The sequence below is a fragment of the Anopheles coluzzii genome, chromosome 2, assembly GCF_943734685.1.
Source record: "Anopheles coluzzii chromosome 2, AcolN3, whole genome shotgun sequence".
Classification (NCBI taxonomy): Eukaryota; Metazoa; Arthropoda; class Insecta; order Diptera; family Culicidae; genus Anopheles; species Anopheles coluzzii.
Window position 1 is genome coordinate 58596535 of NC_064670.1, and position 72089 is coordinate 58668623.

The following is a 72089-nucleotide window of genomic DNA, read 5'->3' on the forward strand; positions in this document are numbered from 1 at the left end:
GTTTGGAGCGATGTGTCTTTTTTCTTTTTGCTCAATTAATTTCTTTCGCGCTACTTCGTTTGATTTCTGTAGTTTGTACTTTAATTCATTGTAGTAAAGTTCGTGATTATACACAGGTTCTATTTTGCCTGTCACCATGTCTTGTGGGAGATTTGCTTTTCTCCCAAATAATAGTTCAAATGGCGTATAGCCAGTATCTGTATGTGCTGTGGTGTTGTAAGTAAACTCATAGAATTTGACCCAGTTATCCCAATCATCGCCATGCTCGTTGGTAAATGCTCTCAAATATTCGTTTAAAGTTCTATGGTTCCGTTCTAAAGCGCCTATTGTTTGTGGGTGATAAGCAGTCGCAAACGTCTGTTTGATCCCCAGTGCTTCTGCTACTTTTTTCAACACTTCGTTGTTGTATTCTAGACCTTGATCCGACCGCATTTCTGCAAATTTACCGTATGTTAAAATGACATTCTCTATGAGAGCTCTTGCTATTGTGTTGGCCTCTTTATTTCCTGTTGGTATCAAGATTACATATTTTGTGAGGTCACATTGTACAGTAACAGCGTACCTGTTGTGCTTGGCTGTTTTTGGAAGAGGGCCCACTGTATCTATTGAAATTATTTCGAACGGCCTTAAGGGTGTCGTTGTTACTACTGGCTTCTCTATTGTGTGTCGTGTTATTTTGTTTATCTTACACATTTCGCAATTTTTAACGAATCCTTTTATATCTTCTTTCATGTTTTTCCATTTATATTTGTCTCTTATTTTTAGATAGAGGCGATATTGCCCAACATGTCCTCCCGAAGGTAGCATGTGATAATTGTGTAGAATTTCTTCTATTTCTTTTCTTGCTGTTATCCACTTAGGTGGTACAAATCCAATAATCTCGCAACCGAAAATGGTTCTATCTACGATTTCCTTAATGGTTTGAGGCGAGTATTGAGTAAAAATTTCGTCTTCCATGGAGATAGCTAATTTGTCTCTATTAAGCTTTTTTGCATAAGTACATAATCTTAGAAGAGCAGCCTCGAATGCCTGACTTCCATTCTGGTTTAATCTGATTATTGTACTTTCTAGTTCCTTGTTGTAGTTGTTGTTAAAAAGTGTTATTTTAATTGAATCTTTATTTATTTTTGACTGAATTTTTAATAATTTATTAACCTCTGATGGGTTCTCTGTGTTCCAAAATGCTGGTTTGCCTATCTTCTCGTTTGTGTCGTTTTGTGTTACAGGATTTGTTTCCTCTCTATTAGCTCTAGTCATTGCCCTAGTCTTTACTACTAAAGCTTGATTGTTGTTGGCCTCATTAGTGCATTCTTGCAATGATTTCAGACGATCAGAGGTTGTTACTATTCTTGAGAGTGCGTCAGCCCCAACGTTAGTTTTACCGGCTACGAATTCTACTTCAAATTCAAACTCCTCAAGGTCCAATCTCATTCGTGTTAGTTTGGAGGTCGGATTTTTCATGTTGAACAGAAAAACTAGGGGTCTATGGTCGGTACGAATTTTAAATTTTCGACCATAGACATAAGGTTTGAAATAATTGATAGCCCAATGTATAGCTGTCAATTCCTTTTCTATGGTTGGCTTGTTTTTCTCACCCTTGGTAAAGCTTTTAGAAGCAAATGCCACAGGATGGTCATTTCCTTCGCATATTTGCGATAGTATGGCCCCACATGCCGTGTCCGACGCATCAGTAGTGATAATGAATTCTTTTGTAAAATCAGGATATTTGAGGACCATAGGTGATAGAAGGTTGTTGCGAAGGGTATCAAAAGCTTGTTGACATTCGGACGACCAATTGAATATTTTTCCCTTTTTTAACAATTCGTTTAAAGGTTTCGCGATTTCCGCAAAGTTACGAATGAATTTACGGTAGTAATTGCAAAAAGCAACAAATCTTCTAACTTCGTCTGAGTTAACTGGTTTGGGGTAATTTTTAATTGCTTCAAATTTGGATTCGTCAGGATATATTCCCTTGTCTGTAATTTTGTGCCCAAGGTAAGTAACTTCGGTTTGGAAGAATTTACATTTTTGAGGATTTAATTTAAGATTATAATGCCGTAGTCTATCAAAAACTTTCTTTAAATTATCAAGGTGGTGCTTAGTAGTGCAACCTGTTATGATTATATCATCGATGTAAACGAACGCGCTCTCAGGGGTTAACCCAGCCATTGCTATTGTAATCATGCGCTGAAAACTATTTGGGCTCACGTTTAGTCCAAAGGGTAACCTTTTGAATTGATAGTGGCCTGTAGCGGTGGAAAACGCAGTATACTTCCGCGATTCTTTATCCAAAGGTATTTGGTGGAAACCTGACATGAGATCTAGTGTTGTGAAATATTTTGCCCTACCGAGTTGATCTAATATTTCATCGATCCTGGGCAATGGAAATTTATCTGGCATTATTTTTTTATTTAATTGCCGGTAGTCTACGACAAGTCTCCATTTTTTCTCTGTCTCTGATTTTTTCGGAACTAACAATATTGGGGAATTATAGGATGATACTGAATGCTCGATAATATCATTTTTTAACATTTTATCGACTTGTTGTTTTATTTCATCTGATTGGGAATGAATTTGTTTATAATTCGGAACGAAACACGGTATGTTGTCTTTTAGCTGTATCGATTGTTTGTAAAAATTATTAATGGAAATTTTATCTTCATTTACGCAGAACAGGTCTGTATATTTTGCTAGGAGGTTCTTTAAGCCACTTTCTATGTATTGTGGGACATTTTTCATATTTATGCTATTTATTATACTATCAAATCTGGTTATTTCCTTGTTACCAGAGGGTTTTGTAACATTATAATTTTTCACTTGATCGACTTGGGGTCTGAAGGACTTATGGTTGATGAAAATGTTTTTCTCAGTTGTGTTTATAAATTTTACGTATTGGTTTTACTGCTTGTAATATAATCCTTGTTTCCGTGAGTTTGACCTTGTCAATAAGTGTTTCTATTCCTCGCTTGACTGCCATGTCGTTAGCCACTTGCTCCGGTATGTTTTGTTTGAGATACATCACTTTTAATTTTGTACATAGTATCTCCACTTCGTCACATAGGGTCTTCGTGTCTGTATGGCATATCGATTTTAATTCTGCTATAACCTTGTCGGGGTTTATTTTTTCTTGGCATCGTGATTTTACATCCTGTATAAGGGTTTCAAAATCAGTTATGTTTGGTGCTAACCCTAGTTGAGCTTTACCTGTTAATCGTGTTTTGAGGAACTCTACTAGTATCTGCTTCGTGTCTTTCGGAAAAAGCTTCCTTAATAAATTTGCTGAACCCAGAAAATTTTCTAAGCTGTCCGCATTTCCGTCATATAATTGTACTAATGTTGCTGCAGTTTTTATATCAAAATCCTCCATGGTTTTCCTTTTCCAACGGCGTAATGCAATGCTAATCTTAACAAGTGTTTTAAATTTAAATTGGACTTTATTTTGTAATTGAAACTTTATGTACGAATTAATGTTGTTGTAGCTGATATTTGCAAATTTAGTAATTGTTTCTAATTCTACTGGCGCCTCTGCTATCTTTAATTTGAATACTAAATTTTTTATTTTTTCGAACGTGTTGTTTGCAGTGACACCATAGTGTTCAATCAAACATCTGCGAAACTTTTTATCACCCGGCTTTAATTTTTCTTCAATATCTTGTAGTCTTTTTAAATATTGTTTGATCTTAGGTAACATTTAAACGAGCATGTCGACTATTTTAAGGCAACGAAGGTAAATAATCGTGAAGGGGTATATTGAATAGTGATTTTTTTTTTTTTATATATGTATGCATATATATTTAATTTTTTATATATATATTTTTTTTTAATTTTTTTTTTTTTTTTTTTTGCGCGAGAAAAAAAATTAATTGAGCAATTACAATTATAATTTAACCCTTAATCCTTAGCTCCTTAGTATAATTAAACCCAAAAATATTCTTTGTAACCCAATTCTATTTCACTACGCATATCCTACCTTAGAGGGGGGGGGAGGGGTCATTATCGTATTTCGCTGCTGCATTTGCCGTCCGATATTCTCGAACACTTCATACGCCGTCAACTGCTCTCGCCAAACGCCGTCCGCTGCTCTCGTTAATTCTCACCTTCCGCTGCCGTCGTCACAACACACTTCTCGTACCGCTCGCTGATAATGTGATGCACTTCTCTTACTGCTCGTTTCTCTCGTCGTACACTTCTCTTTCCGTTCACTGCTGTCGTCACACAGTATACTCCTGCCTTCAACCGCCGTCGTCGCACACTTCTCGTACTGTTCACTGCTGTCGTCACACAGTATACTCCTGCCGTCTACCGCCGTCGTCGCACACTTCTCGTACTGTTCACTGGCCTGGTGGTACACTTCTCATATTGTACACTGCACTCGCTGTACAGATCACTACTTTTGTCGCACACTTCTCGTACTGTTCACTGGCCTCGTGGTACACTGTACACTGCACTCGCCGTACAGATCACTACTTTCGTCGCACTCTTCTCATGCCTTCGACTGCTGATGATGATAGCAATCCACCACTCTCATTACGCCCGCTTTTACGCTATTAATTTTCTCACACCTCTGTTCTCTCCGACTATTACCGATCACTATTTGCCGTGGTGTGCTATTCCCGTACGGTTCTTATTTTTTTTCTCTCGCTCTTGACACGCATTCGATTTCACCTGACCGCTTGGGAATCTAGTCCTGATTCGACGTGATCCTCGGTCGTTGCTCCAAACGTCGGTCAATGTACTCTCAAGCACACTTGCTAGCTTCGGGTTTGCGTAGTCGAGGAATTACACACGTTACCGTTAGACTTATTTTTTTTTGTATACCGATGGATATTTTGTTGTTGGTATTCTGTGCACATCCGATTTGGTATTGCGTGGATTTATCACAGATTCGTGTCGTCGTTGGATTTCACGATCACGGTCGCCATGTGGTATATCACTTTTAGTGTACAATTGAAAAAGGGGTGTTTTGTTAAAACTGTAACTTTTATTTATACTCTCTATAATTTTCTCTATAATTGGACAGAGTTTCCCCTTATGAAGTCTAACTTTTATCTGCCTATCCTAAATCCTATCCCGCTATTTATACTAAAATTTCCCTATCTAATCCTAGCTTAATTCATTTACTTCCTATGTATCCTTAATTCCGTCTTATGCCTAATTTCCTATGCTACCTATTCTATCCTTATCTTTTCGTATTAGCTATCCTATTCTAACCTATACTAACACGCTTCTACCAATCACAACTATTCCTATAAAGATAGCTTACTATAATTTCTGCTATATAGCTTACTATAATTATATTCATTACGCCTATGTGTATGCGCCACAGCTGCTCGAACAAGGCCTTTAAGGCCGGGATACATTATCCATACTCGCTAATTTGTAATTTAACCCTGTCACTGGCAACCAAAAACACATCATAAAGAAAAAAGAATCTTGTCAACTTTGAAAAGCTATAACTAATTAAAAAAGATAGCGATTTGAATCAATCGATGCACAGTTTTAGAAATTGCATTAGTTTATTTAATTTTCATCAGAATATTGCATCAATATTGGATTACGCATTCAAAAGTTATAAGCTTCCAAAGACGCTGGCTACACCGGTAGCCCGGTTGCCTGGAATAGGGGTTGTTGCGAAGCATCCAATTCTTTCTACCCAAAGATCAATGAACGTATTTTAGCCGAAATTAGAAACGTGTATAATTTATTTCTAGTTCACAAAGTGGCGCTAAAAAATCACGTGCTTATACTTGGATGCGCGAAGGAATCTGCTCGTCATCCTGTTGCGCCGGTCATTCCCCCTAAGGGCTTCGGTTCGTGCCGTCGCTGGTCGATTTTCGATAAACCGATTGATTTCGAAGCGACCGGCAGCGCCCTCTATCGCGTGATCCGTGCAAGGAGGCTTTTGCACCCGAATTGACGGTTGACGGCGTCAACAGGGGTATTGGAAAATTTAATTCTTATAAACAGTTTAATTATACTCCAAAAAAATCTACGAAAAATTCCAGAGAACGATGGCTGTGGATTACACAAATATATAGAATTTCAAGTCAATCGGATTCCTAGAATCAGAGAAATGAGCAATCCAAATCGATTTGGCTACCCGGGTAGCCGGTTGCCTGGAATAGGGTTAAGGCGGTGGCAACGCTCATCGGATGCGATTTTATCGGACGCGATTTATATGGGATTTGACAGATAACGTCGAACGTGCGATTTCGTCGTCCGACGTTATCTGTCAAATCCCATATAAAAATTTGACAGGCCGTCCGATAAAATCGCATGCGAAAAAGCGTTGCCACCGCCCTTAAGCAAGTGTAAGCATCAATAACAGATAACTTTACAGGGTGTTCCAAGTCACTTTCGAATGTAAACATTGTTATTCACCACGTGTGTTGCGTTAGCAACGTCCGGTGATATTTTTTTTCCCGAAATGATTCACTCGCGACGTTAGTTAGGTTCTCTTAACTTCACTTTATTGAATTCTATTAACGCAGTACGTAACGGTGGTACTGTAAATTTACTTATAACAAAGTGGTTAAAAAAATTCCACTGCTTCTGGTTCCGCGGTGATGACGAGAAAAAGAGAAAGTGCTTTCCCAAATTTCCCTTTTATGGCTTTTCCACCATTGCAAATTCGCGGGCTTGCGATCCTCATCGTTAGTCGAGCAGTCCCACAGTCGAGCAGTAACGTGGGTCAAATGTCACTGCTTGACACTTGCGCTGACATTCGATGTTTTCCTGTGTTAAACAATAACATTCTCCCGCCCAGTCAATTGCCCGGAAGCTCTTGACTCTTCAGTTCGTTATTGTTGTTGTGTCGTGACCATGTGTTTTCGCTTACCATTTCGTGGGTTATTCTTAGAGCTGTTGACTGTTGGTCTCCGGCGGGTAAGTATTATTTTCCTGTTGTACATCCAACACGGCTATCTTCGTGGCCGGCCGTTCGTAGATTCCGGTGCTTGTAGCTACGGTTGCGCGCCGGACTTGCCCGTCCTTCGACTGGATGACCGCCACTACCCGTCCCTTGGGCCAAGTGTTTCGGGGAAGGTTTGGATCCACGATCACTACAATGTCGCCCTCCTTAATCGGACGAACCTGATGATGCCACTTAACTCTGCGCGTTAAGGTCGGTAAGTAGTATGCTACCCACTTCTTCCAGAAGAGATTGGCCATAACCTCTGATACCTTCCATGTGGTTTTTAGGGTAGCGATGTCGTCACTGAATACTGCTTTCGGTGCCTCTCCGTTAGCTGTCCCTAGCAGAAAGTGGTTCGGGGTTAAAGGAAGCTCGGATTCGCTGTCATGTGGTACCTGTGTAAGAGGGCGAGAATTAAGCATCGCTTCGATCTCCGTTAATGCCGTCGTTAACACTTCGTCGGTTGGTAGCCGAGACATCCGTATTTCGCTCATCGCCTTCTTGACGGATCGCACTAGTCGTTCCCAGCAGCCTCCAAAGTGTGGTCCACCAGGTGGGATAAATTTCCACGCGAGACGCGGTGTTGTAAACTCCTCCGCTAAACGCTGTTTGTCTATCGCTTCCCAGGCCTCAGCAAGCTCTCGCGATGCACCGACGAAGTTCGTACCGTTGTCGCTGATGAATTCCAAAGGTTGCCCACGCCTAGCGATGAAACGACGTATAGCTAAGATGCATGATGATGTGGTCAGGGAGTGCGCAGCCTCTAGATGGATGCCCCTGGTGGTGAGGCAGGTGAAGAGAACGCCCCAACGTTTTTCGACTCGTCGACCAACTGCTACGGTTACCGGGCCAAAATAGTCGACGCCCGTGAATGAGAACGGCTTCTGATAAGCAGCAAGACGCTCGGAGGGAAGGTTCCCCATCTCTGGAGGCTCTGGCTTGGCATCACGGTTTTTGCAGTGCTGACATGTCCTACGGATACGATTGAATTCGGCTTGCAGTCTCGGTATGTATAGCTTGCTTCGTATCGCATTTATTGCCGCGTGATGGTTTATATGCTGGAACCTACGATGAAAATCTGCTAAAATTAGTGCTGTCACCTGGTGTTGTCGTGGTAGGATCACGGGCCGCTTGGTAGATTCGCTAACCCAAGGACAATTGGTCAGGCGTCCGCGCATTCTCAGTACTCCGTTGTCATCGACCTCGGGGGACAGCTTTGCAAGTATGCTCGTCTTCGGCAACACGGATTTCCATGTGCAACGTTGTTCGCTTGCGTCACGTGCGTCGGTTAATCGTCGTATCTCCTGTGAAAAGGCATCCCTCTGTGCCAAGCGAAGAATGGCATATTCTGCCTTTTCAAGCTCGCCTTGTGTTAGCGGTCCTGTTGTTCTAGCCGTTCTCTTAGAAACGATAAAGGAGACAAATCGTAAGACGTACACTACTGACCTTAACAAGCGATTCCAGGATGAAAAACGCTCGAGCTGAATCCATGGCTTCGTGTTTGTGTTATGATGCATCATGTGTAGCCGTAACTCTTCCTTCGTGTCGGTGGGATATTGTTCGGGAACTGGCCACTCACACTCGGGCTTCCACAAGAAGTCCGGTCCGCGGAACCAGCGACTATCGGGATCTGCAGTTGGTACCTTCTGCCACTTCGTTCCATCATCAGCTACGTTTAACTTTGTTGATAGCCAGCGCCACTCATGCACAGAAGTCGTCTCCAGGAGTTCGCCTACTCGGAAAGCAACGAACTGACTAAATCGGCGATGATCAGACCGCATCCAGCATATCACGTCACGTGAATCGGTCCAGTAGAAAATGCGTTCGATGGCTATTCGGTGTTGGGCGATAATCGCTGCAGCAAAGCGGGCTCCGATGACTGCGGCCTGTAGTTCTAGGCGCGGGATGGATACAAACTTAATCGGAGCTACGCGAGTTTTGGCACCCACCAGAGAGCATTCGATAATACCCCCATCGTTGAAACGGAAAAACGCCACTGCAGCCATCCCGTTCTCGCTGGCATCGCAGAATACATGAAGCTGTATTTTTGCATTTACCGAAGTGAACTGACGATAACACCTAGGAACACGTACTTGTGAAATAGTCGGCAATACCGCAACCCAAACGCTCCATTTTTCGGCTAGTCGACCGGACAACACATCATCCCATCCAAGGCCAGCACGCCAAATTTCCTGCATAAGAATTTTTACGTACATGAGAAAATTCGCGATGATTCCCATTGGATCATAAATCGCCATCACTGTTCGCAGAACGTCGCGTTTTGTTGGCATCCGTCCTCCAGATAGCAGCTGTATATCGTGTTTGGGGGATAGTTTGAAAGTAAATGTGTCGGTTAACGTATCCCACCACATACCCAAAACCTTTTCGGTGCGATCATCGGAGCACATGTTTATCTTGTCTTCGGGTGATGCCTCGCGTTGTAGGTGAGATGTCACACGATGTGAGTTAGACAGCCAGTTTCGGATTTCGAAACCACCTTCAGCATGGATATGCCGGACTTGTTCAGCTAACGTGATGATTTCTTCGTCAGTTTCAGCGCTGGCCAAAAGATCGTCTACATAATGTTCTTCCTTTATGCATTTTACAGCCCGTGAATATTTGTCAGCAAAACGGTCTGCGTTCAAATTTTTAATGAACTGTGCGGTACTCGGCGAACACGCAGCACCGAAAGTCATAACAGCAACTGCATAGACATCCGGTTCGCTACCTGTAAAGTCGTTCTCGTTCCATAAAATCATCTGGGATCGTTGATCATCTGGTTTCATACGGACTTGGAAAAACATTTCCTTAATATCCCCAACTATGGCCACACGATGCTCACGGAATTTATATAATACGGATAGAAGCCCTGCCAACAGATCTGGTCCATTTAGTAAATATGTGTTGAGGCTAACACCCTGAACCTTCGCCGCTGCGTCGAAAACTACTCGAACCTTGCCTGGTTTGTTCGCATTGAAAACCGGAAATATGGGCAGAAACCAATCTCGGGAACCTTTCATCGACAGTTCTTCAGGCGATAATCGTCGTATATAACCCTGCCTTTCATAGTCCCTCATTTTCTCAATGACTGCCTTAGCTAATACAGAATCTTTCGACATTCTTTTTTGCAGGCATTTGTATCTTCTCATAGCCATGTCACGAGAGCATGGCAACTTAACATCGTCGAAACGCCACAGCAATCCGGATTCATAATGCTTTCCGTTGAATTTCGATTCCGCGTTGAGAATCCCCAACGCTCGCTCATCATCCTTTGAACGAAGTGTTTCCAACGGTTTGACGATACCGAGCGATTCGAGCGTAAAAAAGTTTTTTACCGCTGCGTCCAGATTGGCCTCTGCATCTGCGCCGCAGTTGCATATGTGGATGGTATGTATTGCTTGTATGTTAACACTGTTGGAGTTCCTATTACGTGGGCCATATACGATCCATCCTAATGACGTCTTTGCCGCAACGGGCTCATATTTCCCACCTTCCGCGTAACGAGTCGGTCGAACCAAATGATGGTTGTCGATACCAATGAGCAATCGAGGCCTAGCGTTTTCGTACGCATGAATTGGTAAACCCTGTAGATGCGCGTACTGTTTAGTCAGTTGTGTCACTGTCAGAGTCTGGGCTGGTAGAGAAAGGCTTTGCACCGTGTGCACCTTTGGAATAATATGTACACTGCTGTTTTGCCCGACTCCTGAAATCTCCAAAAGTGACACGCGAATTGAACCCGTTTCGTCGCGTTCCGAGTTACCTGTCCACTTCAGGCACAGAGGATGGGGCTGTCCTTCCAGACCGAGTTCCTCAATTAGGCTATGCTCGATGAAGGTACCGGTAGATCCACTGTCAAAAAAGGCAAAGGTCGTGATGGCCTTGTCTCGCCCGTAAACTATTACAGGGATGTATTTTAAAAATACATCACCGGTAACCTCAGAATGCGCGTTCAGTGATGCTGTGGCAACCGCGTACTCGTTTGGTTTTGAATGGCGCTCGGGATTGTGTAATAGTTCGTGGTGCAGGTACTCGCAACCATTTTTCCCGCAAGCCTTTTTCCCTTTGCAGCCGTAGGTGTGTATTTTCAGACACTTCCGACAAGCATTCAGTCTGCGTATAGTTGCCCATCGATCATTCACATTTAGTCTGTTGAACTGCTCACACTGCGAAAGGTCAACACAAGTGGCCTCACACAGTAGACAAATTTGACTTCCTTCACTAACCAACCCCGTAGCGTTATGTATGTTCATGTGATGCGTTCTACTCTTATGGTCGAGTTTTCTCTCTGGCCTGAATTCTAGGGATGGCAATGTTATCAGACTAGCTGCCTTAACTTGGGTTTCTATCCACTTGCCAAACTCCGAGAGTGTCGCGGAGCTCGATTGCATACGGTGTCGTGCCCAGTCTAGCCGAAGCGCATGAGGCAACTTTTCTACCAACTCGTGCATTAATGCCACGTTGCACTTATATTCTTCTAGCCCCGAAGCGGTTATAGTGGCACACATATTTCGGACCGCCATCCCAAAATCGATTACAGTTTCCAAGCGCTCGATTCGTGGTGCAGGCATTTGATGTATGCGGTGGATTAACGAATGCACAATTATCTCCGGGCGACCGTATAACATGCGCAGCGTCTCTATCACACTAGTAAGGTTAGAGGCATGAAGCAAACATGGTTGAACGGCTTCAAGAGCTTTGCCTTTAAGCGCCCGCTGCAGTCTTAAAGTGTTCTCTTCATCGGAGTACCCACAAGCAGCTGTCGAGGTTTCATATGTGGCGATAAAAATGGGCCACTCCTCGGGTTTGCCGGAAAAATACGGTAACTCCTTGCAGCTTGCCTTTCGAGCCAGAATTTGACTCTGGTTGACATTCATCAACGTGGTTCCGATGCTGTTACGGAACGGGTAAGTATCAACCGCCCCATCAGCAATATTTAAATATTCTCCACTTCTAGGCTGACGCTGCTGACTGACCACTGAATCATTTCCCTGTTGTGCGTTTCCTGGAGGCACAGTACGCGATGAAGAAGGTGACACATTCGGATGGTGTGAACTATGCCCCTCACTATCCCCACGTCTCGACCAATCAACCATTTTGTTTGACTCACCTTCGTCGTCAATCATGCTGATGAAGCCATCGCCGATCCTCTTCGATTCAGCCAAGATCAGCTGCTCTTCAAACTCCAGCTCTCGTCTCTCAAGCTCCAGCTTTCGTCGAGTCAAATTTCGCATCCGAAGTTCCAAGGCGGCAACAGCTTCGCTCGACTCCGCAAGCTTGTCCGCCATCGTCCTCCCGGGTGTGCCGGTTTGCGATGGCGTCGGCTGATGAACGTTCGAAATGGCTGCCCCAGATGCGCCGACCGCCGTCCGCAGTACGGTTCCCGCAGAAGCGCCGTCCTGCGCTTGCGGTGGTAGTTCCATGTCCTCGATGGCCGCTCCAGATGCACCGTCCGCCGCCCGCGGCACGGTTCCTGCAGAAACGCCTCCCTGCGATGGCGCTGGTTGTTGTACGTCCGCAGTGGTCGGTAGGTGCGCTAACCGTGGCACGGTTTCCGAGGATGAGCGATGTAAAGTCCCCAGGTCTGCCACAGTAGAGTTTGCAAGCGGTGTGTACCGCGATGCAGGGGCTTCGCGAACCTCCGAAGTCAACCGTTGCTGCGGTCCCCTCAGCAACAATCCTGCACCTAATGGTGCGTTCGGGGTCGATGACCTTGCGCGGTCAACGATCTCCAAAGATGAGTTAACCGTCCAATCTTGTCCAGTCGGCGCGAACGATCGGAAGTGAAGTGAATCCGCGGCCGGTGCAAGTGGCCTATGATCCAGTGCTCCCGTTTCAGGTTGCTGAGACTCGTTCGTTTGTACTACCGCTGGAGGTGCTTTCAATTCGTGCTCGTGTTCCATAGTGAGAAATTGCGTATGTTGGTGTAATGTGTAACGTACACCTCAACTATTCTCTCGCCGTCCGACGTATCGTCTGTTGGTCGCGTTCCTAGGTGTTTCGCGGCCTCAACTGTCTTGCGACACGGTTCACTCACGCACTCGCGTAAACGCGTAAAATTTCCAAACGTGGAATTTTTTTAAAATGTTGCGTTAGCAACGTCCGGTGATATTTTTTTTTCCCGAAATGATTCACTCGCGACGTTAGTTAGGTTCTCTTAACTTCACTTTATTGAATTCTATTAACGCAGTACGTAACGGTGGTACTGTAAATTTACTTATAACAAAGTGGTTAAAAAAATTCCACTGCTTCTGGTTCCGCGGTGATGACGAGAAAAAGAGAAAGTGCTTTCCCAAATTTCCCTTTTATGGCTTTTCCACCATTGCAAATTCGCGGGCTTGCGATCCTCATCGTTAGTCGAGCAGTCCCACAGTCGAGCAGTAACGTGGGTCAAATGTCACTGCTTGACACTTGCGCTGACATTCGATGTTTTCCTGTGTTAAACAATAACAACGTGCAACATGTTAATCCACATCAAAAAAAATCTACTCGGGAGCAAATCGGAAAAGACCATGCCGAATTTAGATTTTTCGACTGGCATCCATCTATCAAACTTTGTTTGAAGGATAGATTCCAAAATCGAATGACAGAATTTTCCTCCGTTTAATAAGGCCTTTAAGGCCGGGATACATTATCCATACTCGCTAATTTGTAATTTAACCCTGTCACTGGCAACCAAAAACACATCATAAAGAAAAAAGAATCTTGTCAACTTTGAAAAGCTATAACTAAAAAAAGATAGCGATTTGAATCAATCGATGCACAGTTTTAGAAATTGCATTAGTTTATTTAATTTTCATCAGAATATTGCATCAATATTGGATTACGCATTCAAAAGTTATAAGCTTCCAAAGACGCTGGCTACACCGGTAGCCCGGTTGCCTGGAATAGGGGTTGTTGCGAAGCATCCAATTCTTTCTACCCAAAGATCAATGAACGTATTTTAGCCGAAATTAGAAACGTGTATAATTTATTTCTAGTTCACAAAATGGCGCTAAAAAATCACGTGCGTATACTTGGGTGCGCGAAGGAATCTGCTCGTCATCCTGTTGCGCCGGTCATTCCCCCTAAGGGCTTCGGTTCGTGCCGTCGCTGGTCGATTTTCGATAAACCGATTGATTTTGAAGCGACCGGCAGCGCCCTCTATCGCGTGATCCGAGGAAGAAGGCTTTTGCACCCGAATTGACGGTTGACGGCGTCAACAGGGGTATTGGAAAATTTAATTCTTATAAACAGTTTAATTATACTCCAAAAAATCTACGAAAAATTCCAGAGAACGATGGCTGTGGATTACACAAATATATAGAATTTCAAGTCAATCGGATTCCTAGAATCAGAGAAATGAGCAATCCAAATCGATTTGGCTACCCGGGTAGCCGGTTGCCTGGAATAGGGTTAAGCAAGTGTAAGCATCAATAACAGATAACTTTACAGGGTGTTCCAAGTCACTTTCGAATGTAAAAATTGTTATTCACCACGTGCAACATGTTAATCCACATCAAACTGATATTGGAGCCCTTTCCGTTTTAAGTTCGTAGGCTGAAATTTCAGCCTGTCAGCTGTTTGCATTGTATAGCAGTTTTCAAGCAGCTATCTAAGTGAGTATAATATGGGGTGGGGCTTATCTCAAGGTGTATGAATTTAGAAGACTGAATTTTATTGCTTCTGCTTCTGAATGAAGATTTTAAGAGTGTTTTGTGTTTTCGTCGAGCCTCCAGAAAGCTTGTTTGAACAAAAGTTTTCACCCATCCTGTCAAAAAGTGATATTCAAATTTGGTTTTAAAAATCATACTATGAGGGCTTGGTACTTGTTTCGACGCAGCGTATCGCAACGCATTGCGGAACGCACGCTGGTATCTGTTCGCTGCGTTCTGCATGGATATGTCAACACATTTTACAAAGAAAAACATCAACAAACAGCAATAATGCCTCTTATTTAAAGGTTCTGATGAGATTATAATGTTAAATTACAACTGTAAAATCATTTCCAGCTCTGCTCAAAACAGTGCAAAGCATGTTTTCGCTTTTTTATTGCGTATTGCAAACTGACCCGCACACACTTGTTTTGCAGCAATTACGAAATTACTTTCTCTACATTTATTTTGTTTTGTAATAAAATTATTTAGTAGTCCATTTACATGCAAAACTGCCCTCGAAACAATTTAACGTGAAAAATATCGATTTTCACCCGAAATGGTTAAACCATTTTGACAGACGCATCACGACGTGCGTCGAAATAGAAATTTTTCTACTTTGACGCTGCGTCGTGCGTCGTTAACGCATGCGTCTGTCAAATCCCATACATTTTGGCAAAATCGCAACGCATTGCGTCGGAACAAGTACCGCTCTCTGAGACCACTATGAGACTTCTGAATGAAGATTTTAAGAGTGTTTTGTGTTTTCGTTAAGCCTCCAGAAAGCTTGTTTGAACAAAAATTTTCACCCATCCTGTCAAAAAGTAATATTCAAATTTGGTTTTAAAAATCATACTATGAGATCACCTAGACTACATACACTTTGTTTCTAAATTCCACCACGTGATCTCTTTAATGCACCTTGGGATAAATGTAAACAACACCGTTTTTTCGAGCAGATATTCGAAACTAATTCTAGCTTTGAGCCTAGAATAATCTAGACAGCAAAATTGCAGGCTAGTTTTTTGTGTAGTTTTGTATGGAGTGTTTACATGATTTCAGCCTCCAACTGTTAAACTGCATACAAAAAACTGACTAGAATCATGAAGGGCCACATTATTATTTTTGTTGCGGGCAGCCGTGCCGACCCCTGGACTTGCCGTGGCAGTTGCGCTGCCACCGGTCAACATCCAGGAGGACGACAGTGTGTACACGCACACTGTCGCACACACTAAGCAGCGCAAGGCTTACACAGAAAACTTTTTTTACTGAACTTTCAGGAGCTCTCGGCAGGGGCGCTCGGTGCGGCTGGTGCGCGGCCACCGTACTTTTATATTTTAAAGTGTATTGTGTAACAAGGGTTCACAAAGAAATAAATTTACACAAAGCAACTAAACACTTCTTTCCCGCTTATGCGTCAATCTTCGAATGACGGTTATCTGTCAGTTTATTCACAAGGTAATTACAACCCAAATGACAATCCAGCCTGCTCTCACTATGGCGAGCTCAATGACAGCTGCTTCAACCCATACTGAGAGGCTATCATCGTTTCCTCCTGCGTACTGAGCAAGCTTGTTTTTTTCCCCTCGCTGAGGCCAGATGATTTTGTTTGTATGGTGAGTAAATCTATCGCCGATGATTGCTCTAATGAGATGATCAACCCCGCTGCAAAGAACTCCCTTAACAAGTCCCTTAAGAAGTCCCTTAACAACACTATACTTGTTAAGGGAAATGAAATCTCTCGTGAGTGTTTTTGAGTGCTTTTTGAGTGCCCTTTCACTCGTTTCTCCTCACCGCACCTACCTGGCTTCCCCTCCCACCATTCATTTTCGCTTCCCTTTCTTCTCGCCCGACAATGTCATCATATAATGAATAAATATACACTTCGATGTACAATTCTATCCGCAGTCCTTTTATTGTTCTATCATGCTTTGTTTTTGTTGTTGTGATACACCTCCTGAAACGAAAACAAAACAGAAAATGGAAATTATTGTAGAACGAACACCATTTCAATACAATGATGCCGTACACAGAATGCCGCAGTATTGCTTGTATTACAATCAGTTTTGATTGATGATGGTGATGTATAAGGTTGCCACAGTACTAGTTCGACTTACCTCAGCTATTAGCAGCATTGTTTTAATCGATTCGCACTGAAAAAACAAATTAATTATACAGGGTTTCACACTTTATCTCAAGACCGCGGGACCCCTTCCCGAATCTGTCTTAGCCAAAGCCAAGATTGCGGTATGATGCTTGAAATCGTTGATGATACCTGAAAACGTTGATGATACCTGAATTCATCGGATGCAATGCTGAATCTGCGGCACATTTCTCGAAACACACTGGTCCGCGCTGAGGACATGCGGTCTAATATTTTTTTACACGGATAACCTTTGTGTACATCAGTCTATTAGAAACACTCAATTATCCTTTAGTTTTTTTTTACCAAAAAAAGGCAATTTAATAAAATGAGTGAATGCATATTTGTTTGATTAAAATATTTACAAATGTTAAGAAAGTAGTTTGAACTGTTTAAATAATCTTTTTTGGTAAAAACACGAAAAAATAATTAACTGTTTTCAGTACACTGATGTACACAAAGGTTATCCGTGTAAAAAAAATATTCGACCGCATGTCCTCGGCGCGGACCAGTGTGTTTCGAGAAATGTGCCGCGGATTCAGCATTGCATCCGATGAATTCAGGTATCATCAACGATTTCAAGCATCATACCGCAGTCTTGACTTTGGCTAAGACGGATTCGGGAAGGGGTCCCGCGGTCTTGAGATAAAGTGTGAAACCCTGTAAGAGTGTGTTGCTTGCTGTTTGCTCATCTGCCGGTGTGTAAACAATGTGGTCGCGTGACAGCGCTGTCAAAAGTTGTTCATATCGATACAGTGGCCGGCAATATAAAGTGGCCACTACTTACAATTTTACATTTTTTCCATTTTTTCCGTGAAAAATGAAGTTATTGTACTGCTTTATTTTTTGAAACATTGTTCGTGATATGCTTAAGAATGTGCAGTACCAAAACATGACAAAAATGAGAAGTTTGCTTCAAGAAAAAATATTTTTTCCAAAATTGATCAAAATCACTGTGCCAAAATAAAGTGCCCACTTTATTCATTTTACAGAAAAAAATTTTCTGAACAAATATAACACCAAACTTTTAATTTATATGCGTTCTTCTTGCATTCCTTACATGTTCGATGATCTTTGGCGTATTTTTTTCTAATTTTTAAAGGTTTATCTAGTTCTGCATCTAGTTTTTGCATCTGGTTCTTCTCAAGCGTTATCCAGAGCTTTAAATTTCAATTTATTTGTTTGTGACACCAGTTTTATCCACCTTAGCACATAGAATCTGCCTCAAATTCTCGATGGAACCAAGATTTAGACTTCATGGAGGACATGCAAGGTGTTTCATACGATACTAATAGAGAAATGTTTTTGTATTGATTGTGTGAGTTGAGATGTTAGCCTGTAGGAACATGTTTTTAGCTTTCAAACCCCATTTTTTTTAAAAGAAATATCCCAAAGTATTGATGAAGAATGTTAAAAAAGGTATCAGCCATAGTTGTACTTTCGATTCACACCAGTTTTTACGCTACTCCTGAAGATAAACACCCCCTAGCTATCACATTGCAATTTTCGTAATTTACTGCCCGTTAGATGTGGCGTCCTTCAACTTCCTCGCTCGAGCTACAGCAATCTAACAAAGCCAATTGGCTTCAATATGATCAAGACCATGCAGATATATCGTTAGATTGTTGAAAAACTGATATTTGGACAGATGAGTCCAAATTAGAACTGATGTTCAAAAATATCTAGACGCGATACAACAAACCAATATGTATGAAGAGTGCAATGTGATGACCAGAGAGGGGTTTTCTATGCGAGGAGTGGAGAGCATGGTATGAATCGACGGCATAATGAAAGCTTATACCTGTATAAGCATCCTGTGTGAATTTATCTGTTTTCTGTGAAAATTACGGAGTTAGTAAATAAATTTATGTTACAACAGGAAGACGACTCAACTTAAAACAAAGATTTTTTTAATTTTTTTTCAATCAAATCGAATAAAACTTCTTTAATGACTCCCACTTAGTCTTAACTTTAATCCTATCGAGATTTCGTGTGCAAATTTTGATGCAAATGTGGTGAGAATGACGTGATTAGGAAAAAACAAAATATGTTAAAGCTCTGAAATACTCCTAGGAAGAACAAATGCCAAATATGTGCAAATAAAACAAAAAAAAAAATATGTCAAAGATCCTCAAAAATGTAAAGAATGCGAGAGGAACGCATATAAATTATAAATTTGATGTTATATTTGTTCAGAAAAATATTTTCTATAGAATGAATAAAGTGGGCACTTTATTTTGGCACAGTGATTTTGATCAATTTTGGAAAAAATATTTTTTATTGAATCAAACTTCTCATTTTTGCCATGCTATGGTACTGCGCATTCTTAAGCATATTACGAACAATGTTTCAAAAAATAAAGCAGTATAGTAACTTCATTTTTCACGGAAAAAATGGAACAAATGTAAAATTGTAAGTAGTGGCCACTTTATATTGCCAGCCACTGTATGTCAAATTGATTTGACAATAAATGACAACATTGAAATTCAAAGAAGAGAGGTGTATATTTTTGCTGGCTCAGAATCTAGCGCTAGCGGATTTGTATTTGTAAAATTATTGCATCTAACTGTGAGTAAATCGAAAAAGAATTATTGTCTTCAATGTATATAACGCATATGTTTGCAATTTTAATGCATTTGTTTTAGATATCAAATCATGGAAACACAATCAATTCTTGATGCTATCGGGATATGTGATCAGCGAATCGAGCAGAATCTTCGTCAAACGCATAAACTTACCACTGCAGTAGTAGATGTAAAACTGCAACTTAAGAAAATGTGCCGGAAAGAGCTGGAACAGCCTGTCGTCACTGCATCCATTGCACACCAGCCTCCAGCAATGCAGCGACCAGTTTTCCTCGCATCAGAATTGGTGTGCAAGGAAGAGCTGGATGCGTTGGAAAATAATCTCTCTCTCTCGGAAAACTTCCAAACAATGGTACGTTGGATTACCGGCGAGATTACTGCTACCAAAGAAAAGCAACGAATTCATGACGCTTTGGGAAAAATGTTTTCAAGACCTTTTTTTGCGAGTTGTAGCTGGGCTGGGGCTGTTAAAAAAGGATATAGACCTAAGTTGGGTTTGAAAAAATATCCAAACGTTGTAAAAATACTGAAGGTTGTTGGTGGAAATATTGACCAGGCAACTTTTGAAAAACATTTGAAAGATAAGCTTTACAATGGGAAAAGTGCATGTAATATTAAAGGGATAAGAAAAAGTGTAGTTCATGCCGAACATAAAAGAAAGGCAGTGATTAATAGTTCTACAAAATAGTATGAGGTTTTCATGTTATCAGTGCGGTGAAGGATTAGTGAATTATTGAGGTTCGAAGAACGTCTGAATTTGAATAAAACAATATGAATTTGTAAAACATGTATTACTTTAATGTAATAAACAAAAGTATTATTTTTAGCTTCTAGGAGATTGGCATGAAAAAAGATCTGATCACCAACAGGTTCTGCTACAACTTATCTTGCCATCGAAATAATTGTGCTCTCCTGCGCACAGTGGGGAATGTGTCAGGTATTCTCATAACATATCCCGGCCATTACGTCTTGCGTACCAGCGCCAGTATCAGAAACTACAGTTTGTTGTTCAACTCATTAAGCTAGTGGTTCATCTTTCACTTTCACACTCCATGCTCGAAAATTGGGAATGCGCAGAGGTACAGTTCCATCGTAGCAAGGACAGATTACCCGGCTGCGTGATACTGAAAAAGTCTGGAAAGTCGTAGGATGCCGAAGGCGAAGGATGAAGGCGTAGGTATTTAAACCAATAAGAAGATGGTCCTGAGGATGCGTCCCTTAAAAAATCTCGATTCAATATCAAACTAGCAAAATTTTGGAAGTACGTAAGTGTCTCTTTATTATAGACTTTTTTATCACAAACAAATTTCATAACCATATTTTTCATTTTATATTTACTTATAAAAGTACTTAGTAACCTACAATACTCTTCTAGCTTTAAAGTTCTCCTAAAATTAAATACTTCTAGGTAACTAATGCATTACTAATTAGTAAGTGTGTAGGAGAGGGAACAGTACCATTGAATCGGGTTGTGGGGAGCGTTCAACAGGAAGCTGGGAAAGAGGACGACTAGGAAGAAAAATAGGTACTAATTTACATTTAATATTACTTGAAGAAACCTCTACACGGGTGGTATGAACATTTGTATGAATTTTAAAGATATTTAAATTGATTGATGATACATCGAAATCCAATACCCCCGCATTTGTTGATGAAATGTCAAAATATTGCTCCCAAGAACTAACTTCTACACCTAAAATATTAAATGCATCGCTTGTAGTTGATTTGGTAGCTTTTATAAATCTTACAATTTTTTGTTTTGTGTAAGAAACAAAAATTACCTCTTTGAAATCTTTGAATTCGGGTCCTAATTGGTAATCGGCTCTTACTTGTAAACGTCCTTTTTTCTTTAAATGTGGATAATTCGTTTCCGTACGATGACTGGCTTTTTGAACAATACTTTGTTCTGTTAATCTAGAAGCCACCTGTTCCACAATTTTAGTTCCCGATTTGACGCATGGTTTTACAAATCGCATATTGTTCTCAAAATCATATGCAGAAAAATAATCCAAAGGCCCTAAATCCTCAACATCATCGGCAACATGTTGGAGGTTATGGACGTTGCTTGTAACATTGGATGCACCATAAAAGTGACTAAACTGTCTGACAAACTTTTCAAGCATTCTTTTCGCCACAGGCCAAAGTTGTTTGTATTCTACAGTACTAAGTATATTTATGCTACAAAAATATAAAAGATAATGATTATATGCCTCACTTCGCATAAAATCTTTGAACACTACAATACTTATATAATGCAGAAAAATCCTAAATTCTGTGGCCTTCCACAAAGCAAGTTCTTTTAAGTGCCGCATTCTACGGGGCACTTCAGAAGGAAGTCGTGTCTTCATAATAAAAGCAGAAACGACTTCCCTGTGTCGGGGTGTCCAAACTACAAAATGAATGTCACCAAACTTATTATGTATTATGCCCTCGTCGATTTTTTTACTAACACCTTCATCAATTAAATGTAGACGGTCACTGGGAGGGACGCCTTTGACCATATTAAAACGATAAATTTTTTCCAAAGGTGACGTTCCTGTGTGATGTTCAACACAATCCCTACCTCTAAAACTCTCGTTAGTACGCGGCGTGGCATTGACAGTATTAAAAGTCATAACTTTACCTCTTTTGGAAGGTACTGATATACCGACTGCTGTGCAATACAAGCATCCATGTTTACCATTAAAATTAATGGTAGCTGTGGTGATATGAAGGAAATGATGAGTTATTATGATAGATTATTCAAGTTTTTACAATTGGGCATCATATTCTTACAAACCTTTAAGAAATGCTCGCATTGGTGCATCAGCAACAAAAACCCTCATGAAAAATGGAAACATTTTATCGCCAATGTTAATTCCATTGTCTATGAGGTTGTTAATGTCCTTCACTAATGGATTCAGGAATTCTTCCAAACAACCCGGCTTTGACGATCCACCAAAAACACCGACCACAAATACCGGGATGCTGGACAATTCTACCACTCTTATTTGAATCGGAATTAAATTTTTCCGACTTTTCCTAAATAGTGGCAGTCCATCAATGGACACATCGATTGTGATTTGTTCTACATCTGGACAAATATACCTACAAGCAAGCAAGAATATTATAATCAATATTACATTAAACATACACTCAAGGGATGTAAGCATACTTACTCAAAATAGTTTTGTAGCACTGATTGTATTCCGCGGTACCACATTTGCCCACCGCTTATTGGGAAAATTTGCTTGCCAACTTGAATTGGTGTTTTCATCAATGTTTGTGATGATTTTGGAACAGGAGCTTGAAAGTGTTTTCGTATTATAGCAAGGATAGCTCTAATAGTGAAACGGGACAGGCGACTTATAATAGCTAGATGTCTGAGGGCATCATTAAAAGAAAGCTTATGAACAAAACTTAAATCATCGTCCTTTTCCACTTCATTCTCGTCTACATAGTCGATGAAACTGTCGTATACACCTTCACCACTAGAAGAGAATGCAAAAGAAGTGTAATCTGCCAACAGTTCTGGAACTTCTACTGGATGATTTTCTAAAAAGAAAACGACGATTAAATATATAATACAATTTACAAAACAAAAGGCACACACTCACCTACTAAGAGATCCGGCCATGGAATGTTCGATGAGGCAAGATCAACATTAGCAAGTTGCTCATTGCATATTCGGTCCAATTCTTCTAGCTCCCGCTTTCGCTCCCGATTATAATTCCCATCATGTCGCTGCATTGTCGAACGTAGGTTTAATTTCTACTAGTTTTTCACGAAAATAATGTAGCAATGTGCAGATCTTTCCCATTCACCAACATACCGGTCAAATGTAAACAAGTATTATAAACGCGATTCAAAACTTGACAGCAAAATACCGAGCAAAAAAAAAAAATGACAGCGATGAATCAAAAGAAACGTTATTTTTATTTTCTTTATTTTTATAGAGACTTTGAGCCAATTGGCCTCAATCGCCTTTTCAAGAAACATTATCATTACCTTCGTTTCTATGACCAAAAATGCACCCTTATCTTTATGACCACCTACGCGAGTAGATTATACATTTTGTAAAGGAATTCGTATTTTTATTGGTGAAAAAATACATTATTTAACATTATTATACATTATTTATAATAACGATACTTCTTTTTATGTTATAAATTAATGATGTTTGACTTTTACTTACGTAAATTGAATGCGCAGTAAATAGTTCAACTTCCACCAATAGACCACCATGTTGTTCCAGTTGTCGGGGCAAAAAATTCAATTTATATGAATTTAGAAAAAAATATTTGGAGTTAGACACCTTTTGGAATAGGCTCTATAAATATAAGTTTATCCGTTGCTATACATATCATTACAAAAATAACGAGTTGATCTAAACCCAAATCTCTTATTGTATATATTACCTACCCGGAATAGGTGGTTATAGAAATGAAGGTTAATAGAGGAGAAGATGATTTACAAATTGTGCGTAACTTGAAAATAATCTCTCGTTCTTGATTTTGAATTATGTGGTGAGACTAGAAAGAGTGAGTAAGCTGTGTGAAGAATCATTTCGATTGACAAGCGGGGTGTAGCAACGGGTGGAAGGAACATGAAACGCATGGAAATTGAGTGCAGTCACTCATCGTGAGCGACTTTTTTCCGCGGGGAAGCAACAGCCGCTCACATGATGAAATCATGATGAGGTCGGATTTTGGTGTGAGTAAAAATTTCTTCCCCACATCGAGCCGCCATTGTGTTGTGGTTTTAGGAGAACATTGGATCATCATCTAGTTGATTTACAGCCTCTAGGTAAGTGTAAAACACCCAACAGAGTGCTGTTGTCAATGTAAAAAAAGTTTTTAAATTGCAGAGGGTGATTCTTTCTCCGTCACACGCATCAACAAAACATGAAGCAGCGTTTAACGATGAAGAAGATACCCAGTTGTGCGATAACCATTAACGTTGAAAATCAAGAGGAATACATGGATTGAAAATACTTAAAGAGAATACGCACCGAGTCGAATTTAAAACGGAAAATAATGGTCCACAAAAGGCGAAAATAATGGCAAAGGAAACGAGTGCGGCTGGGCCGCAATACCATCCAATATTTCATGAAAGGCCATGTTTTGGATTGCCATGATTGTTAGCAATGGCGGATTAAGACGAATGGAGGCCCTAAGCGGTCACACAAAAGTAGAGGCTTGGTTGAAGCGTCTAGCAGGGGATTGTATCAAATATCCCAACCAGAGAAGGATTGAGTAGCAATTATGCTTGTGAGCGGATGGTAGGTGCCATTTTTGGGGCCCCTGGCCGACCCAGATGTTCGACGCTTAAACAACTAAATACACATTAAAACTGAAGGAAATACACATCTAATCAATTACTTTAAAAAATAATATAATTGTACTGATTCGTGATGTATTTTGTAGTTTTGACCTGCATGCACAATTCTAAAATATTCCTATGAATCACAGAAAGGCCTAAAGCCTAAAAGCCTGCCTTATAAGCTTGAAAATTACACGTGGCAATGAACCCTAAAAAAGCTGAATAAAATCGCGTGCTTTTAATGGTTTGTAGTGTAAATTGATTGACAGAGCCGGCTGGCCACATGTACACAACATGTGCTGTTTTGCAGTGTTCTTACATCCTCCGTTATTTTCAAATTCATCCATGCTTAGAGAGCGTACACTGCTTTTCCACTGCTAGTCATATTGGAATTGCTTTAGTCATAATTTGCACTTGGAGGATTTATACATTCCGTTTTCAATTCTTTTCTTCAAATCCTTTTTCTTTGTCTGGCTTGGATCCTAAATCAGCAGCTTCCATTCAAAAAGAATCAAATTTAGTTTCCATAATTCACGAAAACAAAATTCATTACTTGCACTCTCCATCGTTTGCTCTTCATCATTCCTTGTTGTTTCTTGAACACCATGCAATCATCAAAGGCAACACGATATCATCGTAAATATTTTCACTTGTGCGTGGATCTATTTCTGCTTCAAGGTTCGATGCGTCTACTAGTGCCTTTTCAACGACCCAAATTTCGAAGCCTTCAATGGTTTACATGTTTAATTGAGATGTTCTGACTTGATGTACTGTGGATCAAATCCAACCACGGCAGTACAACAAGTCAACAGATGAACTGAATAGAAAGGAAGAGTCAGAGTGTACTAGGGATGTTAACGGTGGAAAAAAGTAAAAGAGGGGAATACCTTTTTTTCGCCATGACTACCATGACGATGATTGCACTGATTTTCCCCTTCCTTTTTTCTCACAGCACGCTGCTCATAGTGAGATCGCTTTCGTCTGAAAAGCGGAACGGAAAGCGACTTGCATCAAATGTCAACCCGATTTTCCGTGCTGAAATTGTCATCCGGGAAGTATCGCGCAATGACGTTTATAATCTAAACTTAAGCTAGGTTTATACGTGCATGTTTACAGCTCGGCCGTTCCTGACTACAAATTGCCCTCAATTTCACTATTCTCCAAATTCTGGTTGGGAATTGTGCGGTACAGATTCCACTTCAGAGCTACTCCAAAGCCCTTAGCTTATCTGACTCTAAAATATTGTCGTATGGTATTTGGGTTTGTTTGAAACCGTTGACATCACGTATTACATATCGATCGTTAAGGAGCTTTTTGTAAACGATATACAGGCCCTTGTATTTCGGTAGGAGCTTCTTGTTAGTATTAACGGAGTGATCTGTGTAACGAATTGCTACAAGATCTCCTTCCTCAAACTTTTCTGCTGCGCGATGTGTTTTGCTAAACTGCTTTGCGCTCACCATTTGCGATTTAATTATATTTCGAGAAGCTGTTTTACGACACTCGGTTAAACCTACACTATTTTCCTGTTTTCCGTCCAAGTACTCTGTTATTTCATCTATTGCTGTACCTCGTTGTTCTATTCCAAATAACAAAACTGATGGAAGTTGTTGTGTCGAACTATGTACAGGCGGTCCCCGAGATACACGGTACCTCTTATACGCGGATTCGGAGATACGCGGTTTTCTAAATTTGACAGTTCTTTGAGCAAATTGTACTGATTTGACACATCAATTGTATATTGCCAAATAATTTCCATTTCGATCGAATGTTAAAAACTATTTCAAAAAGTTTAAAACTGTTATATTCAGTCAGAATCATATCAAATAACTCATAAAGTGACTAAAACCGCCCCCTACTTGCAAAATTACACGAAAATTAGTGAAATTTTAGCTGGAAATCACGAGGATTCGACTTACGCGGAAATTCGAGATGCGCGGTATTTTGCGGCTGTTTTCGGTCCCCATTAACCGTGTATCTCGGGGACCGCCTGTACAGAGTTATTCAACGCATATTCTACTATTTGTAATTTACTGTACCAGTCGCTGTGGTCTAGGGGATTGGAAATTTTGCTAAGAATTGGTTTGATAACTCGATTAACTCGCTCCACCTGTCCATTTGCTTGAGGAGATGCAACTGCATTTAGTACATGAATTATATTACGGTTATTAAGAAAACTTGTGAACTCTTTAGATGTAAAACAGGTGGCCTGATCACTTATTAACCGTCTAGGGCGACTGTAGTAAGCAAAGTACTGATTCAATGCATTACAAACTTCTCGACTGCTGGTAGAAGATGTAGGGTATAGTTTGGTAAACTTTGTGAATGCGTCTATAACGACCAACAAATACTTTTTCTTTGATTTTAAAGAAGGAAGCGGCCCAAGATGGTCTATGTGCAAAGTTTTATGTTGTTGTTAACTTATACTTTATTTTAACAAACATATATATATAAAAACGATCAAATGATAAAAGGAAAAGGAATACGGTGCCGCGCGCGCTAGCCACGTCTATTGCTGGTGCAGATAAAATCCCGAGTGTTCGTTACATTGCAGGATCCCCGATCGTAATCGATCATGCACGAGAGAGAGAGAGAGAAAAAGACGACTATATTCGCTACACATCGAATGCTGTCAGTTCACGGAAAGCATCGAGTGTGCGAAGAGGCTGCAGTCTCGGCGGACTGCAACATCTCCCCCGGCTAAATGAGCTGATAGGCTCCGAGCCGACGCGGAAGTCTTCTTACTCGAGAAGACCTGCGTGGCAAATCTATCAGGCGCTGATCGGTCCTACCTCCTTGACGGTTTTCGAGGTCGGCAGGAGGTAGCGAGCTGGATGTCGTCAAAGGAACATCCATCGGGGTAGTCGCTGCTAGTGATGAATAAGCGAGCGATGACCGTGGAAGCGCTGTTGGCTCGCTTATGATTGGTTCCAGCTCCGGCTGGGTTGGCTCTGGTCGGGAAGAAGAAGAAGACCATTCCTCTAACAGTACATCAAGCGGCAGCTGATGTCCCTCAGGTGCACGGGCTACCGCACGACGCCTGATTTGGTTTATGTGGCGCCGAAGTAAACGTCCATCACTCGCAATGACGTCATACATAACGCGTCCACTGCTACGAACGATCTTTCCCGGTATCCACTTCCATGAGTTTCTATAGAAAGATTTTGTAGAAACGAGATCGCCAGGCTGAAAACTTCGCACTGAAATAAATGAGGAAGGAGATAGTGAGTGTGATGATGGGGGCCGCAACAGCTCCAGTGCTGTCCTGATGGGGCGGCCGAACATTTCCTCAGCTGGAGATTTCTGCTGGTTCAACTGCGCGTTTGGTGTCGATCGGTACGTTATGAGAAACAATTCCAGGGCCTCATCAAGGGACGTCTCGTCGCTCTGGATCTTCCGCAGTGCTCGTTTCAGCGTATCGACGAACCGCTCCGCCTGTCCATTTGATTGCGGATGGAACGGTGCTGTCGTGATGTGCTCGATCCCGCTGCTGTTGCAAAACTCCGCAAACAAGGCGCTGGTAAATTGCGGACCGTTGTCGCTAACTAACGTTTCAGGCATACCGAAGCGAGCGAAAATGTTCCGTAACATGGAGATGGTGGCAGATGTTGTTGTACTCGTAGTTTTGTAGATTTCAGGCCACTTGGAGAAAGCGTCAACCACCACTAAAAAGAAATACCCTTCCAGTGGCCCAGCATAGTCCACGTGTACTCTACGCCAGGCGCCCGATGGTGTTGGCCATGTCGCTGGTGTTGCTCGAGGGGGTGCTTTAGCGGCTGCCAAGCAGGATTCACAAGATGCCACGTAGCTCACAATATCGTCGTCGATCATTGGCCAATACAGGTAGCTTCTCGCAATCGCCTTCATTCTCTGCATCCCCGGATGACCCTTGTGCAACTGCAGCAAACAACGGGAACGCAGTTTCTCCGGGATGACCACTCTCTCCCCGAAAAGTATACACCCCTCAACGGTTGAGAGCGATTCTTTCCTATTGTGGTACCGTGCCAAATCTGCTCCGAATGAAACATCATGCGGCCATCCGTCCTGCACGTACTTATGGACTTTCCGGAGCAAGGGGTCAGTCTGCGTAGCTGTCTCAACGTCTCTAAAACATAAAGGAAATGAGCTAAGCGCATTAATGGCAACTGACCTTAAGTCGTTTTCTAACTCCAGGCTGGCGATGACGTATTCAGCTTCAGGTTTGGCGTGATGATGTATGAGCCGAGATAACACATCGGCGTTTCCAAATGAGCCTGTTGCTACATACTCGATGTCCATGTCATACAGGTGAAGAGTAAGTGCAAACCTCTGCAGCCGGTTTGCTGTGTATGTCGGAATTCCTTTCTTACTGCCAAATATGCGTACCAATGGTCGGTGGTCGGTCTGCAGTGTGAAATGACGACCGTATATCATGCGATGAAATTTGGTTACAGCGAAAATTATTGCCAATCCTTCTCTGTCGATTTGGCTATAACCAATCTCCGCCTTGCTGAGTGCTCTGGATGCGTGTTGTACCACTTTTAGGGATCCGTCTGGGTACTTGTGGCATAGCGTTGCTCCTAAGCCAACTGATGATGCATCGGCGGACACAACTATGTCGCGCGTTGGATCGTAGTGTGTGAGCAAGAGCTCCGTGGACAAGAGGGCTTTAAATTGGTCAAAAGCTTTCTGACATTCGGGTGTCCACTGGAACACACTTCCGGCTAGCAGCAACTTATCCAATGGGTAGCGCAAGTTACGCATGTTGGGGATAAACTTGGCATAAAAATTTATCGCACCGATGAATGATCGAACGCCTGTGACATCTTTTGGAGCAGGCAAATTTTTGATGGCGTCGATCTTTGCCGGGTCGGGTCGTAGGCCTCGGCTGTCGATGATATGCCCCAAGTAGCGTATTTCCGACTTGTTGAATGCGCACTTTTCACTCCGGATGGTAAACCCATAGTCCCTTATGCGCTTCAGCGTTTCTTCAAGAGCTGCATCATGCTCTTCCTGTGTTTTCCCTCCAACTATTACGTCATCCATGTAAGCAGATACTCCATTTACCCCGGCGAGCATTTTATCCATTATCTGCTGAAAGGCACCAGGGGCCACTTTTATGCCTGGAGGAAGCCTGTTGTAATGGTATAGACCACGATGCGTATTAATTGTCAGCAGGGGTCGGCTCTTTGCTTCTATTTCGACCTGCAAAAATGCATCGGATAAATCAATTTGTGAAAATATTACGCAACGGGCTAGCTTAGAAAAAATGTCCTGGGGTAAAGGAAGCGGATATTCGTGCGGGTGTAATGCTGCATTGAGTCCGGTGCTATAGTCTCCGCAAAGCCGTATTTTGCCGTTCGCCTTTCGAACCACTACGACTGGTGCTGCCCAATCCGAATAGTCGCAGGAACTGATGATGCCTAGATTCTCAAGCCGATCCAACTCTTTATTTACAGCATCTTCCATCGCGTATGCAACCGGACGTTTCGGTCGAAAAACTGGTCTGCTCCCTTGTTGCAGCTGTAGGTGAATTTGTGCCTTGGTGCACAGGCCCATTCCACTAAAAAGCGAAGGAAATTCTTTCTCCCAGGATCGTGGTTCAGCTGTACCTATGTGATTGCAATAGCTATCCATCGGAACGGTCCCCAAGCCGAAAAGATGAATTAAATCAGCCCCGAACAATGACACATCCGCTTTTGACACGCGAATTGTCGCTTGCTTGGTGGTATTATTAATGCTCACGTTCGCTTCAAACTCACCTTGAAGGCCGAAAACTTCGCCAGTAGCTGCTTTCGCTCTTACCTTGGGTGGGTTGAGGTGAGGCTTACCCAACTGCTTCCATAGTTGCTGGTTAATGACAGTGATGTCCGATGCGGTGTCTAGTTGTAGTCGAGCTGGCTTCTCTCCGATGAGTATGCTAACAAATTTCCGCTTCTGCTGCACGCTGCACACGTTGACACGTACTACTCGCGATGACACCGCACGGCGATGATCGAATCGCGGTCGTCCTCTGCGCCGTTGTGACGAGTTGCAGAAACCCTCTCGATGTCCTGTACGTCCACAATCCCGGCACTTGTTGGTTCTGTAGGTGCAGTCACGGGTCCAATGCAGGGCACCACAAAGCCAGCACGGGGTGCGGGGTTTGGAGGCTTCGTTTCGGGGTGCTGGTTTGGGGTAGCGCTTGTTGTTGGTGTTTCGTTGCCACTGGCGGTTGTTTCTGGCTTGCACTGCCTGTACTCGCTCACTAGTGTCCGTAGCGATCATAGCGCTATCAGCTTTTACACGCACTAAACGTTGACAATCTGCTGCTAGCTGCTCTAGGGTGGCATTCTTCCTGTCTTCAATGGCGGCTAACAGTTTCATTCTTATGTCCTGTACGCTTTCGTCCTTTAATCCGCATACGAGGATGAGGCACTTAAAATCTTCCTCCGTCATCGAAGAAAATTCTGCATCGACGCACGCTTTATTAACTCGACAGGTAAATGCTAGCAGATCCTCGGTGCGCGTTTTGGTAATATTAAGACACTTGAAGCGTTTGCTTAACACCGACTCCATTTTGCCGAACAGGACGGTAAGCTTTTCCACCATTTCGTTGAAGCTGAAATCTCGTGGTGCACGCGGCAAAATAAAATTACTAAACCGGGCGTGTTCAGCGGTTCCAAGCTTACGTCCCAGGAGTCGAACCTTGGCGGCGTCATCCAAGCGAGAAGCATCCTCACGAAACAAATCTACATACCGCGTGTACCATGATTCGAAGGTTACTCCCGCTTCTGGATCGTACCGGAACTCACTAATATTACCGGCGAGGGCTTCCAGTATCAACTCCGGGTTGCTCGGTTTTGGCACAAATTGCAGATCGGGGGTCGGTGGCTGCTGCTGCTGTTGTTGTTGCACGAGCTGCGATAACAGTTGCTGTTGCTGTGCCATTTGCTGCTGCTGTTGGGCCAATTGCTTTTGTAAAAGCTGCAGCGTTTGCTGCAGCGTCGATGAATCCGATGGCGTGTGCTGCGGTGGCTGGGGGTGAATGAACCCTGTGTTCAGGACCCCATTTTGTGAGAGACGACGTTGCTCCTCAATGATCGGCGTCTCTTCTGGGCTGGACATTCTGCGGCGTTTCCCTACTTGTCGTTGACCGTTTCCACTTAAACTCGTCGCCACTTTTATGTTGTTGTTAACTTATACTTTATTTTAACAAACATATGTATATAAAAACGATCAAATGATAAAAGGAAAAGGAATACGGTGCCGCGCGCGCTAGCCACGTCTATTGCTGGTGCAGATAAAATCCCGAGTGTTCGTTACATCGCAGGATCCCCGATCGTAATCGATCATGCACGAGAGAGAGAGAGAGAGAGAGAGAAAAAGACGACTATATTCGCTACACATCGAATGCTGTCAGTTCACGGAAAGCATCGAGTGTGCGAAGAGGCTGCAGTCTCGGCGGACTGCAACACAAAGTATCGAACGGTACGGGATTCTTTGAAATACTGTGAAGGTTACGCTTATTTTTGCGAGCGGGTGCTGAATACGTAATGCATTTCAAACAGTTTTTGATAAAATTGTCCACCCATAACATTGTTGATCATTTGTTTCGGTACTAACAGTAAAAGTTTTCCTGCAGACTGTTGTGGGCAGCCGTGCGTGCCGACCCCTGGACTTGCCGTGGCAGTTGCGCTGCCACCGGTCAACGTCCAGGGGGACGACAGTGTGTACACGCACACTGTCGCACACACTAAGCGCGCAAGGCTTAGTGTGTGCCGAGCGCCGAGCAGAGTGTGTACGAAGGCCGATCGAGCAGGAGCTCTCGGCAGGGGCGCTCGGTGCGGCTGGCGCGCGGCCTACGTTGTAAAGTGTTGTACATTTTAACGTGTTTGTATTTCGTGTATCAGTATTTATTATGTACGTTATACGTGTTTAAATAAAATATAAGCAGTTCATAACACAGACGGTTCACGATACACTACACCATCGTGAAGTGCAAACCCTTCTGACAAATCATTTTCCAGTTCTTCTTTTATCTTGATTGTCACATTCCATCATCTTGTCACAAGGGTTATGACAGATATGCACAACAGTGTATAGGGGGCTTATGGCACCCCAACGCGGGGCGCGATTCATGTGACGTTTGGCCACTGAACGATGATTGGGGTACAACGCTTGAGACGAAATAGAACTAAACAAGAACTACCAAAATTCCGGCTTGTGTCGAATTTATTAGTGGCGACGAGGATTAAACTAAAGGACGGAAAATGGCACAAGAAAGTATCCAGCAAGCGATTCTTAAAATGACGCAAATTTTGCAGCAGCTTGCGCAACCAACTCCAGCACCTTCCAACCCGGAGAAGACTCTTGAAGCTTTGGCAACTAACATAAGCGAGTTTTCGTTCGACCCGGATAAAGGCATTACATTCGAAAAGTGGTTTTCCAGATACACAGACCTTTTCGATTCAGACGCAGGAAGCTTGGACGATGCGGCCAAAGTGCGCTTGCTCATGAGGAAGCTGGACACATCATCGCACACCCGGTATGCAAATTACATTTTACCAAAACTTCCTAAGGACATCAACTTCACGGACACCATTGCAACACTTGGTAAAATCGTCGGTGAGCAGACTTCCATCTTCAACAAAAGATACAGTATCGGACATTAAGATAGGACCCTTTTTTTTCAATGCACCGTGCACTTGTTTTGCCACGTTACTCGTGTTTGTGTGTGTGTATGTGTGTATGTGTGTGTGTATGTGTGTGAGTGTGTGTGTGTGTGTGTGTGTTTGTGTGTGTGTGTGTTTGTGTGTGTGTGTGTGTAGTAGTAGTAGAAAGTGAGTGTGCTTTTTAATGTGTATTTGCAAGTGCGCGGGTTTGTGTCTGAAAAACATAGCTTGCCATGATGTCATATTGCGTTGAAATTATTCTTATTATGTGTGTTATCATGTGAAACATTGTGCGTTTACACTTGGATAAAAACTAAAGTTTGCATCGACAGCAGCCCTTGTTCCTCGGACGAAAACGCAGGTGTGCTGTTTCATGAATGTGAATGCGACACCGGTGCGAAATGGACACGCGCACAATAGCAATGAACTCGGCATTCCCTCACAGGTGTTTCTCCAGTGCACGCCATTGAAAGGCATGCGTGCATCTCTGCGTTGCACGTTGTGTGCGAATGGTAAACTTTGTGCGTGCATTGAGCTGGCGCGCAGTTGTTCTTTTCAATGGGCGTTTTGTTTCATGAGCGCGGCAGTATTCTGTTCTCGATTTTGAAGGGAAGACGCTTACTCGCGTACTCGTTGATAGTTTTTATCCATGCGATGTTTTCGCTGCTCGACAACGATGTTATTCATCGCGTATAGAAGTAGAACGCAGGCAGAGCACGGGATCAGCCGTGTCCAAGTTTTTAACCAGCGCGTTCTTGACGGTCCAAGCAAGCAATGTTAGTAACAATGGGTCGAGGTAAACGTTGTACCGATTATCAGCGCCATATGTAAAAGCGAATGGCTGCTGCTGGCATTAAGCGCAAAAGGATCGAGTTCGTAATGGAACGATCGCGCACTTTTGTGGCAAACGCGCTTCGGACAACCGAAACGTGCTTAGACAACTGAAACGCGCTTGGACAACCGAAACGCGCAAGTCAACCGGTCGTCCTCAGAAGACCACGGCGAAAGAAGACCGTAACATTGTTAATATATCGAAAACACACTGATCGCGAGGGCGGTGGTCCTGCTTATCACACCAAAAACCTAACCCAAAACACAAAAAAGCTACTTACAAATCTATCCGAAACGACCTACTTGTGAAACAAACACACACATCAATACACATTCAAACATACATCCACACACACACACACACACATGCACACACACATACACACACATACACACACATACACACACACACACAAACACAAACACATACAAACCACACATAAACTTGGCCCAACGGGTGCACGGTGCGTTAAAAACCCAATGCCCTATCTTTCTGTCCGATACTGTACCAATGCTTGCAGCTTATCAAATCAGACGCAGAGGATATCATCACATACGGAGGGAAAGTAAACCGTGCTTGCGAAGATTTTGATTTTAAAAACATGAAAATCGATCAATTCAAATGCTTAGTTTTTATTTGCGGTCTCAAGGGTCATAGCTACGCGGATGTTCGAGCTAGGCTGCTCTCCCGGATCGAGAACGAATCAGCAGACGCACCCATCACCTTGCAGAATCTGATTGATGAGTACCAGCGACTCGTTAATCTGAAAACAGACACTTCCATAATCGAGCACCAGTCAAACTCGAAACCATCGGTGTACGCAATTACTGCTAAGGTAAACAATCGTCAACAACGCTTCCCGAAGCCGGATCAGAAAACACCCCGTACTCCTTGCTGGCAATGCGGTCAGATGCACTACGTTCGCGATTGTCCATTTTCAAAACATCAGTGTCAACAATGCAATCGTGTAGGCCACAAGGAGGGCTATTGTGCCTGTTTTTCAAAACAATCCAACGCAGGTGACAACACAAATTCAAAACCGTCATCATCACAGTCAGCTACACAAAACGGTAAGAAACCTTTCAACAAAAACAAAGCAAAAAAAGAGGGACAGCAGAGAGGAGTTTTTGCGGTAAACAAAGAAGGCGTTGTTGCTAGACGCAAATACGTGGAAGTTCACATCAACAACAATAGTATCGAACTGCAGCTAGATTGTGGTTCAGATTACACAATTGTATCAAAGGACACACTAACTCTTCTTGGCAACCCCGAAACACATGCAACGGCATTGCAAGTCAAAACCGCCTCAGGTAAACCTCTCCCCTTAGTGTCCGAATTTTCCTGCGATATCTCTTTTCGAGACATAACGGTAACCGGTACATGTTACGTAACGCCGGTGCTTGGATTCAATGTATTAGGTAGCGAACTAATGGAAGCGTTCGGTCTATTTGATATTCCAATCAATGAATTGTAAACAAGTTACCGCACCATCAGAAACTACCACCATTAACAACCTGGTAGGAAAATTTCCAACTTTATTTGAAGATGGATTGGGACGATGCATCAAAACAAAGGTGAAACTGTTTTTGGTAGACGGAGCGACTCCTGGTTTCAAACCCAAGCGACCAGTTCCGTATCACTCACAAAGACTGGTAGAGAAGGAGTTGCTAAGACTTCAACGTTTGAATGTAATCGAGCCAATCGAATATTCAGACTGGGCTGCACCAATCGTGGTTGTGCGAAAGGCGCAAACAGATGCTGACGGCGATCCTGTAGTACGCATATGTGCAGACTATTCGACAGGGTTGAATGAAAGGCTAGAAGCAAACAAATATCCGCTACCCACACCAGATGAGATCATTTCTAAACTAGCAGGAAGTCAATATCTCAGTACAATTGACTTATCCGACGCCTATTTGCAGATCGAGGTGGAAGAACAATCACAAAAAGTCCTCACAATAAACACACACAAAGGACTGTTCAAGTACAAGCGTCTCCCACCAGGCGTAAAATCAGCTCCAGGGGCCTTCCAAAAGGTAGTTGACAACATGCTCAGCGACTTAGAAGGTGCCCAATCCTTCCTTGATGATATTTTGGTATTTGAACGAACACGTATAGAGCATGACAGAAACTTGGAACAAACACTAACAAAAATCCAAGAGTACGGGTTCAAATTGAAGGCAGAGAAATGCAAATTTCGAATGACACAAGTCAAATACCTAGGCCATATTATCAGCGGGAAAGGTTTGTCTACAGATCCGGAGAAAGTAGCAGCCATAGCAAAGATGCCAGTTCCGAAGAACATATCAGAGCTACGATCATTTCTAGGAGCAGTGAATTACTATGCAAGATTCATTCGGGAAATGCATACATTGCCCAAACCACTAGATGAACTGCTGAAACAAAATGTAGCATGGAACTGGAACGACAACTGCCAAAAATCGTTTGATCGATTCAAAGAGCTTCTACAGTCAGACCTTATGCTTACACACTTCAATCCAGAGCTAGAAATAATTGTAGCCGCAGACGCATCCAACAGTGGTATTGGTGCTACAATTAGACACAGGTTCCCTGACAACAGTGAAAAGATCATTCAGCACGCATCACGATCATTAACACCAGCGGAACAAAAATATGGTCAAATTGACAAAGAAGCATTGGCTCTGGTTTATGCAGTGACTAAATTTCACCACATGATTCTTGGCAGACGGTTTGTGTTGGAAACAGATCACCAACCGCTACTTCGCATTTTCGGCTCGCATAAAGGCATCCCAACACACACATCGAACAGATTGCAGCGGTTTGGATTAACACTAATGTGTTATGATTTCGAACTGCGATACATTTCAACAACAAAATTTGGCTATGCTGATTTCCTCTCCAGACTCATCAATACAGCAAACAAGGTAGAAGAGGAGTACATAATTGCATCAGTGCAATTGGAAGAGGAGATGACAGCTGTTCTGCAAAATTCGGCCGACAAAATGCCAACCACATCAAATATGATCGCTAAAGCCACACAACACGATGAAATGTTAAACCGTATCATTGAATACCATATCATTCAATGGTTGGCCAACTAGCGCAAAAGAATGCGAACATCCAGGAGATTCAGCTTTCTATCAACGCAAAGAAGGGCTGACTCTAACTCAAGGATGCATTCTGTTTGGAGAACGCGTGGTTATACCATCAGTCTTCCAAAAGCGTGTTCTGAAAATGCTACATCAAGGGCATCCAGGCATTGTCAGAATGAAAAGTCTCGCAAGAAGTATTGTTTACTGGCCCAACATTGACAAGCAGATTGAGGATGAAGTAAAACAGTGTAAGAGTTGTGCATCAGCTTCAAAATCTCCACCACACGCTTCACCAGAGTCTTGGCCAACACCAACTGGTCCGTGGCAAAGGGTCCATATAGACTATGCTGGACCATTTCAAGGTCAATACTTTTTCCTCGTAGTTGATGCTTATTCTCGTTGGCCAGAAATCTTCGCAACATCAACCACAACAGCGACGGTCACAATACAATTCCTTAGAGGTTGCTTTGCGCGGTTTGGATTACCGAATGTGATTGTCTCCGACAATGCGAGGGCATTCACGGGAGATGAATTCAATAATTTCTGCAAGTCCAACGGCATCATTCACATACGAACCGCTCCCTATCATCCACAATCCAATGGACAAGTGGAACGGTTTGTAGACACCATGAAGAGAGCCCTAAAGAAAATTAACAAGGTAGAGCCTATGCAGGAAACATTGGACACATTCTTGGCATCGTATCGGTCGACACCAAACGCTACAATAGGACAAAGAACACCAAGTGAAATGATGTTTTCTTGGAACATGCAGACTACACTCAACCTACTGCGTCCTTACAAGAGTCCTGAAACAGACAAACCGCAGCACAACAAGTAGAAGCGACAATTTTGTCCCAACGACAATGTATACGCAAAAGTATACAAGGGGAACTCTTGGCATTGGGAAGCGGGTCGAGTAATTGAACGGGTTGGTACAGTTAATTACAATGTATTTTTAGATCAAAAAGGAATACTCATCAGATCGCACCTAAACCAACTTCGAGCTCGACACGAATCTACATCAGACGAAGGTGATATCGATGAAGGACGTCAAGATCAACTATCACTGGATGTTCTACTCGATGAGTTCAACCTTCCCAAACTGGATCGAGGCCCTGACACTCAAGCTGATTCGGAGGCTACTTCCCAACGACCGGCAACAGGGGTTACGGCACCCCAATGCGGGGCGCGATTCATGTGACGTTTGGCCACTGAACGATGATTGGGGTACAACGCTTGAGACGAAATAGAACTAAACAAGAACTACCAAAATTCCGGCTTGTGTCGAATTTATTATTGATTATCTCCGGATCACGTGTTTGAGCAATTTGCAACTGATAATCAATATCCAATTCGCTCACAGCACCTGCCATTGATACGCGACTAAGAGCATCTGCGTGACCCATGGTACTTCCTGGGCGATATTGAATGCTATAGTTATAATTTTCCAAAAAAAAGAGCCCATCTCACGATCTTAGCAGAGCAGCTTCGGTTCTTGAGAGTTTCAACTAGCGAATTACAATCGGTTACAATAATTATGTGAAGGCCGTGTACGTAATGATGAAAGCGTTTAAGGGCATAAATCACCGACAATATCTCCAATTCATAGCTGTGAAGATGAGATTCAGACGAAGATGTTGTTTTCGAAAAATATGCTATGGGATGAAATTTATCATCATCCTGCTTCTGCAATAGCATTGACCCAAAACCAGACGAGCTAGCGTCACAGTGGAGTTGTGTTTCGCGTTTGGGGTCGAAAATAGCTAGTATTGGAGAATTTAGGAGTTTTGTCTTTAATTCTTGAAAAGCATTCATACAATCATCGTCAAACTGGAAAGGTGTTTTTTCCTTCAGCAAATTGCTCAATGGTTTGGCAATTCTCGAAAAAGATGGTACAAATCGCCGGAAATATGAGAAAAGACCTAAGCAACGCTGAACTTCTTTAGCATTTCTGGGAACTGGATAATTAAGTATTGCTTGAAGATGGTGATCACTCGGATGAATACCGTTGGCATTTACATGGTAACCGAGATAGTCAAGGTCACTGTAGCCAAACTTACATTTATCCAGCCTTAACTCCAACCCATTCTTGCGCAATGTTTTTAATACCGCACTGAGTGTTTGAACATGGTCTTCAAAGTTTTCACTACCAACAATTATGTCGTCCAGATAGACAACAAGTTTTCCCTGCTCTATAAATTCGCACAGCACCGAATTAATGAATCTTTGAAATTGGGATGGTGCATTTCTTAAGCCAAATGGCATTTTTGTATATTCATATTGGCCATCAGGAGTTACAAAGGCTGTGTATGGAATTGATTTTTCATTCATTGCTATCTGATGAAATCCGCTCTTTAAATCCATCAGGCTAAAAATCCGCTTATTGCTGAGATGCTCAATGCATGTATCTATCAGTGGCAATGGATAATTATCGCGCACAGTAATTTTGTTCAACGGCCTGTAATCTATACACATGCGCACTTCTCCATTCTTTTTCCGCACAAGAACGATAGCGGACGCGTATGGTGAATTGCTAGGCCGAATGATGTTATTTTTCAAAAGATCGTGCACAGTCGTCTTCACTTGATTACGCTCAGCAAATGACAATCGTTGGCTTACAAAATATGGGCGTGTCACTCGTTAAGTTTAAACTCATTGAATGATCTGGGTTAGCTTTTACTTCACACGCGAACTCTAAATAATCCTTTTGAATTACACAATTCAATTGAAGTGATTGCTCAAAATTAAGATTAGAACCTACATCAAAATGATTTTCGGTGGCACTGATTTCAATTGCACAAAGTTCAGAAAATACAGCTGATAACACTCTAGCATCAGATCCTATTGCAGTAGTATTATTGTTCATCAAATCAGTCGAATTATTTGTCATAAGATCTAGCGTAAGTAGTCTTTCAATATTTGATTGTAATGCAACTTTATTTGTAGTACGTATTTTCAAAAGTTCATTGATAGAATAAGCACATCGCTTGTAACAAAGATTAACCTTCAGTTTTTCCAACAAATCCCGACAGATGATCATAGGCCATGCCGTTTGATTAGATGGGATGATCATGAACGAATGCTGAACAAATGAACGGCGAAAGCGAATCAAACATTCTACTTGTCCGAGTGTCGTTAGTCTTCCATTTCCTAGCCCGCGATATTCTGATAGTTTTGGGTGGCACTCAATTCTGGGGACTACTTGTTCACTAATAAAACTCCTAGGGCTACCCGTATCAAAAAGAGAATACACATTTGAGAATGGAGAGCTCACGTGATTGTTAGATAAAATTGCCACTTTTACATTTTGCATTGGATGGACTTCATTTGTTGGCTGAAGCTCGTAGTGAGACGTAACCTCTCCCTGTTGAACTGCCGCTGAAGTAGATGGGACACGTTGAGGGCAATCGCGAATTACATGTCCTGTCTTGTGGCACAAGAAGCACGATCCTGGCGGGCGTCTGGGTTGTCGACAATCCTGCTGATGATGCCCGTAACGCGCACAGTTGTAGCATTTTACTGCAGTATCAGATCGGGCAGTATTTGGTGCTGCTATTGTTTGCTTCATCTGACGGGGCCGAATAAATTCGTATCGTTGTAGCGCAGCTCGTAGCTCGTTCATACTATTGGTCGCAAATCGAATTGCAGCAGCATTAGTAGGATCTCCGATTCCATCAAGAATAATAGAAGTGAGTTCTTGTTCCGGAATCATTGCTCTTTTTGCGATGTTTTCCCTTTCCATTATATATCGTGTTGTGGTCTCGTTCGGCAGCAATTTACGTTGTCGGAGTTGACGATGTACACTTTCGGTCGGTGGTTTTGAAGAAAAATTAATCAGCAGTTTCTGTTTCAGTTCCTCATAATCGGTATGGATAGATGATTTAATCAACATTGCGGCGGTTCCTTCGAGCAATCGGCGTGTAACTATTATTTTTTGTTCATCGTCAATTTGTAGCATGTGAAATGTTTTTTCTTGTTGGCCGACCCACATATTAACATCTTCTCCATTATCACCGCTAAATTTATCCATTAAACCTTCCACATAGGCAACAACTTCGGATAGCGGAAGCACCTTTTGGTTAGCTTCACCAATACTTGCGCATTCAGCGCGGTTTTCTCGCAATGGTTTCGGATTCACCGATACAACAAAGTTACTATCCTCGCTGGTCGCCATTTTACGCGTCGTTTCGGTGTTGGTGAGCACTCCGCAAACTGGTTTGACATGCTCCTTTTGTGTCGCTTCACTCACACTTTTGGGCACGATGAAACATGTCTTATGATCGGGCATTACGGCCATTTTGTACGGCGGTTTGGTGTTGGTGCTCACCCCAGCAACTGCATCGCCGTATTCTCCTTATATTGGATCATGTTTTCCTTTGGGAATGATTAAACTTTCCTCAAGCTCGATCATTCCAAGCACATTACACGATGGCTCGCCATGATTTTCGATTTTGTGAACTGCTTCAAGAGGCATATTTTGCACTGGCGTCTCCTGCTCGCACACAATCGAACACGATTGCTCAAAGAGCCGTCGGATTGGTGCTAATGTGGCGGTTGCGAGTACATTGACTTCGGCATGTTCAAGTGCGCACAGCATTTCGTCCTTTGTAGGCATAACGATGGCTAACTTATCCCACTTCTGAGTTGTAAAAAGGGTTCACAAAGAAATAAATTTACACAAAGCAACTAAGGCCCGTGGCAACGCTTCATCGGATGCGATTTTATCGGACGTGCGAATCGCATGCCGTGTCAACGGTCTTCCGATTCGCATTGCGATTTTTTTAGTGTGTTTGACATTTGAAGATAAACAAAACGACAACAACACAAAGCAGCCTCTGAATAAAGGCTAACACGCTAAAGTTAACTTTAAATAAATCTGCTCTTAGTTATTGATAGTTACTGCTAGTGGAAAAAGGGTAAGATTATCTATTTTCATTATTTATAGCCTGAGAAAAATCATAAATATAATGCTATACCTTCGCTTACACTCACACTGATAGCACGTACTACATTTCGCTCCGCTCTATTTGCGTTTTGTGCACTTATTTTCGCAAATTCCGATCTGGTTCTATCATTGCACTGTGTTTTGATTATCAGTTGTGCAAGCCTCAATAAACTGTTCATATACTCAAGTGCTCAAAGCCTGTATAAGTGATATAAAGTGTATACTCTTTGGCGCGGTGAGCCTGTTGAATCGTCATGGCTGATCACTGTTTGACCTGCGCCCGTGCTTCGTCATCCGAGGAACTTACTTACACTTGCGACGGCTTCTGCAAGCGATGGGCTCATCGTTCGTGTCTTGGTGTGAGTAGTGCCGCAGTCAAGGATCTCATCAAAGAAGATTCTCAAATTCTGTGGCTTTGCCACAATTGTTCGGAGAATCGCCGCAACGGACACTCAGTGATGATTGCTGAGCTAACGGCGGCACTCACCGATCTCAAATCTCAGCTGTCAGCTGAGTTCCAAACACGTATGGATGCTGCCGCGGAATCGCTAAAACGCACGATGCTATCCTCACTCGATCAACACACAGATACTCGTCCTGCTTCACACACTTCTACATTCACCATTCAACGCAAGACATCGACATCCAAAGCACCAGTTCTTTCGTCAACACCAGCCACCGAACTTAGCAACCCGGCAAAACGTCGTTTAATGGACCGTTCTCCGCCGTCCGTTGTCGCCACCTCTCCGCTTCTAAATGGCACCGCACCCATCGCCACTTCAGCTCATGCCACATTGCTGCTACCACCAGAAACGCCTAAATTCTGGTTGTACCTGTCGCGCTGCCGCCCGACAGCCACAATCTTAGAAGTGGAGACTTTCGTCAAGGAGCAAATCGGCATCGAGGATGTCACCGTTTTTAAGCTGGTGCCACTTAACCGCGATGTCCGCACTCTGACTTTCTCTTCGTTTAAAGTCGGTTTGTCGCCGGATTATAAGGAGAAAGCATTATTATGCTCATTGTGGCCGATCGGAACTGTCTTCAAAGAGTTCACGGATCGTAGGAATGCTCCTATTTCTACATTGTCGACAAATCCCCTGACCACTACCACTACAGCACCAACAAATACACACGTACCTGTCACCACAAACACTGATGTATCTATTAATATGGAAACAAACAACAACATTACTGCCTCCACCAACAACACTGCAGTCTCGACGTCACCTCCTGGATCATCACAGCAGCAATAGCAACACTACTTACACACTCGCACTCTAAATCTCCGTTAAAATTTTACTATCAAAACACTCGCGGTCTCAAAACCAAACTTTCGGATCTTCGCATCTCTCTCGAAGTTGCGAGCTATGATGTCATAATATTAACTGAGACATGGCTGGACGATTCGATTCCTTCATCCCTCTTCTGTGACCGAAAGTATACCGTCTATCGTTGTGATCGTTCAAGCGCTAACAGTACCTGCTCTCGCGGCGGTGGTGTACTCATTGCCTGTTCCGCTAAGCTCTTGTCGCTGCACATTGAAGTATCCCAATGCTCGTTAGAACTTTTATGGATTCAAATTAAACTGAACGGTCATTCACTCGTTGTTGGTGGTGTGTATTTACCTCCAAACCTCAGCTCGAATACTGACACTTTAGACTCATTCTTCAATACAATGATCTAATGGTGTTACTTGGTGATTTTAATTCACCATCACTCTCCTGGCAACCGTCGGCATCGTGCGTTAATCAGTTCATTCCTACTGGTGTATCTCGTGAAAATGTTTCTCTGCTTGATGGAATGTCGGTAAACGGCTTGCTGCAATTATCCGGCATAAAAAATATACGCGGAAGACAATTAGATCTTCTATTTGCCAATGCTGCCTTCTTGGAGTGCTGCTCCCCCGTCATAGCTTCACCTGTACCACTCGTCGCGCTAGACAATCATCATCCTGCTCTTGAGACAAGCGTGCTCCTTACGCACTCTCGCCCTGCATCCTCCCAACGAATACCTACGGCTCGTATGTTCAATTTTAGGAAATTGGACTACCAAAAGCTTCATCGTATATTAGCCGATACCGATTGGTCCTTTATTGATGCTGACTGTGACATAAATCAAGCTGTAGCAGCGTTTACTAATGTAATCACTTCCGCCTTCCCTTCCTGCTGTCCTCTCTTTAAACCCGCTCCTAATCCTAAGTGGTCGAACAGAGCTTTACGTCTATTAAAATCGGACAAAAACCGCGCTCATCGCGCCTACCGTTTAAATAATACTTTACACAATCTTTGTGTATATAAATATGCGGCTAAGGCTTATCGTCTTCTTAATCGCCATCTGTATCGTCGCTACGTTCGGCGTCTTCAAATGCGCTTCACTATTGATCCTGGGTCATTCTTTCGTTTTGCGAACTCTCGGCGAGGCTCTACCAGCCTTCCATCCACCCTGTCTCTTGATCTGTCCTCTGCTACGTCCAATCCTGATATATGTAACCTGTTTGCCAAACATTTCTCTAGTGTATTTGTCGATCCTAGTACTTTTAAGGTTCCTTTGGACGTAGGCTTGTCTTACACGCCCTCTGATGTGATATCATGTAATTCAGTCGTTGTAAGTGAAAGCCTAGTAAAATCCGCTTTATCCAAACTTAAAACTTCGTTTTCACCAGGCCCCGATGGCATCCCTGCCTGTGTTTTGAAAAAATGTGGCAATACCCTCACTCCTATTCTCACTCGTCTTTTTTCTCGCTCGCTTAGTGTAGGGATTTTTCCTAGTCAATGGAAACTAGCTTGGCTTGTTCCCATTTATAAGAAAGGTGACCGCACACTAGCATCAAACTACAGAGGCATTTCTATTATTTGTGCTTGTTCTAAAATCCTCGAGTCAATTGTCCATTTATCTGTAATGCCTTGTGTAAAAAATTATATTTCTACGGAACAACACGGCTTTATGCCCAATCGCTCAGTGTCCACCAACCTAATGTGTTTTTTGTCTTCTCTATATCACTATCTGTCTAGTGGTAAGCAAGTAGACACTATCTATACCGATTTCAAAGCGGCATTTGACAGTATACCTCTATCATTACTTGTTGCTAAGCTTCGAAAACTAGGTTTCGGTGGCTCTATATTGCCGTGGTTCAACTCCTATCTTGAGAATCGTTCATATGCAGTTAAAATCTGTGGCTCTTTCTCTAAATGTTTTCTTAGTTCTTCGGGTGTCCCTCAAGGTAGTGTCCTTAGTCCCTTACTGTTCATTCTCTTCCTCAATGACTGTACTTCGATCCTTCCTCCTAACGGCTTCTTGCTATATGCGGATGACGTTAAAATTTTTCTTCCTGTAACTTCTACAGCTGATTGTCTAGTCCTTCAATCTTGGCTCTGTAAATTCTCTACATGGTGTGCTTCTAACGGTTTAGTCCTGTGTCCTGAAAAATGTTCTGTCTTGTCTTTCTTCCGATCTCCTACAAGTATAACTCATGCTTATAGTGTCTGTGATGCCCCTATTCCCCGTGCGTCCTTGTCTAAGGATCTTGGCGTCTTCTTTGACCCGAGTCTTTCTTTCAAGGAGCACACGGACTATGTCATCAACAAGGCCAACAAAAGTCTTGGTTATATTTGTCGCATGTCCACTGAAATTCGTGATCCTTTTTGTCTTAAGTCCCTTTATTGTTGTTGGGTCCGTTCCGTACTGGAATATGCCTGTGTCATCTGGTCTCCTGTCCAACTATCTCTGCTCCAAAGGATTGAGAGGATCCAGAGACGTTTTACAAGGATCGTATTTCGTAGGTCGCTGGGTCATCACTCTATTCCGCTTCCTTCGTATGACGATAGATGCGCTCTATTAGGCCTTGCCAAGTTGGAGCACCGCCTCTCGGTCGCTCAGGCTTCTTTCGTCGCTGGCATATTGCTCAATACGATTGATACTCCTTCACTTCTGTCGCGCTTACATTTGTATGCACCTTGTCGCACCTTACGTTATCGTTTTCGTCTCCAGTTACCTATATGTCGTACACGTTTTGCTCGCAATGAGCCTTTTGTAAGAGCTATGTCGTCTTTTAATAGTACTTCTGATCTGTTCGATTTCAACATATCCTATCCTGTCTACCGATCCCGTCTTCGCTCCTTTTCCGTACCATAAACTCCTTCCAACTCCTTCGTGAATAATTGTACACTATAGTCAGTAAGCACTATTGCTGTAACCCAACGTGGCCGAGCAATTAATAAAATAAAAAATAAAATAAAATAAAATAAAATAAAATACAATTACATTAATACAATCTCGCATGAAAGATAGGGATTTGTTTGTCTTATGCGGTGATTTCAATCAACCTGGACTATCGTGGTCTCAAAATGAGGATTATTTCGCACCGCTTGCCGTTAACCCTGCCTCATCCTACTTTATAGACGGATTAGCTGAATTCAATCTGCGTCAACTTTCAGGGGTCGTAAATATTTTTCGGAGGCAACTAGATTTAGTTTTTGTTAATGAGTTAGTGACATATTCATGTTCACCAGTTTCTTGTAGTATTGACCCTATCGTTAAATTAGATCATTATCACCCACCTCTGGAATTCGTAGTAAATGTTCCTTTACCGCATAATGGTAATAATGTTAGAGATAACAAATCTGAGTTGAATTTTCGGAAAATGAACTTAGAAAAATTTAGGGAAATCATAACCAACTCTGATTGGAATTTTTTAGAAATTAGAACCGATTCTCCCTCCACTGTGGACGTAGCGGTGGAGCAATTTAGTAATATTGTTAAGGCAGCTCTCCCTTTATGTTGTCCTCGTTCTAAACCCTCCTCTCGCCTTCCTTGGTATGATGCTACATTGTGGTCATTAAAGGCGGATAGAACACGCGCCCTCAAAAAACTCGGTTCAACTCCTTCTGAGTATAATCGTAGAGTTTTCAAATATGCCGCTTCTGCTTTTCGAATTTATAATCGGGCCAGTTATAGGTTGTATCTTGGAAGGCTTCAATGCATGTTATACCGTAATCCTAAACTTTTTTGGTCTTATGCCAAGAAGCGTCGTAATCCCTCTTCCCTTCCTACTTCCATGTCGCTCGGTTCGGTCACTACGGACAATGCTGCTGACACCTGTTCCCTATTCGCTGAGCATTTCGCCAATGGTCTGTCTAGACCGGAGAGTCAACCTTTGACGGAGTCTGAGGGCATATTGCCTGGTTTAAACTCCGTCGCATGGGCTGAGGGTATTGTCAATGTTAATACAGTCTCTGAAGCTCTTAAAAAACTTAAGCCATCCTTCTCCCCTGGACCGGATGGAATACCAGCCTCGGTTTTAAAAAAGTCACCTTTTCTATTCGTTCCTCTATTGGTAAAATTGTTTAACCTATCTGTGTCCTCGTCTTCATTCCCTTTATTGTGGAAGCGGGCATGGCTAGTTCCCATTCACAAAAAAGGTAACCCGTCTGTCATTTCCAATTACCGTGGCATCTCAATACAATGCGCAATAACCAAGGTATTTGAGCATATTATCCATACCTATGTGTTTAAACTCACCTCTTCTACTATTATCCCTCAGCAACATGGCTTTTTTCCTAACCGTTCTACAACAACTAACCTTATGTCCTTCACCTCTTTCGTATCATCCCAGTTAGAGTCAGTTAAACAAGTTGATACTATTTATACTGACTTCAAATCTGCATTTGATCGTATTCCTCATTCCTTACTTCTAAATAAAATTTCACAACTTGACGTCAATAATCTTTTTGTATCTTGGTTACGTTCTTTTCTATGTGATCGTTCCTATAGTGTTAAATTTAATGATATGTTTTCGACTCCCTTTTCATGTAGTGCAGGCGTACCGCAAGGTAGTGTTCTAAGTCCTTTGCTGTTCATAATTTTTATTAATGATGTCCGTACCACCCTCCCTCCTGAGTGTTTCCTCTGCTACGCAGACGACCTCAAAATCTTTCTCCCAGTTTCGTCTCCTAGAGATTGCATTTCCCTACAAAATATTCTTGATCGTTTTTCGTCTTGGTGTTCTAGTAATTCCCTCACATTATGTCCTGATAAGTGTAACGTCATTTCGTTTAGTCGTTCGCAGTCTCCAATCACTTACTCGTACGTCCTAAATTCTGTACAAGTCAATCGTGTTCGTGTCGTAAAAGACCTCGGTGTCTTGCTTGACAGAGACCACATTGACTCAGTTGTCAATCAGGCGCGGAAAACATTGGGTCTCCTAAAGAAAATTGCGTGCGATTTCTCCGACCCAATGTGCCTGAAGACTCTGTTCTGCTCTCTGGTCAGATCGATTTTGGAGTACTGCTCAATAGTCTGGTCCCCTACAGCTCGAACCCATGTGGAACGTATCGAGCGGGTGCAGCGATCGTTCACCAGGTTTGCTATATGTAAAATCCTGGGTAGATTGTCCTCTCCCATACCTCCTTACGAGGACAGGTGTCGGCAGCTTGGCCTGGAACTATTGGAAAACCGCCGTTCCCATGCCCAGTCCACCTTTATTGCCGCATTACTCCTTGGTAATATTGATTCTCCTTCCCTTCTTTCTTCTATCCCTTTCTACGCCCCTAACCGTGTTCTTCGAAACCGCCCTCCCCTAGTGATCCCTTCCCGCCGAACTGCAGTGGGCCGTAATGACCCCCTTCTTCGTGCAATTCGTCGATTTAACTGTGTATACTCTATGTTTGATTTCAACCTTCCCTTATCCTCTTTCCGATCCCGCATCAGAACCCTTCATAATCCCGTGCTGCCTTAATTTTTAATTTTTAAATTTTAGATTCTAATTTTCTAAAAAAAAAAATTTTCTCAAATTTTTGATAATTTATGTTAATTTTTGTTAGGTTAGGAACATAGGTAATAAGTATTATTTAAGCATTTGTGTAACCAAAAGGTAGACAAATAAATATGAATCTGAATATAATTCATACAACTGGTGCTATCCAGCAAGCTCTAGTATCGCGTCGTTTAGACACTTAACCTCTTTCGCTAAAGGTAAAATCTTCTGAAATCTGATTAAATTAACTTTTAAGCTCTTTTTGAGTTCTACTTGTCGATCATTTCGTCAGATGCCATGCCAACAACACTGCCAGTATCTCCAGCGTTTGCTTCTCCATTAGTTGCAGCTCCTACACAACCATCATCCGGTTTATCCGAATCATCATCCGGACCACATAGTATGATGGATTCTCATCCTTCGACTGATGTTATTAATCGCTCGTATCGGATCAAAATCAAAACGGAAGTTTTTGCAAAGCTTGTTCACGATTTCATTATGTCGTAAACAGTGGCGGATTTAACTGTACGCGGACTGAGTGGCCGTGGGAGGCCCCGTGTATGGTAATTCCAATTTATAGAACAGTGTGTACAGGAGTCTCATCGAGAGCTTTTGTGCTAGGTAGGGGCCCCATGGATGAAGGGACTCATAAAGTGTGAATGCAACAATATCGCTCGACACCTACCAGGGGCCTCCACTCCTTTTGCCGCTTGGGTCCCCAACACTTTAAATCCGCCACTGGTCTTAAATCTAACCAATTTTCGCAACATTATCAACGCATGCAGCTGCACTTTAACGATAAAGCTACACTAATTGTTTTAAAGATATATAGTGTTCCAAAACATCATTCAATCTATAATTGAATATCATATTCATCATCATATGCATCATCATCACTGTAACAAATTTTAGTCCAAACTTAACTCTTATATGTTTTGTTTTGTTTTTTTTTTAGATGGATTCAGATTCTGAAACGGAACTATACAGTTCGAGCATAGCTTTGCGCTACTTACTATTAAAAAGAAGGCGCGATAAAACCAACGATCTGTGGGAAAAACGTGAAAAAATCGGGCAATACCACACATTGTTTCATGAACTTTTGAAACAAGAAGATAAATTCTTCGAGTTTATGAGAGTTTCAATTAAAACTTTTTATTTCATACTGAGAAGGATAGAGCATCTTATAACAAAGCAACCTACAAACAAACCATACATTTGTCCAGAGGAACGATTGATGATCACTCTCAGGTATGTTTAATAGAAGCTTCCTAACATTGCTACTCCAGCTCCGATTCCGGCTGCATCAAAACGATGGTTCGGGTCGGAGTCGTTCGGAGCCGTCAAGAACTATTCGGGAACCGGTTCCGGACAGCTTTGAACGACTCCGAACGGGTCCGGCAGCTGACTATCGGCTTTGGATCTATAGGTGCGGTCGGTTCTGAGTTAAGAGTTTTGATCTTCCGGAGCCTTCTGATTTTGGTGAAGTTATTCGGAAGCGATTCCGAGCTTTTATTAATTTACCTATACCTACCTATTACATAGTATGTACCTATTAAATATTATATTCCTCCACTCCCATTGATTAATTCATTTACACTTTCCTGATTCTCTTTTTTAACGGAGATTCTTCTTCTTCTTTGGCTCAACAACCGATGTCGGTCAAGGCCTGCCTGTACCCACTTGTGGGCTTTGGCTTTCAGTGACTAATTGATTCCCCCCCATAGCAGGATAGTCAGTCGTACGTATGGCGGCGCAGTCTATTTGGGGATTGAACCCATGACGGGCATGTTGTTAAGTTGTACGAGTTGACGACTGTACTACGAGACCGGCTACGGAGATTACTAATCCAAAATCATGTTGTTGTGAGCTACTTATTATTTAAAAAAATGGAGTAGCCAACTAGTAAAAACCTGTACTTTATCAGCTTATGTAAATTAAGCTAACTTGCGAATCTGATCCGCAGACTGTTTACCGATGCAAGCACATCCATATGAATTCTGCTCGAAAAATTTCCATCATATATGACATGGTTGTTTTCCGAACTCGTTAGCTAGTTTATCTCGGTAACATTCGAGCGATCGAAAACTCGCAAGCTAAGCCATTTACTTTGATAACAGCACCTGAAATCTAGATTTTTTTTTTTAAATAAAGAAAACAAAATTGTCATATGAGCGTTTACTAAAGTATTGTTTCTCTTTCAGGTATTTATCGACTGGAATACCTTTTAAGTCTTTATCATTCACATATTGTATTGCTCACAATACAATTGGCCTCATTGTCTACGAAACATCTGCAACGTCTGCATTTAGGAATGTGGAAAAAGAGTTTCGCCATAAATGGAATTTTCCTAATTGTATCGGCGCCATAGATGGCAAGCATATCCGAATGAAAGCCCCCCCGACAATCAAAGAGAACGAAATTTTCAGGCGAGGGGTAGGTGGAAATACGCGGTGGGGGTCCGGCCCAAGCTCAGATCCGAAGTCCGTTGTTTTGGGCTGAGAATTAAAAATGGCGGATGGAGCGCTACCACGGAGAGAATGTGCTCTCTTGCTTGCCTTTAACACTTTGACCGCCAGCCTGACGTCACAGTTTTTGAGTGAGCACGTAGCGCATGGCAAGAGAGCGATGAGAGCGACAGTTTCTCGTGCGATTGTTATCACTCTTTTGTTTCATTGCGATAAGCGGCGTAGCACATGTCGTTCTCGTTCTCTCTTTCCTACCTCATTCGTCCTCAAGAGAGTCACTGAGCGTCAGATGCAAAGCTGAACGGTGAGCAAAACCGTCATGCGAATTTATATGACACTGCGCTTAACACTTTAAGCGCCGCGTCATATGAAATCGCATGACGGCTTTGTTCACCGCTCAGCTCTGTATCTGACGCTCAGTGATTCTCTTGAGAACGAATGAGGTAGGAAAGAGAGAACGAGAACGACATGTGCTACGCCGCTTATCGCAATGAAACAAAAGAGTGATAACAATGGCACGAGAAACTGTCGCTCTCATCGCTCTCTTGCCATGCGCTACGTGCTCACTCAAAAACTGTGACGTCAGGCCGGCGGTCAAAGTGTTAAAGTGTTAAAATACACGAGGCGCTCTCGCTGTAAAGAACGCTCGCTCGCGCTGTTTCATCATACCCCTTCCTCCCCGTTTCTTTCGGCTTGCGCTGCGCTGAACTGGTACCCCCTCCCACTTGATTCCAGCGAATTGCGCTGCGCTGGACTCAACGTGGATTTAAAAATATCAGGTGGTGGACTCTAGTGCATTTTGACAATTCGTCACTTGACGTAAGGTCCCCAGGATTCAAACTTTGTTTACATTTAATAAATTTGTTCATATAATTTATCTACCCCATTTTTTTTGATCAAACATTCTTTAAAAATATATTTTGGACTTCGCGAGTTCTTATTTAACATTAAAACATGGATTAAAGTGTGTTATTTTGTGTTATTCCGTGAATTTATTCTATAATTCATTGTGTTTTCGACATTTTCGATGATAAAAATTAAGAAAGCATTATTTTTTTCTATTTTCACATTAATTCCTCATTATCTACGAGCCGCATGGACAATTTACGTGAGATTAGAACTCTTACTCACATGATTTTAAATTTCGTGCATAAACAAATCGTCAAATCTTTTCTTAATATATCTCATTTTTTTTCGATAAAACCAATAGACACACAAAAATGCACATAAAAACAAAGAATTCTGTTCTATTTGCTAAGCTTTGTGTGCGGAAACCAATGGTTAACGGTTCTAAAATGACGTAAAGTCCCTCAACTATGGCGACCCCCCAAAGGCCCTAATCCACCACCTGATATTTTTAATCCACCTTGGCTGAACTGACACCCCCTCCCTCTCGTTTCTTTCGTAGCGCGCTGTGCGCTTCCCTTCATTCGGACTTGGTGCACCCGAATCAAAACAAAAAATTTAACACATCAAACTTGGTATACATTTTATCACTTTTATTGCAAATAAAAGCACATTTAAATACATTGCTTCACACAATCTTGCCTCAAACCACACACATTCAATACCCGGCAGGCAATTGACAGCTAAACTGATGGCGCCGGAGGAGGAGAAACGGGCGCCCAACCGTGCATGGCTCAGGCGCCCAACGGAAGACATGATTGGGCGTGGGGGGGTACGGATGAAACGGACCTCCCGTTCTTTCGTGTATTGTTTACATTCGTTTATCCGTGTATTTCTTTCATTCGGGTTGTTTATCAACACAGTGTATTTCTAATTTACCGTTACTTTATTGAAAAATAAAATATTCTAAAAATACACTATTTTTCATACAAACCTTATTCAGCGCACGAAAACGGGTATCACGGAGTTCCAGCATTCACCTGTAATTAAATTAAAACGTAAAACATAAAATAAGTAAAGAAAGTTATTTGCATTTCGTACAAATAAAGCGTTGAGAATGCAATACATTACCATTATCAACATGTTTGTTCTATTCAACATGTTCAAACAACATGTTGTAGCCGCCTAAAACAAACATGCCTCCAGTTGAAATGATAGTATGACGACGAACGTGCAGGAGTTGCGTCGTCATCGAGGGCTAAGCCAGCTTCATCGTTTTGGCAGCATTCCGTTAACCAGATGTGATTGTCCTTCGTTATGAAGTGTAACTAACCGACCGTACATGATATGGCATTGATGAGAACGGCTTATCTGAAACTAAAGAAAAAGAATAATATCAGTCAAGTGCATTTCATGCTGATCATTCGTGATCGTTTCTTGGATGTGCAAAGGAATAATGGGGACATTTTTACAAATTTTTTCATTTGCACGCTTCCTACTCGCACCAGTGTAACTAACACCCAATACTATGCCATAGATTTGGGCGCGTTTGTTACGTACCTGTGGGCCCGGCAAGTTTTTACACTCTCGGAACGTCACCTCTGTGGCTCAAACATCTGTGCTAGCATTTTCAGAGCGCAAATATCGCCTTGGAATCATAACGCGTCTACCACGTCCATTCGTTCGGCGTACGTTTGCTGCAGGTGGTTGCTGTCCGCTTGGGCTTGCTTCAATATGCTGCGCTTCGTGCGGTGGTGATGATCTTTATGTTACCAAATTACTGCGACTTCCGGACGGTTGTGAGAGCCAGCTGTAATCTTCACAGCACAACTGAAATAGACAATATAAGAGAAAAATACTGTTAGTGGAGCGCAATCCATGTTAAACATTAATTTTAATTATATTACTTTAATCGTCAATTTGTCTTTCTCTTACATTTTACACTGTCACTAATTTTGGTAGCTTAGGTAAGCTAACAGTACGACGATGATCTGGATACCGCCAATCACCGGCTCGTAGATTCGTGAACGCATTCATCATCACTGAAGATTTGGTACATCCATAACAGTCCGCCTCAGACGACGAAATTATTAGCAGTTGCGATCTGATACACGACGCCTAAACGCGATGAGAAAAAAAACACATAAAAAACGTTTTAGATGAAAAAAATAATGTCGGTTTGGCTTAATAAACATTAAAATTAAATGTTTATTTTGCTTTTTCGCACGGCATATTAGCTGAAATGAAAAAATTAACATTACTAACCAGTTTATCATACTGTCTTTATATTACTTTAGCTACTGACTTACTCGGACTGACTTAGGTCAGACTTACTTTAACTTTGCTTCAATTTAGCATGGGTCCAAGTTCCAGCCGATATGCATGTTGGTGGCGAGTAACTCGAAAACACCAAGAAAAGGTACATAAAACGCGGGTACGTGAGCTTGGCGACATTCGGTAGCACAAGCAACAGGCACAATATTCGACATTACACCATATCCTATTCCTTCTTCCACAAGTCCTTTAACTCCTCCCACTCATTCATAAGTCTGCTCGAAATGCAGTATAAAAGGGCTAACACTTTGCTAAACAATTTTAGTTCAACTTCAGACTCCAAAGTTAATACATCGTGTCAGTGCCTCGTGAAAAAGTGTCTAAAAGTGTCTTTTGTGTAAATTTGAAAATATTAGTGCAATTTCGTACATTTTGCAAAAGTTACACCATGTCGACGCAAGATAAACTAACGTGTCTTCGTTTGGAGGAAGAAGTTGTGGAAGAGTCTCAAGTACCACTTCCTCTACAAGTGATGCCTTCGGCCATTGCGGGTGTGCAGTCGTTTCGTCATTCAGATGTGCCAGTCCGTGTTGTTGGACAACTTCCGACGACAAGTGCAGTGCCATCGGTGGTTCCGGTTGCCGTTCCTCGTGCCATTCGTCCTCCCGGCTTGCCGGTCCGTGTTGTTGGACAACTTCCGACGACAAGTGCAGTGCCATCGGTGGTTTCGGTTGCCATTCCTCGTGCCATCCGTCCTCCCGGCTTGCCGGTCCGTGTTGTTGGACAACTTCCGACGACAAGTGCAGTGCCGACGGTGATTTCGGTTGCCGTTCCTAGTGCCATTCGTCCTCCCGGCTTGCCGGTCCGTGTTGTTGGACAACTCACGACAACAAGTGCAGTGCCTTCGGTGGTTTCAGTGGCCGGTCAGCGCGCACGGCTCAGTCAACAAAGAATGCCAGTTCGTGTTGTTGAACAGGTGAAGGTAACGGATGCAGTGTCAGCGCTGGTCTCGAGTGCCGGTGATGGTAATTATCATCGGTCAACATTACCTGGTGTTGCTGCACCATTCCGTCCGTTAGGCCAGCAACATGGACAGCAACCGTCAACTAGTACTGCTGCGCCATCATTGGTACCGGTTGCTGATGCTCTACCGCAGCAATCAGGCATGAAGATCGGTAGACAACAGGCATTGACGGGATCTGCAGTACCATTGATTGGATCGTTTGCCGAAGTTCATGCTCCGAAGAACCAGCGTGGTATGAAGACCACTGTTGTAAGACAACAATTACCCACCAGTGCTTCTGCATCGGTGATAGCGGCTGCTGGAGGATCTGTTTGTGTTGTGAGCCGTACACCAGCCAAAATGATCAGCGTTAATGTTCAAAAACCATCAACGAGTACTGCTATATCTGAGCAATCTTTTACCGGTGTTCCTAGCCAGATCCGACCGCCAGGCAAGATAGTTGATGGTGGAAACCAAGAGCCATCGACAAGCACCGGTACATCGAACATAAAGACTGAACGAGCAACTGGTAGTGTTGTGAAAAATTTGCCTGAAAATATAACCAGGAAAAGTTATCAGAAACCGTCAACGAGTTCTGCTACGTTTTCGGTGTACGAAACTGTGCTGCCTTCGTCGCCAATAATGATGATCACCGACGATGAACACCAGACTGCAGCAGGAGCAAAGCAAACAGTCCTTTCAATTACTTCAACAGAGCATTCTGGAAGCTGCTGCCCTCTTTGTCGGATGATGTTAATGAAAATTGATGCACGCAGCGCTCAGATATTGGTGATTTTAAATGAGCAGTCTACAATACTGAATCCTATGAAGGGTATAAGAAGAAATGCGCAGAGTTTAGCCATGGAAAAAATCGGAAATGAACAACAGTTTGATGCTTTTGAAGCAAAAATAGCTGAAGATGATTTTGCATTTTGCAGTTATACTCAAAGGATAGATGCAGATATCAGCAGCCAGGATGCCAACAACAGGATGCATGAGGCTTTAGACGTGTTGTTTGATAGGAATTTTCTTGCACGGTGTAGCTGGGAAGGATCGTCAGGAAAAAAAAATAGCTTTTAGTAAATACCGAAATACAGTGCGCTTATTTAAGTCTATCGCCACAAACCACGTAGGAATAGAAGTAGATATAGAATATGTTAAAGAATATTTAAAAAGAAAACTGACGCATGCACCGGCAAGAGTAAACATGCAGGGAAATGTTAAAACAAGCTACCATAGAAGGAAGAAATAAAAATATATTTATTTAATTAAATTGCTCTACCTATTCATAGTTGCCGTTACCGCATCGCCGTTTATATATTACATATTATTTATTGATAAAAATATTGCTTTTCCATTTTTATTTATTGTAATGTACTATTGATACTATGTTACAGCTTATATCTATTCTTTAATAAACTTCGAAGCAGTCCTTGCGTCTGATAGAAAAACAATTTCTAAATCCTGAAATGGTGAAACACCAACGTAATATCTTGAAAATGAAATGAAAGATTGTAAAACACTTTACCAATTCATAATTAACCAAGAACTCAAACCAAATATACAAAAATACATACATTACATTAACATACATTTACATTTAAACATTACATTTAAATTCTTATAAACAATATAACGGCCAACCTTATAAAAGGTAAAGGTAAACATCCTTTTAGGTTAAGTCAAATTTTATTATTTATTTTCACTTCATTAATGTGTCTATAAGAGGTACAAATACATAATTACTATCATCAGTTTTAATTGCAACTAATTTACACTTTATATCTTCTATCAAAAATACCACCTCTTGTGTAGAAAGATCGTTCACTTCAGCTTCATAAATGTCTTCCATCAATGGCGAAGAACAGTATTTATCTGGACTAATTATTTTATCAAATGCCTTCCCGTAAATGTTAATAACAGATCCTACTTGTGTTGCCCTACAATATTGAACAATGTAATTATCTTTTGTTAGAAACCAATTTGCCTGAGAAGTTGGATAAAATGTGGTATTATAATTTACATGCAGTACTACTCCTTTTTTTACGTGTTCCAAATAAGGGTATGAGTTATTTCTTGCCGTTCGAGATTTCGAAGATTGTTCCGATATTCTATTTGCAGCCTGAACCAAAACCTGATGACCGTTTCGAAGTGAATTTTTAACATGAAATAATGTACCTTCAAAACGATAAGATGACATATTTTTAAGAACTCCAAATTTGTCCACATCTTCGAAAACATGTACCAAACTATGTACATTGCTAGTCAAACGGTGTTCACCGTAAATGACACCATACTCTACAACAAACTGTTTGAGAAGCCGGTCCGCTTCTGGCCAAAAATGTTTGTAAATTTCCGAAGAAAATGCTCTTATTGCACAAAAATACAACATATAATGTTTGTATTCCATTTCAGTTAATACATTTTTCAACACTATAAAACTGGCGTAATGTAAAAACATGTGATATTCAATGGCTTTCCATAAACCAGTGTCTTCAATTCGACGGAATTTGCGATGATATTCAGGCGGAATTTCCACCTTTTGAAGTAGCGAATTTATGTAATTCAGCGTTTCCGATGACCAACTGCGCCCTATTAGCTTTCCTGATTTCCATCCGACGATTAATGTTCGTGATATTCCAAAGTCTATCAAATGCAATACATCCGCGATAATAATATTTCGAATGATATCGATTGTCTTTAGATGCAGTAGAGGTGTTCTTTCTCGGTGGTGGTCACCATACTTTTCGCCACGAAACTCTTCATCCGTTCTTCTTGGTGCGTCTATCTTCGAAAAATACATCACTCGAGCTTTTTTATTAAATTGTCCTTCGACTGTACATCTCTGACATCCCAGTTTATGATTGAAATAGGCAACACCTTTTATGAACGCTCGTGCAGGTGTGTCTGCGATAAATGCTCTAATAATTATTTTGATGGTCTTTTTGGCTATTTTTATACCATTATCTATCAACTCATTGAGCTCCTCCACGAGTGGACGAAGGTATTCATCTAAACTCTTCGGTTTAGATTTCCCATAAAAATTGCCAACCATCAACACAGGAACTTCTGGCATTTCGTGAATGCTCATCAGTATTGGCCAAAACTGTTTTCGGGTGCTCTTGTGCAACGGTAGTCCATCAATAAAGAAATTTAACGAAAACTCATTTACTGTTGGTTGTACATCACTGCAAATAGAAAAAAATGCATTAGATTTTGTCATTTTTAACAGCCTTGTTAAACAATACGGCCTGCTCCTGAATAAAAAAATATTATTGTTTACTCACCGGAAATAGTTGTGGAGAACCGATCGTACTCCCGGATACCAAAACTCTCCTCCAGCTTTCAGTACTATTTCCTTTCCACACTGCTTTGTTCTAAGTAGCGTACGCGCATCTTTTGGTAGGTTAAATTCGGTTCGTGCATGCAAAATAGCCAATAAACTGTTGAGTGCTTGGTGCGTCTGATATGTTTTTAGAGCCCAGTTTCTAATAACTTCCTCAATTGGCTCATCTTCCTTTGGGGAATCCGGTGCATTTTCCAACGTTATCTCGGATACGTCATCGTTGATAATTTCGCAGTCTTCATTGTTGTCAATCTCTTCGATATTTATCCAATCATAGTTGTGTTCTTGTTGATCAATATCTTGAGGACCACATACGAGAAGATCATGCACACAAATGTCCTCTTCATTAATTGCTGATGGGTTGCTGCTCATCCCAAAAGAACTACTTTCGCCAAATAACTCGGCCTCAAGCTTTTTGTTATCGGCTTGAGCAATTTTATAAGAGGAGCCTGTTTCACGCTTTCTTTTCATCGTTTTCACACTTAATTTTCACAACACCAATTTCACAAACACAGCACAAGCCACACAAACGTTTCAAACTTTGAATCAATCAATCGGTCGACTGTTTTAATGGAACTGTACCTTTTATTCTATCACAAATCAGGAGGTACGAAATACACATTTGCTTTGGTAGCTTTCAGGTGCAATGCTTGTTTAAGATAAAACATGTAAAATGGCTGTTGGTTTCATTTTGCAAATCAGTAACAGCCATCGCGTTTTTGCTCCTACCATTTATTGTACTTTAGTGCCCACTGTCAACCGTTTGACGATTGACACAGGTGCTAATTTCAAACGTCTTCCGTCTTATTAGCAGGAACAACGCTAACGATATTCCGGAAAATAAATAATGCTGTTGCATCTTAATAGATATAAATAAAGTACGTTAACAGCAATAACACGATTATACGACGACAATACGACCATAACAAACTCTGGTGTCAATCGTCGCGGTCAAGCAACAGCAACTAAACCCGAGAAAGGCCGGGATAAGCTGTTCCGTAACTAAACTAATGCTCTAATTAATAAATAACCGAATTAATGAATAATTCGATAAACACATGCATTCATATATATATAAATATATAAATATAAATGTTACCTATATAAATATTACCATCAATTGTTTACAACGATGTTCACAGTGTGCCGTAACTCTCTTCAATTCCCAAACTTGAGATAATTTCCACCTGGAACGAAATGCTTCCGGTTGTTGCTCTGACCGCGCAGTTTCCATAAGGCCGGCGCCGACGATCCAAGGTTGTTGTAAACAAAAATAAGGATAAGAAATCTAAAAGTAGAAAGAATCAAAGTTTCCTTACCATCATGCCCACTTCTTTGATGGCTTTCCAATATCCTTCGCATGAAATCCGCTGGGTGCATACGAGGTGAATCGGATTTGTGTGCCTTCGGACAGCTTGAAACACAACTGAAGAACACTGATAACATCGATTATTCATAATGTTAAACGGCAAATTTTATCCGATTAGTTATTTAATGTCAGCGTAATGAAAAGTTACAAATACAACAACTTTAATTAACATACATACCTGTGGAGGCGAAATAGCTGCACGTATCTAACCTCCAATCTGTTTCTCCTGGTAAACGATAAGGACACCCAAAAATATTGAAAATTAGATGGGTACAACTGAACATTAGACGGATACGTTTAAATATTTCTAATTTATAACACTTAAGCACATATTTTTGCTTCACATTAAGCACAACAAACTAACATATGAAGCTTCAATATTTCAACGCTTCAATATTCGCCAACAGCACACAAGAGAATAGCACCATTGTTCATTACTTTTAAGTTCACATTACAAACTTTAACACTGAAAATATGAAACTAAAATACATTTTATCACAAAGACGCTTCTGCATCAATCTCTTTCACTTTGTAAACATAACCTCGATCCATCTTCGGTGCCTAAAATTTCACACACACATCCACACACTGTACGTCGTCACATGCCGTTTGGTGCTGTTGCACGCACACAGTTGCAGTTCATCACCGCTCGTCCGTGTTTCTTCCTGCTCTTCCATGCGTTTCCACACCCCTCGCCCTAGTATGAAACGTCAATTGCCTGCCGGGTATACAGTGGAACGTCGATTATCCGGGCAGCTCGGGACCGGGCGGTTGCCGGTTAATCGATTTGCACGGTTAATGGTCCAAGAAATGTCAAATTCATATAAAAATAAAAAATCCACTAATTTTATGATTAATTCACCTTGAATCAATCAATAAATCGTTAGTAGAATATTATTTAAATCAATAACTATAGGTTTAACAACTGTTCATGAACAAAAATAAATTTCGAAAACACCACTAGACACTACAGAGCTGCACAAAAAACTGGTTGCCCACTTGACAATCGCAGCAAATGTTCGCTGTACGTTTGAACAGCTGTCACATTTATGCGCACGGTTAAGCCGCCCGCTGGTTAATCCGCCCCCGGATAATCGACGTTCTACTGTATAAAAAAATCGACGTATTTCAAATAGCCGTCTAACTGCGTGGATCCCGTTGTTGATGTTCAATACAGCAAAAAAAACATTGAAATAAAGCAGCGCAAATCACACATTTAAGATAAATGGTGAAAGATAAACGCAGCTTCATTTCAATGTGCACAACACTTCAACACTTAGCGAAACTTCGATCGCCCGGAACTTAGGCTAACACGCGCACGGCCTTTCACGGAGAACGCTTGAGCTGAACTGACGATTTCGTGTGGTGGCAAGAAAGGGAGCGCACAGAGGAACACTCGCTGCACTAGTGCGATCGAGACACCGATACCCGCATGCCGCTGCGAGAAAACCAAACTGAGCGCGCAGGCTGAAATTTGAACGCACACATCCACACATGTGTAATTGTGTGAGTGCAAAAACTGTGTAGAAAGCAAAACACGCTCTCGCCTCCGAGCAATTCCGCGTATTTCCAACCGTCTCCCCATGCTTCTACATGCCCCTCGCCTGTAAGTCGCACACTTTTTCATTCTCATTGCTAGAAGGGCCGGCATTTTCAGGTACACAATATTATAACGATAAAAAATATTTTTCTCTGCATTTGCAAGCAGTAGCAGATGTGAATTGGAAATTTATCGCCATTGACGTTGGTGAATATGGGAGTCGTAGCGATAGCAGCGTCTTTAATTCGTCATCATTGTTTGAGCTCATTCGTTCAAATCGGCTCAACATCCCTCCTCCTAAACCACTGCCTGGTACTACCCAAAGAATGCCTCACGTGTTTATAGGCGATCAGGGTTATCCACTAAAACCTTTCTTACTGCGGCCTTTTCCGGATAGTGAAGATCCGGCAAAAAATTACTTCAACCATCTGCTGAGTATGGCAAGACGCTGCGTTGAATGCGCCTTTGGTTTGTTGGTGGTAAAATGGCTGTTCAGGCACAGCCCTGTCACTTCATATCGTGCTTAACGAAACACGAACATTCTTCGTTCAATTTCGAGTGTTCGGCTCGATCGAGTAGTTTATAAATAACAGTGAATGTCGCGAATAAACTCTCTCTTCCAATTTTGCTGCACAACGAATAACTGCTGGTAAATATTAAAGGTTTGAAAGTTACACCGAAACGCGGAATATAAATTATCCGAAATAGTGAGATTAAACATTGGTGCCGTGACCATGATTAAGACGAGTCTGGTTTTCTAAATCTTAATTGTTCTCGCGATAATCACTGTTTGCGCGTGTGTAACTGTGCTTTAGTCGCCTCACAATCGACCAAGCTCATTGTGTACGCGAAGTCTAGCACCTTTTTCCTGCAAGAACTGCATTATGCCCGTCCAAGTTGCTGGTTTATCGTCCAGAAGGACAGTATTACTCGCGGTATTGGCCAGTCACGAAAGGTTTCTGAGTTTCTTTTTCCCAGAACGGGATGCAATCGAAATAGACATTCGCATTGCAAAGCTCAAACTACTTTCCACCGAGCTGGAAACAATTCAGTCGAAATTAGAAGATGCAGCAGTATCAAACGAAGAGCAGACCGCCCAAAATGCAGCTTTACGCGAAGATTTTGAGCCTCGTTTGATTCGTGTTGAGGCCTTGTTGAAGGCAAAACGATGCATTCAACTAAATGCAAACACTCCGCAAATCACAAGCATCAAGCCTTTGGGAGGGTTACAGCTGCCCACCATCGCGCTTCCCAAATTATGTGGTAGCTACACTAATACAAACAGAGCCACAGCGACACCTTGCGGAAAAGAAACAAGCTACCAACATAAACCCGCAAAACACACACTCACATACACACCGCACTCCACCAGCACATTTGCCACTGCACCAACGCCAGCTGCGCCAAATGCTCCTGCGTGGAAAGCACAAAACACCAGTACATTTTCCACTGCACTGACGTCAGCTGCGCAAAATGTTCCCGCGTGTTACACATACAGCATCGGTGCATTTTCCACTACGATCAAGCCAGCTACGCAAAATGCTCCGGTGACACACACACAACACACTGACGATCACACGGCAAGCACACAAAGAAGCGACAATATAGCTCAAAGACAAACTCCCGAAAAGGTTTTGTCTCACACTACAGTAGTGGACACTAGCCATGCACATAGTAGGGTGCATCCTACAAGCGCATTATTGGACGGTGCAACCCGGCCTGTTTTGATGAGCCACCGATACGATCATGCTTATAAGATCCAATCTTCGATCGTCATCAATCTGATTGGATGGGGGAAAAATGTGAATCACGATTTGCCAGCACATAGGGTGCACACCAGCAACACGGGTTATCAGCACACCACGAAAGTGCTGCAAGGGAGCTTCATGAGCTCTTTGATACGTTCCGCGGCGAATTGCTATCCTTTGTCGTTACAGATTACACCAACCGAAACCGCATTTAGCGCTGGGCACTACACACATCACTACCCATCTACGCATTTTGGAACCCAGCAGCGAGCCAAGAAACAATCACTTCACTCCCGGTCTTAACCTGATCGAAGCCGTAACGTGTTACTTTCCTCTCCTACCTAAGCCCGATGACCCTAACGCGACACTTACCCCATAGTATTTCCTCGTCAACCTATCGGTACAGCACTTGACGACGGCAGTTCGACAAAAAAATGATAATATTGGCTTTCATCATCCATCACTCTGGCCATTTGAGCGCATCATCCGTGCGCACACCGAGAACGATAGGTTGGGACGGGTACTAACGTTGATGTTGTGGACAGACCGCTGCCTCATCTTGAGGGCTCGCCGTTGACAGCAGGGCTGTCATCCGGTGACGTCCTCAGTGAGGATCGCGGCGCGAGAAGGACCAGTCGTCCTCTCCTCGCATTGCGTGTGTGTATGCGTTATATATTGTATTGTGTTATTGTATAACGATACCAAAGATAGTTGTTAAATATATATTCTGTTTGTGCCGTACACACAAAATGTTTACGTTTCATTTGTGCGGACACAACAGTTGAAATAATGAAAGGTTTCGTAACTCGCCTCTTTAGATGCAATATTTATATCTTACCTGTAGCAATTTGAAAGCACAGGCATCTAATTTCCGTTTATTTTGATTGTTTTTGTTTTGTTTGTTGACTTGCGTCAAGGGGGGTGGATGTTCAGGCACAGCCCCCCGCTGCGCAAATTCGAGCAGTTTCCAGCGCAGGAAATGTACCAAAATCTGCGCTGGCCAGCGCAGATTTTGGCTGCCCCCTGTGCAAAGCGACGGAAGAAATCATTCCCTTTCGCGCATTTTCTCATGCTTTCTTTTTCCCTCCTACGGCAAATTTGTCAAGCAGCGTTTCGAGCTACCCGTTCCTGGCACCGCCTCATACCCCTCGCCTGAGCGCGCTGTCGAAGGTTTGGATGTGTTGGTGCGTCAGACGGCCAATCGCTGTCAGTCGTCGTCCGTGCTTTTTCCCTCCATAGCGCTATCTCTTTCACGCGTATGGTCAATGCTCGCGAGCTGTTGAAGCGCTCAAAAAAACCGTTAACAAACATTGCGGCGATGAAGTTGCATTTTCACAAATCAAACCAAAAAAGCGCAATGAGTTCAATCGCTGCAATGTACAAATGACTAAGGAATCGCTAGTTCACGTTGGAGGGTTTGCTGTGCAACGCGCAGAACCCTAATTCCAAGTAGCGCACGCAAGACAGGTGGTCATGGCCGTGCATAGGAAAGCTTAAACCAAATTACATAAAGCTTAAGTTTATGTGACACTATGATTTTCCTTTTATATGTTGTAGATTGCACAGATATGCTGAGTCGTATGCGCATGGGTGTGAGTGTGCGTGTGTGCGCACAACTGTCGCCGAATGTGTTTTCTTCCGGAATGTTATGATCCATCGGTCAAAGAAAGGAAGGTGTTCATGACGGTATTTTTTTTTATTGTGGAGCTGCATCCTTCCCCCTGCCTGCAGCGTATGCATCGGGCAGTATGCAAGTTGCCCGCTGGATAAGAGCGGACCCGCGGCACCGCCATCATTCCGCACATCTTAACAGCATGCCCGTCGTGGGTTCTAACCGCGTATGAACCGTCCGCCGTAGCAAGGGGTGACTATCCGGCTACGTGGTACTCAAGTCCTGAAAAGGCCGGCATGATCGCGTAGGCCATTACGCCAATAATAATAATAAGAAGAAGAGGAATAACATAGCATAACAGCCCACACCCGGAGAAGAGATTGGCTTATCTTTGTTGCTGCCATGTTACCGCTGTGATGCGACAAATGCACGGAATGCAATCGACCAAAACATTAACCTACCGAGCCGAACCCATTTCCAAGGCAGTGCCGGTCGCTCGGCGTCATGATTTCGACTCTGAGCCAACAAGCCGCCGGATTCTGGACGGACAGGTGCAGCACCATACGCGCACCGTAATAAACAAATCCAGAATCCTCTTTTGTATGGATTCAATTCAAAATGTTGTTTCCACTTGCATCCGCTAGCTGAATTGGAAAGAAATGTGCTACATATCAGACGCACGTTTGCTTCGATCGTTTGTCTTTTTAATCCCCCAACAGCAGAACCGGTCGCAAAGATGGTGGTGCCAATTAAATGGTTGTATTGTCTCCTAGGTAGCGGTAATCGATCGGGCGGCGTGCAGTGCGTTTTCTAAGAATGCATGGAGTGTGTAGACGCAGCCGGTGACAATGCACGCATTAGAATCAAACAGTTTTGGAGTTCCCGCACGCACACACACACACACACACGCGCACGCACGAACGCATGCACGCATGCACGAATGCACGTACGCGCGCACGCGAGCACGCACCCACGAAAGCGCGCAGGCGAGCACACACCCCCCATCAACCCCCCCCCCCCCCCACCTCCCGCATGATCGATTACGGCTACCTTATCGGAAGAAAGGCTGGTTCCTCACTCAAAGCACCGCGAGGGGAGGGGGATCGCGGCATGATAGAGTGGACGATCACTTTCCCCGCGCTGTGTGTGTGTCCGTGTGTGTGTGTCGTGGCCAGAAAACTCGAGACAAATTCCGGCACATTGAAAAAAAAAATTTTTTATTGCCACTATACACCGTGCTACAAGATGCTAGAAGGTCGTTGAAGCATCAAACATGTTCAAATTAAAAAAATATTAGATTAGTGTTAGACGTTCTCCTACGCTTGTTTTAAATAGGCTTCTTCACCCTCAATTGGCAGGGGCATCGAATGGTCTCATCAGCAGCGGCACGAAATAAAATAAACCATCAATACACCGATAACACTTTAAATCCCAAAATGAACCAGCTTCTCCCGCATCGTCAAGGTCACACACAATACATAAATGCTATACCCACCAAATACAACACACAACCGCAATGTACATATATACCAACGCATACACACAATCAGCTGACGGCGAAAGGCACGGGCTGAAGCGCAAGTAAGGCACGGCAGGGAGGGGAAAGGGAGTGAGAGGAAGAGGAGGAAGGAATGGGCGCCAATATTTTTTGAATTTTTCGGCCGTTTTTTTTGGTCCGCCGTCTGAAATAGTTCATCCATTCCTTCAGCAGATGGCGCTCGTTCCGCACCTAAAAACTGCAAGAAATACGCCGGCTATCGTAGTTTTGGCTGAAGTCTAGCGTATTTTTTTGCGTATTTTTTGACGCAAAACTACGCAAAAAACTACGCAGAAAACTGCTCGAATTTGCGCAGCGGGTGGTCTCCCGCGCTGGACTTCAGCGATTCCTGCGCTGGGTCGAGCAAGTTTAGCGCCATCTGTTGGCGAAATGGACGAACTATTTATGGCGGCGGAGCAAAAAAAACGGTCAAAAAATTTAAAAATATTGGCACCCATTTTCTCGTCCGCTTCTTCTCCCTCCCTCACCCTGCCTTGCCTTACTTGTAATTGCGGCGCTTCTGCCCGTGCTTTCCGCCGCCAGCTGATTGGTTGTTGTAGTGTATGCGTTGGTTCATATATGTGCATTGCGGTTGTGTATTGTTATTGGTGGGTGTTAGCATTTATTAATTTGTGTGTGGCCTTGAGACGCTGTGGGAGAAGCTGGATTGAGATTCAAATTGTTATCGGTGTATTGATAGTTTATTTTATTTCGTGCCGCTGCTGATGAGACCATTCGATGCCCCTGCCAGTTGAGGGTGAAGAAGCCTATTTAAAACAAGCGTAGGAGAACGTCTAAGACTAATCTAATTTTTTTTGCGCTTTGGATGATGATGCGCTATATGATAGCTGATGATAACGGAAGGGGAGGGGGGTTTGATGTGGGGTGCGTGCTTGCATGCGCGCTTTCGTAGGCGCGTTCTCGCGTGCGCGCGTTCGTAGGTGCCATATCGCGCGCGCGCACGCGCGCGTTTGTGCGCACGCGTGTGTGTGCGCGCGCGCTTGTGTGTGTGCGCGCGCGCTTGTGTGTGTGCGCGCGCGCTTGTGTGTGTGTGTGTATGTGTGAGTTTGCGCGCGTGTTTGTATGTGTGCGTGCGTTTGGAAACCCCAAAACTATTTGATTCTGATGGGTACATTTTCATCCGCTGCGGCTACAAAGTCCATGCATTTTCGACTTGCTACCTGAGAGACAACACAACCATTGGCATTGGCATCTTTGCGATCGGCTCTGCTGTTGGGGGTATTAAAAAGACACACGATCTAAGCAAACGTGCTTGCGATATGTTGCACATTTATTTCTAATTCAGCTAGCGGACGCAAGTGGAAACAACATTTTGAATTGAATCCATACAAAAGAGGATTCTGGATTTGTTTATTACGGTGCGCGTATGGTGCTGCACCTGTCCGTCCAGAATCTGGTGGCTTGTTGGTTTGTAGTCATTATCATGACGCCGATTGCCGGCAGTCCTTCCCTGAGTATGGACTGCTATGCTAAGTTCTTCTTCTTCTTCTTCTTCTTATTATGATTATTATTATTATTATTATTATTATTGTCATTATGGCCTACGCGATCATACGGGCCTTTTCAGGACTTGAGTACCACGTAGCCGGAGCCGGTGGCTAATCCCTTGCTACGACGGCCGGTTCATACGCGATTAGAACCCACGACGGGCATGCAGATGTGCGAAATGATGGCGGTGCCGCGGGCCCGCTCCTATCCAGTGTGCAACCTGCATACTGCCACACTGTCTCCTGCCCGGTGCATACGCAGCAGGTAGGGGGAAGGATGCACATCCACAGTAAAAAAAACCCCGTCATGAACCAGCGGTGGATCTAACGGTAGGCGAACTAGGTGGTCACCGAAGTTCTCTAGTCTGTAGTATGCCGTATGTTTACAAGTGGACAGAGTGTTAGCGACAAGGGCCCCCGGAAAGATGGTCATTGGGGCTCCGTGGCAGGAAAACCATTTGCACCTCCCCCCTCCCCCACCCCATGGCGACAACAATTTTAGGGCCTGTGTCCGATGATCGTAGGGGTCGTAGGGGTCAAAAATTATTTTTTTGATCGAATTTATCAATAATGTTCGATGAAGTACATATTCGATGAAGTAAAAACATACATTGCCAAGGATTATCGTTATAAAAAAGACAATCGCTGGTATTATTGAATCCGTTCGTAGCGGCGGTGTACGTCTTGACATTCATTTTCCTAACGTACTAGATGGTTGCTACAGTGATTTACCGAGGCGTTGTAGGACCGGGCTAAAGAAATATGTGTAATAAGCAAGGTTGCTGGCAACACTGGCATATGACAGTTCTGGCTGCTTGGGGAATGATCCAGCAGACGAGCTTGGGAACTAGAGAGCAACAGACGTATACGTAATAAAGTGTACATAATAAAACTTATTACATGGTGTCAGAAGTGTAAGAACTCTCGGAACCTAAAAGCAAACGGGAAAGTATCGTCCAATATCCAATCGTCCAATCGTGGATTTATTGTCGTTTGCCAGCAGAACAAACGCATATTAAAGTCGCATATTGCGTGTATCAAGAGAAGAAAAGAAGCAGCAAGATGGCGGCAAATTCAGTAGACCGCTTACCATGAGCGCTGGATTGCTCAGATTTGGCAAAAGAATGGCCAAAATGGAAGCAGCAGTTTCACATCTTTATGATTGCGAATAACAAAATCAACGAGGACGAGCGGAACAAGATCGCGATCTTTTTATGGCTAGTTGGTGATCATGGAGTTGAAATATACAACACATTATTTCCCAGCAACGGAGACATGAAGGCAATGTTCGGTGAAATTGTCGAAAACAATACAAAAAAAGATGATAAGGGAGATGCTGCTAAAAAAGAAGAAATAGGCAGAACATTGGATGACGTCATTACTGCTTTTGATTCTTACTGTCTTCCAAGAAAAAATTTGGCCATCGAAGCGTTCAAATTCAACCTCATAGAGCAGAAAGAAAATCAACCCTTTGCAGAGTTTGAAACGGCACTACGAAAACAAATGGCATTTTGCGAATTTGAGTGTGCAAATTGTCACGCATCCTATGCTGACCGAATGCTTCGTGATCGTATTATAGTCGGCATCCAGAATAAAACGTTGCAGCTAAAATTGTTGGATGCAAAAGACGAGCCGCTTAAAAACGTCGTAGAAATGTGTAAAACGTATGAGGCTGCATCAAAACACAAGCAGCTAATTCAGACCAACGATGTACATCACCTCAATAGTGTAGAAAAAGATGCTGGAAATTGGAAAATAGACACAATTCAGCGTAGTAAACTTCATAAGGCAAGCTGCAAACTGTGGACAACCTTTTAACGGGAGTCATCGTCGTTATTGTCCTGCAAAGAATGTGACCTGTAACTATTGCGGAAAGCGGGGACATTTCATGAAATTCTGCAAAGCTCCGAAGATCAACAGCAACAGTGACATCTCACGGGAACCGGTACGAACAACGCATTAAGTGAAGCAAAGGAACGACAAAGATGTAAACATGATCGCGTGGGCTGATTCAGGTAACATTGTTAGAGATGTTTATTGTGAGGGTATGGAAAATAGGGATTCTTATGAATTTCAAAATAATTATTATTGTAGAGTAAACTGTAACGTAGCAACAGTGGGTTCCAATTACAAATGGACTAAACGATACCTAATTCAGGACTGGCCAGTGGAATTTAAGCTTGATACCGGTGCAGATGTCAATTGCATTCCTGTTAGCGTGGTTACCCGTATGAACTTATCGTTGTCGAAAGAGCGTACATTTAATGTTGTGGATTATAATAATAATTGTATAAAAATACACGGTCAAATTCGTCTTACTTGTGTTGACGAGGAAACCAAAAACGCATTATCAGCTAATTTCTTTGTTGTAGATGACAATCTTCAACCAATATTGGGATTACAAACATGTATAGCATTTGGATTGCTGAAACGCTTGAATAGTATAGAATCATCTCAGTCTTTTCCATCAGACAGGAAAACGTTCATTGATTCAAATGCAGATCTTTTTGAAGGCCTGGGAGCGCTTAAAGAAAACTCCACTCCCTCCTTGCACTACAAAAAGCGCATACCAATTAGCCTGCACTCTCGTTTAAAAGATGAGCTTAAAAATATGGAATCTTTAGGGATTATTAGTTCGGTTGAATACCCTACAGATTGGGTAAACAATATGCAAATTGTCGAAAAACCTAATGGTGCTTTACGTATTTGTCTAGATCCGAAACCATTGAATGAATGTATCAAAAGGGAACATTTTCTTATCCCGAAGTCAGAAGATCTTCTAAGTCGTATGACAGGAAAACAAATATTTACCGTATTAGATCTTAAAAATGGGTTTTGGCAGTTGAAACTAGATAGAAAAAGTTCGGATCTAACCACGTTTATGACACCGTATGGTAGATTCCGTTGGAATCGTGTGCCGTTTGGAATAAGTAGTGCACCAGAAATGTTCCAACAAAGAATGGTAAAAATATTTGGGGATATTCCTGGAGTTGAAGTATATTTTGATGATCTGGCCATTACTGGAAAGGATTTTGAGGAACATGACAAAACTCTATCAATTGTTCTTGAAAGAGCTAGACAAAATAACATAAAATTTAACTCTAGCAAAACCCAATACAGAACTGATGAGATCAAGTTCATGGGTCACATATTATCTGATGGTAAAATAAGACCAGATCAATCTTACATAAATGCAATTGTTGATCTGCAAAAAATAAGTCAGAGGTGCTTCGTCTTCTGGGATTGCTAAAATATCTAGGTAAATTTATCCCAAATCTATCCAAACGAACCGCCTTACTGCGACAACTGTCTCGCAATGATGTTGAATGGTCTTGGACCGAGCAACACGAACGTGAGGTTGATGATATATTAGAGACGATTACCAATCAACCTGTGCTAGCAATGTTTGATATTGACAAGCCTATAATAGTTTAAACAGACAGTTCTAAAGATGGCTTAGGGAGTGTTTTAATGCAGAATGGAAAGGCCATAGCATATGCATCTCGCACACTATCCAAAAGTGAACAAAAGTGGGCACAAATAGAAAAAGAACTCTTGGCTATTGTTTTTGCTTGTGAACGATTTCATCACTTTTTATATGGTCACGAATTCACTGTTCAATCGGACCACAAGCCACTAGAAGCTCTGGTTAAACGTGATATTGATGATGTTACTCCTCGTTTGCAACGAATGTTCCTCCATCTATTGAAGTATCCAGGAATGATCATAAAATGCACACCTGGTAAGGAATTACTTATAGCTGACTGTCTCTCACGAGCAGCACTGCCAGACAATAAAGACTTTAGCAACGAGCTATCGGGGATAATTCATGCAATATCCAATAAAGCATGCTTATCGACTGATAATTATAATTACTATGTAGGTAAACTCAATGATGATGAAAGATACAAACAAATTGTCAATTATGTCAAACAGGGCTGGCCGTCATATCATCAACTAGATTCATTAGGACAATTGTTTTATAAGCATCGACACTTGCTTCATTTTGAAAATGGATTGTTGTTCAAAGAGC

General features: G+C 42.4%; 3 protein-coding genes across 5 annotated transcripts; 1 reads left to right on the forward strand and 2 right to left on the reverse strand.

Annotated features, from left to right (window-relative positions):
* Positions 1-6136: 6136 nt before the first annotated feature.
* Positions 6137-21003, reverse strand: LOC125906435 (uncharacterized). Of its 3 annotated transcripts, XM_049605211.1 has the most exons (3): positions 19426-21003; positions 16662-16697; positions 6137-16501 (listed from the first exon to the last, which is right to left on the reverse strand). In XM_049605211.1, the coding sequence occupies exon 3, from the start codon at positions 12811-12813 to the stop codon at positions 6856-6858; it is 5958 nt and encodes a 1985-aa protein (XP_049461168.1). In that variant the 5' UTR covers positions 12814-16501; positions 16662-16697; positions 19426-21003; the 3' UTR covers positions 6137-6855. The 3 variants fall into 3 exon arrangements, with proteins under 3 accessions (XP_049461168.1, XP_049461167.1, XP_049461166.1); XM_049605210.1 differs by having other exon boundaries at positions 6137-16697; XM_049605209.1 differs by lacking the exon at positions 19426-21003 and having other exon boundaries at positions 16662-16973.
* Positions 21004-26634: 5631 nt separating this feature from the next.
* On the reverse strand, positions 26635-31872 carry LOC120961221 (uncharacterized protein K02A2.6-like). Its single transcript, XM_049605218.1, has one exon. It carries the CDS (start codon positions 31657-31659, stop codon positions 27274-27276), a length of 4386 nt encoding a protein of 1461 aa, XP_049461175.1. The 5' UTR covers positions 31660-31872; the 3' UTR covers positions 26635-27273.
* Positions 31873-50042: 18170 nt separating this feature from the next.
* Positions 50043-64194, forward strand: LOC125908303 (uncharacterized). The gene is made up of 4 exons (XM_049610989.1): positions 50043-50056; positions 51010-51241; positions 61648-62300; positions 63589-64194. The coding sequence occupies exons 1-3, from the start codon at positions 50043-50045 to the stop codon at positions 62176-62178; spliced, it is 777 nt and encodes a 258-aa protein (XP_049466946.1). The 3' UTR covers positions 62179-62300; positions 63589-64194.
* The last annotated feature ends 7895 nt before the right edge of the window (positions 64195-72089 follow it).

Bases quoted from the DNA above. Each gene is read 5' to 3' on its own strand.
- LOC125906435 (XM_049605211.1), bottom strand. From the start codon at position 12,813: ATGGAACACGAGCACGAATTGAAAGCACCTCCAGCGGTAGTACAAACG.
- LOC120961221 (XM_049605218.1), bottom strand. From the start codon at position 31,659: ATGTCCAGCCCAGAAGAGACGCCGATCATTGAGGAGCAACGTCGTCTC.
- LOC125908303 (XM_049610989.1), top strand. The intron at 51,242-61,647 runs GTAGGTGGAAAT...TAGAAAGCAAAA, and splicing joins ACGAAATTTTCAGGCGAGGG to CACGCTCTCGCCTCCGAGCA.